The sequence below is a fragment of the Centruroides vittatus genome, unplaced genomic scaffold (assembly GCF_030686945.1).
Source record: "Centruroides vittatus isolate TY-2023 unplaced genomic scaffold, ASM3068694v2 scaffold_944, whole genome shotgun sequence".
Classification (NCBI taxonomy): Eukaryota; Metazoa; Arthropoda; class Arachnida; order Scorpiones; family Buthidae; genus Centruroides; species Centruroides vittatus.
The window spans coordinates 2808225-2880313 of NW_027122722.1; the positions used below are offsets into that span (position 1 = coordinate 2808225).

A 72089-nucleotide genomic window follows, 5' to 3' on the forward strand; every position below is an offset into this window, starting at 1 on the left:
AAGCCAAAATTTGATTCTTTTTATAACTGCATCAAAAGAACAGACACTGCTGACTCTTGAAATAAACACCTCAAACATTGTGCTCGAATATCTTGAATTTCTTATCTACGATAACTTTTTTCCCTTGCGAACTGCCATAATGAATGTGTGTGTATTTGTTTGTGTAATATTTTTATTGAAATTTTTGCATTCAATGAACCTTTATATACACACAATTTGGAATACATACATATAACCTAAGTTAACGACTTAATTTTCAGTGAATTTTCTTCTTTTCGTTATAATAACGTTCTGTTTGGTAGTGTAAGGCATTTCTAGTTGTTGCAACATTGCTAAACTTTTCACTCTATTTCTCTTATTTTCATTTGGTCACCTGGTATAATAAAGCAAGAAAAAGTTTTGGAACAAACATCTCTTATGCACCTGTGAATATCTTTGGAGATTAATTTAATATAGTAAATATACTAGATTTATGATATATCAAAACTTGAAGACAGAATTTGGCACTTAACATGTTTGAAGCTTCATTTCAATTATCAGATTCTCAGACTAGTCAAACTGATAAATCAAAGGTTCAATCAAAAAGATCAATGCATCATTATAAATATAATCACTAATTTGATATAAATAGTTTTATTTCTGATGTTTGGAGAAAATAAACTCATTCAGATACTCCATGTAAGAAATGCTTATTATATTTTTATAATTCCAAATTAATGCTGTATTATTAATGACTGGATTTAGTTAAAATCATATATTTTTCCAAATTTTGAATGGCAACAAAACGATTAATATCTTATGAAATTTAGCCAATGTTCAGAATAGAAATTGCAATATACAAATTTTTTGGTTAATGTTACCTATGGTTCCAAAATGGTGGCTCGTTGCTGGAATCGGAGTTCTAACCTAACCTAATCTATTCTAATAAATTACCGTAATTATTACCAACAAAATTATTAGAATAGGTTAGGTTAGGTTAGAATGTGCATCCCCACTGTTTCCTTTCTTCTATTTGCTGGACTCGGAGATGAGCCGCCATTTTGGAACCATAGGTAATATAAACTTTAAATTAAATATAAAAAATTTGGTTAAAGATTTTAATTGTTGCAGGTTGAAAAGAAGAACAAGAAATTTTTCTCGAGTTCTTTAATCTTAGAAGTATTTCCCTACAACAGACAACAAAAACAAGTTCACTTTTTATAACTTTACATAAATGGATTTAAAATTAGGTCGATCAACAACACAAAAGATGGGAGAACAATGCCTTAATCGTAATTATTTGTGAAAAAAATCATGAATATTCAAATTGGAGTTAATGTAGATCACTTGTAAAATTTATAAGAAACCACTTTCACTTCTGCATTTTGCTGAAATTATTTGAGTATTTTTTAAAGTTTACTTAAGAAAGTAAAAATTCTATTATTTACAAAATATACAGATCCCAATAAAGTCAGGAGTATCCCAATAAGTTTTTAAAATGAGTAATACTACATGCATTCATAAAATAACACTGATTTTTCTTATTAATCAACTAAAAGTACCAATTTCTAATCAAAATATCAACTGACTCTCACAAGAGAAATGCATTTGATTCTAAATTTAATTCTCACCTGAGATTAAATCATATGCTTTTTTTTTATAAGTCTCTTTTTTAACTGGCGATATTTTTATGCTTAAATATATACTTTGAATGTTATTTATTGAAAACAATAAAAGTCTCTAGCCACTAAAATTTTAAATTCTCATCTTCAAAATTGAATAATTTATCATTATTAAATATATTGAAATTATTACCATAAAAAATTACTTTGGAAAATTTTTTTTATAATTTTCATTTCATCATATTAAAAAAGTATGATGATTCTATTTCTAATTTTACATGGAAAGTGCAAACTGTATTAATACAAACTGTACAGTACTTGAGCATACTTCAGATATAATGAAAATCACATATGGCATAAATTACATCAAGATGGACACTATAACAAAGATATGAAGAATGAGATTTTTTTTACATGTAAAACTTCTGTACATACCCTTCATAGAGTAATGATGATATGATAAAGTATTTTTTAAATATTAAATAAATTTTGAAGAACACCATTAATGTCTCATGTTTAACCTATTAATTATGGATTAATAGAAAATAATTTGAATTTCCATTGGAAAAAATATATATATATATGTATATATTAATGTAATATCCAGGCATTTTAGAATAGAAAAATTTATAAAAAGTGCAAGACTAAAATTCACTAAAATGATATTTGTTTTAAGTCCCTGATATTAAAAATCTTCATGTAAAGTTATATATTTATAGCTTCTTTTATGATAGAAATAAACTGTAGACTTTATAATTTTAGTAACAGATTTAAATATCTGTTCTATATTTTTTCAAATAATATTAAATATTTATTAAAAACAATTATGACTAGGAGTTTTTATCAACGCCTTGATATGTAGGAAATTCAACAACATCGACTTTTTCTACCACTTTATACGACGGATAAAGTCCCATTTTTTGAGTTCTTCGATTGACACCTTTAGAATATCCATCCCAATGGTTTCCAGCAATTCCTACAATATCACCTTTATGTAAATCTATTTCAGAAGGTTCTCTTGCATGATGATCATAAAGTGCAATTTGACTATGATCATTCTGTCCTCCAAAATAAAAAATATCATCCAAGGAATGAAAATATGAAGAAGCATCGGGATGAATTGTTTGCATGATTTCATATGCGAGACGACAAACCTAAAATCAGTTATGTTATTATTTTTTAAAAATATATGAAATTCATTATTCATAAAATGTTAAAACTTCAAGTATAAAAACAAAGTAAAAAAGATATTAACTTTTGATTAATCCATTATTATGTATTGGCTAATCTAAATATTGATCATCATCATATTATTCTAATAGAATATATATAACTCAAACACGTTCAAAATAAAAACATCCAAGTTTAATTTCTTGAAATTAATTATAGGAGTGTAAACTAAAAATCTGGAAAAACTCCATATTTTTCTGTGCACGTTCATAAGAAAAACTAAATGTGCAGATTTTCCATTACACTTCAGTTGCTTATTCAATTCCAGATGAAAGGCCTAAAGATGACAAGAACAGAAAAATATTAGAAATTTTTAAAATAGAAAATTGATGAAGGATAAACATTTTAAACATTTGACTGTTTCAAAAAGCATGATATATGATATAATTTAGTGGTTTTTCCTCCTATTCCACACACTATCTAGAGCCAAAAAAGTAAAAGAAAAAAGTTTAAAATGACTGAAGTGAAGCATAAAATGTTAGTAAATTGAGCCAATCTCTTCATTAATATCCCATACACAATGAAATATTTGAATATTTATGAAAAGGAATATTGCTATTAGATGCAATGTACTTGGGTTCAGAAATATTTTGATTCAGTTAGAAAAGCAAATAAGGATGCTCAAATGACTAAACAAAGATTTGCAGCCCAAAACAACCTCGATGTTGTCATGGAGTATGAAATTTTATTTTACATGGGATGGCTTTGAATGTATGGAAAATAAAAATTTTTATTTTAAAATAAGACATTATGCCACAAGTTCAATCGTAAGTTTCCAACAAAGATTTGGTATGGATAGCCAGTATAGCTCTTGTGGACAGTATCAGGCCTTCACTGCACAGTCTAAACTTGCACTCTATATTAACACAAAAATAGATCGTATAATCAAAGAGAGATTAGTCCAATTATTGAAGAAGGTTTATTTGAATGGAGATTATATATTTTGACCAGATATGGCAAGGCCCTCCTACACTCACACACGATGCCTTTAACCAACTTGGGATACAGTACATTCCTAGTAAAAACAATGTGCTTAATGTATCCCAATCAATCGAGACCATTTGAATAGTTTTGGTACCAATTAAAGCCAGTGTATGACAGAGGGTGAAAAATTATTTTCACTGCAGAGCTTCACAGTGTTTCATCAATTTATGACAGAACTTCCAGAACTTTTTTGAAACAAGCAAAAACAGAAGTTTGAAAACATGGAATAAATTTGGTTTTGTTACTGACAGACTGCTCAAATGTTTTCTTTTAATTTCTTTTACATGCATTGTTCATTTTGTATCCCCAAAATTTTCATAATAAATTCATTTTCATATACTCCACATACCCAATTACTTAAATAATTATTGAACTATAATTAAGACTGATCATCTGGCCTTATTCATTTTCATATTCCAGGTTTTTAGTTTACACACACTTATAATTACAATTTAATGTATTAAAATAAACTTGCATTCTGTTTCATCAAAATATGTTTAAATTATATTCAAAAATATAAATTTTCTCTACTTTGAAGAATAAACAACAACAGTTTGTTTCACTCATTCAGATTTATATCCAATACGACTTTACTGATTTCGGCATAAAAAATAATACTAAAAAGTAATACAATACTTATTTCAGAATATTTTATTTTGATTTATTCTTTTATTATTTATTATTGCTGAAGTTTTATTCTTATTTTATCAATCAGTTTAATATTCTTATGATGGTTATGTTGGTTGGTTGGTTTGTTGGTGTTTTTTGGCACAAGGGCCAAGCTGCGCCACAATATTCTTATGAAGAGTAATAACCAAAACTGTTATTGCCTATCCATTTTACATGTATGGTATTATCAACTCACAGCCTTGAGCATATAAAAATATTTTTACTCTTGATATAATGTTAAATCAAAATTTATAGATTTTAATTATAAATTATTCATTGTTATATCTTTTGAAATCTTATATATTTTGTGCATATGTATAACATATGCACAAAATATAAAAATACATTCTCCCATATGTGATATAAAACTTTAAAATGATTCAGAAGTGATTTAAATTTAAAAAATACAATAATTTTTTCATATTAATTACACATTTATAATTCTAATTTCCTTCTTAGGTATTTTGTCTTCAAAAATAAATAGTGTTATAAAAGAAATTCCTTTTTCTTAGACATACTTTAAAGTATATAGTGTTGGGAAAATGCAATTATTGAAAAATATTAAAATCTGAAATTGTTGGTGCAAATTTCAATCTATAATAAATATTTTTTTTAAATATCAACTAATGTTATTAAATAACAAAAATCACTTACTTGTGATGAAAATGTGCATACTAAATAATTACATCTAGAAAGCATATGTATATCCAAAATGACTCCTTTCAAAGATTCAGATGAGTAACGATTACCTAAAGAGGCACTCTTGGCAATGTTAGCATCTCCCAGGAAGACATAATTTGGGTATCTAAAATTAATAATTGTATTTAATTACAAAAATTAACTCCTTTCAGAGGAAAGTTTTGAATTGAAATAACATGATTTCCAATGCAAACCAAAATTTCACACACAGTTAATAAGAGCCTCCAGCCCCTAAGCCCCTAAGGTTTCCATATCTAGTCTCATCTTTCATCTATCTAACTCAGTTCTTGAGATTAAGGGAAGATAGACAGACAGATGACAGTAGGAATTTATAGGTCTACAATTTTTTCAAACTGCAGCCCAATTATCATTCAAATATACACCCAAAAATTTCAAAGCAGATTATACTAATACTTCATAAGTAACACTAAAGTTCCTAATAAGTTTCACAGAACATCTACAATTTTTTTAGACTAATCATAAATCAAGATAATAACGACTTAAGAAATCTCTTAAGATATTCTACAAATCTATTTAACAGTAATATAAAATAAAATTACTATTTAGATAAAGTTTTGTTTTTATTTAAAGATGTTTAAATCATTAAATTCAAACAAAGCCATCAATTATTTTTGCAAAACGAATTGACATAACATTCAGAGTTAATAATTTAGTACAGATTAATTCTATATTGACAATGCATATGTACAGTATAGTAGACCTCCCTATAACACGGTAGATAAGTTCCGTGTTATATGAATCCATGTTGTACGAGTCATTTAAATACATGAGCCAATCACAGCCCGTGTGCCGGGCTGTGACTGGCTCATGTATTTAAGTGGGTATTTAATGGGTTTTCATGTATTTAAGTGAGTTCATGGGTGTATTTAAGTGACTCGTACAACACGGATTCATATAACATGGAACGTATCTACTGTGTTATAGGAGGGGTCTACTGTACTTAAATGTATGGCTACTTCTTATGATAGATTTTTATCCTTGTGAATAAGAAAAAATGCTATTTTCAGTTGTTACAAATTATCTTCATTACTACTAAAAATAAATTACAATATTTTTTAAATTTCCCATGCTATGTATTTTCATTCCATTAATGGGAAGGATTTGCTAAGAAAATAATGAATGAATCATCATCATACTGACCATATTAGAAAATTGATACATTTTTATGTATTGTAGAATAGTCTAATAAGATATTAATAAGTAGCAATAATAATTTCAACTTTATCTTAGAGGAAATAACTCCAAAATACTATATAAATGGAAAATGTTTGTAATATCTATACTATTAAAATATAAGAGTACTTCAAGAATTAAAATGTCATTGTAAAAAAGCAATGTTTATATTAAATTTATAGTTGTGATAACTCACAGACACCTTCCATACTTATTCCAGCAAGTATGTTTATTGGAAAAAAATGCATTTTCGATCACTTTATCAAGTAATTATTCTTATGTATTTGTTATTGATACAAGTACTTCCATACAAGGGAGAAAAATAAAGCAAAATTAATAAATAAGCAGCCACACAATGATCTTTTAATTGTGCTTAAACAATACAATTAACATAAATAGTGCACAATTTTTTTATTAAATCTTTGTAATTTATACAACATTATCTTTGACATATTTTTCTCATACAAATAATTCTTTACAAAATCGTCAGTGAGAATCTCTCTCTAACAAATGTAAAACTGAACACGATGCGAAAATATGCATTAATATACAATCACGATTGGTAATACAATATGGGAAAGAATGCTCCTTGGAAATATCTACATACTGACCACTCAACATAATCCAGTATTTATGTAAGACGTAATTGCATTAACAGACTTTTCATGGGAAATCCAATGTTATAATTAATTGGCAGTCTGCCAACCTGTACTACTTTCATAAATATTATGTCGCTGAAGTGAAACGTAAGTAATATCTTGATTCCATAATTGATCACATCTAGTTTGTATTATTGGAATAATTGGTATTATATCACATATATGAGTTCTCAACTGTAGCTGTGAATGATTCAGAAATACAAAAGAATAGCTTAAATTATCAAAAATGTTTTTAATTGATAACACCCCATTTCCGTTGCTTTCTTAAAGAATCAAACACGATGAGGAAGATCAATTATCTTAGACCGAAACAATAAAATACTTTTTAAAATACTAATTTCAAGTGGTGGTCTCCCTGATTCCAATCTTACAACAGAACCAGGCACTGAACATTCGAGCTTAAATAATCTTTTGAAATATCTTATTGAAAAAATTGAGAAGGTTCAATTAAGATTTAAACCCCAAACTGGGATCAAATATGTCGAAACAACATAGTGTCGAAAGTTCGAGCATTGCTTTAATAGAGTTCATCCTCATTTTTGACTGTAGTGCCAAAAGACAACCTGTCTTCTGTAATGTAGGTTTATTATATCCAAATGATGACTGAAAACACCAGAGGAGGAAAAATTCAATGCTAAATATTTAAAATGAGAAACAAAATCAATTTCCACATTGTTAATAAAATTTTATCAGTTTTATGAAGTCTTCCTCCATTTTGAAATACCAATCCCTTTGTTTTCTGAAAATTATATGTGGGAAAATGATCTTTCTATTAATCAGATAATAAAATCAGTTTCTTTTGTAAAGATGACTTCAAGTCTGCTAGTAATAATATATCATCTGCATATAGAAGATAGTGCAGTTCATCCATGACATTTAGGTAAAAGCCCAAAAGATCTGAATGATGAAATATCCCTGGAAGATCATTTATAAACAAACATCAAAAGGCCTAGTGGTTCACCCTGGGGTAAACCTCTAGTGGAATTGAGCATATCTCCCTTTATTTGATAAAGGGTAGTAGAAAACAAATTCCTAAGCAAAATAATGAAGGATTTGGAGAGTCCCAAATTATAAAGTTTGCTCCACAATAAATGAATGTTAACATTATCAAATGCCTTTTTTAAGTCAATAAAAAGTGAATAACTTTTCCTCCTTTTCCTCAATAACACACATTGAATGAAACCATTAAGAACCTTCATTCTTAATGGTTTCATTCAAAATTCATATAAATTGTCCTTCTGCCCTGAACAAAGGCACCTTGAAATATTGAGATAGCATTATGCTCATTTAACCATTTTATTAATCGATTTGATAATAAACTAGTAAACAATTTTCTAAACATGTTCAACAATGCTATTGGATGGTAATTATGTGGATTAGATCTTTCACCTTTCTTGTAAATCATTTTTAATAAAACTTTCTTCCATATCTCTGGAAAAGCCAGTCTCTCTAATTTTATTGAACAAACTAAGAAAATTTCTAAACAGATTGTCCTCGGCAAATGTTTAAATAAATTTGTTTTTCACCCCGTCCATACCAGGAGATGAACTCTTTTTTTAATCTTTGGATTGCCATTTTTAATTCATCAAATGAGAAAAGATCATCCAAAAGAGGAGAATTCATAGTCAGCAAGACAATGAGACAGCTACTATTAAAATCCAATTTCAAAAGACTTATCCATCCATCAGTAGAAATCCGACTCTCTGCAATTCACTTAACATACACTTGGTTTATGATTTTCCAAGTCTCTTGACAACCTTGTAGTTTGCAACCATTTACTTATGTTAGTCCAATAGTTTTTCTTCTTGACTCAACTATAAAATTAGTTTTTGTTCATTATGTAAATATATTTAACCAAATTCTCATTCAAGCAAGATCCGCAAAACTCTCGCAGCACCCTATTTTTCTCTTTTTTCACAGTTATACAGTCTTTATCAAACCATCCAAAACCAACTCTGCCTCTTATCCCAAATTCTGTTACTAATCCACATTATTTTGGAAATCTGCTAGGCAATGATTAATGAATAAGTTAGTTCTATATTGTCAATAGGCTCTCCAATTTTATACAAATCATCAACAGCATGAATAAACATGCTTACTTTTTCTTTTTCCATATCAACCTTTCCTGTTCTCTTTGTATAGCATAAGTTGTGTTATCAAACAATAATTCTAGTACTACCAAAAGACAGTCCCAGACACGTAGACCTCAGAAATGTAAAAATCTTCAAGATGCTTGATCAGTCCCTCACTTAATACTAATAAGTTATCACTGATGCTCCCAATTTGGATATGTGTGTAAAATTAGCTGGGGAATCATGAGGATGACGACCATTTATTATATATAAATTATAGTCTTTAACCAATTCAATAAACTGGTCACCCTGCTTATTGTTAACCAAATCTTTTGATAATGATGAATTCAAAATAACATTTCCATGAAAAATATTGTCCATCTTCGTACCAATCCTGGCGTTTGAATCATCTAATAATAGATCATCATGATCGACAGAATAACTAGAAATCAAATCTTCCAGATAAACCAATATGTAATTAAAAACAGATATATGCAGATAATATAAAATAATAATTAAATTTTGAGAATTGCTGAATTTCTTTTGATCAAAAATTAGTCTTGTAACAATTAAATATTGCATTGTCTTAAGCAGAACTGCATCTCCTAAATTCTCGTTGATACAAAGACGACCTCCTGATGGCCTTAGTTGCCAGCGTTTCAAATACCCGCATTGTTGGGTAAATCTTATTTTTGATTTAACTGGGAAAGTAAGCCAAGTCTCTGTCAGGCCCAAAATTGAAAACTGCAGAAAATAATCTACAAATTCTCTGTCATTTAAATTAAACAAAAAGGTTCTTTGGCAATTCCATGCCATAATTTTTACCTTCAGCTTGTGTAAATTTCAATTAAGTGGGACTTTGAGGTCCCGAGTTCAGAGTTTAAACAAAAAAGTAAGATTCACAAACTCGCCTCCTAGATCTATAGTAAACTTTTCAGAATCAACTGTCAAAATGTCTGCAATTAATCAAACTTTCCTCTTTTCAGATTTATATTGGTGATAGAAAGGTAATAGTTTTGTGTGTCTTAACCTAGATCTACCAACACAAGTCGTCAAAGAGCTTAATTTTTGTAAATTTTGCATGGTTTTTAAGATTATTTATTCTTTTAAAAATTAACTTTTTATCTGATAACGATGATAACTAAACCAAAATAGTATTTAATTTATGAAGCTTTGTTATCCTTGCCATTAGAATAGTCCTATGCTCTTCTACTATTACCATAAACAGCTCATGTACAGTACTTTATTACTCAGATCATCACTGGTCTCCATCAGATCCTGGATTACTATATTTTTCCTTCGCAGCTCATTTGCCAATGAGTCAACACTATGCAAAAGCAAACTATCTTTGCTTTGAGATTCCTGCTTAAACTTAAAAAAGACTTACTTGAATCAGATTTAGTAGAAAAAAAATCGTCCAATTTCACAATTTTCAACATAAGTTCACTAGGAGAATAATGTCTCTTGCTCTTAACATTAGGAAACTGAATTGGTGAATTGAGAGGAGTACAAGACAAAGAGAAGGTATTTTCTTCGATTCCACTAAGAGTCAACAGAAATACTGATACAACTATATAAAAAGCAATATTTTCCATAATTTTTAACTTTACAAAAAGTCACTAACAAACATCAACACAGTTGGCTGACTACAACACCCCCTTTATCAAGTTATTATATGAAGGGCTCTGAAAGAATTAAATGAAATGTGTGTGTGATTTATTATATTATTTTCCAGCTTTTATTGGTGTTTTAACTTTATGGCTGATTCAAATTCAGTAAAGTTTTATAAAGGAATTATTTGTGAAATTTAAACAAATAATTGTTTTAAATAATTGTTTAAAAATCAAATAAAAAATTTAAACAAATAATCAATGATCTGTAAGGTTTTTTAGCAAGTGTAATAGTAATTACTACACTAAAACTATAAATACAAAGAACAAACCAATGTTTAAAAAAAAAAAAATACTACTGAAAACAAAAAATAATCACAATATAGAAAAATTCAAAAGAATAAAAAGTATAAAATTAAAAAACTCTTCGGAAAAAAAAAACATAACAGATCAAAAAACCAGCAGTGATTTCACTTCAGAAAAAAATTATGATTAATTTGAACAACAGGATCAATCCAACGATAATGATAAATCAATTCCAGACTTAAATATAAAAGAGGAAATTAAGAAATATTACAACTAAAGTATTAAAAAAGATAATTTGTATCAACTAGAGCAAAAGAAGAGATGCTACAGAAATTTCTGTATATGGGTCACCTGCATGGCTAGCCTTAGTAGATAAGTAGGCTACTATAAAAATGCAATAGTCCACAATCACTAGCAACACATTATTGAGCAATAAACTGCCATACTAATGTGAGAATTGAGAAAAAGAAAAAAAAAACCTTAACAAATTTTTTTCAAGTCTAAGGTTGCAACTTTCAATGGGAAAATGATACATTTCATCTGAAGAAATCATGCCAACTTCCTTGTCCAACACATTAGTTACCATTTTCCTCATGAATAACTCCAAGGAAGTATCATAAAAAATTTTCTGATTGGACAGTCCTATCCAAGAATATGACAGTTTTTTGACCAATTTTAATGAATTATTAAATGTTCACCAAGTTTCCAAGATGGTTATTCCACAAGGAGAGAGAGAACTATTTTTTGGATTGCTTGAATTTACAGAGTCAGTTCCTTCGCCCACCTCTTAACCTTCTCTCATATATGAAACTGCTTGCCCACAAGTTGAATACTTAGTGTCAGAAATATTCCAATGTACATTCAGGACAAATGAAACGCCACAACTGGTGTCAGAATAGGGTCCCAGAAATTCATACAAGCATTTGGTTTGCATATGACAAGCAAGGAGTTGTCATATGCAAACAAAATGCTTGGTAAAAACAGTAAAGGCTAAACAATAAGAGTTAAATTTCATTCCTCTTTACCTCATGGCTATTCACATTGGCTAGTATGAGTCTAATACACCTGTTTTTCTATTTCACCAAGTAGCCAATTGCTTGTAACATTTTTTTTTTTACACTATTTAATTTTAAACTCAAATGGTGTGGCATTGGGGGCTAGTAGAAAGAAAGGGGCAGAAGAGTATTAGTGTAAGAAAATGCTGCCCTTTATGGCTACATCTCTGAACATAATGAACATTATACAAGAGGCAGTCAAAAAATTCCCAGAATTTACCTACAGTTAGAAAATGTGATATAAGATAAGGTTATGCATTGCTGTGGTTGGAAGCTCAGTATGTCTATTCGCAGTGTGATAATGCTCATGCAAGTTTAAACTTGCATGGTCATTATTGTAGCATCTTTGTTGGGCATGACTGCTTATCATTCAGTGCGAAAAAACACCAAGTTCATGCGCAAATTGGGGAAGTTATTTCACAGTTTTGCAGGATTGCCTGTGCAGCAGTTTTCCCCAATTTGCGGAAAACTGCTGCACAGGCACTGATGGCCCTGCAGCAAGTTTACGGTAATAAGGCATAAAGAAATCCACAGTTTACAACCAGACAGGAGATGTTGGAAGATGACGAACACAGTGGGAGACCTTCAACATCCAGAAGTGAAGAAAAATATTGAAAAACTTTTGAGAACTGATTAAAAATGATCAAAGAATAACCATCATTGAGTAGGAGCAAGTAGTTGGTATCTCTCACGAACCCATTCATGTAATTCTTTCTGAGAATCTAAAGATGAGAATGTCAGTGCAAAATTTGTTCTGAGGCTGCTGAACCCTGATCAGATGGAATGTCGCATGCTGGTCTGTGCAGAGATGTTTGACAAAATGGACCTCAAAGGGACACATTTTGCAAGCAGGGAGGACATCATATTGAATACGACTGCCTAACTGTGGAAGATTCCAAAGGAAGCATTCCATGCCTGCTTTCAACAGTGGCAGGATCTATGGAACAAGTCTGTCTGTGCAGGAGGGTCCCACTTTGATGATGATTAGGTCTGCGTTGCCATATCTCATGCCACTACAGTGCACGATCACAATTCCGGGAACTTTTTGACTGCCCCTTGTATATATATATTAGTAATATTTATTACATTGGAAATGTGTATATATACACACTGCCAATGTATTAAATATTACAGAATAAATTGTTAATATAGAAGAAACTAATTTGTGTTGTCTACAGAATTGAAATCATTTGTTTCATTTATTCTAAATTCTAAAAAAATTATTTGAATTGCAATCAGATATTTAATAACTATAATTAAAAAAAATAAAAGGATTAAAAATTACTTTTTTTGACTTTCTTGTAAAAGATTAGGTTCATCTGTTGCTAGATATATTCGTCTTTTCTCAACCTTTTCAACTAATTCCAATTGTTGATAATATTCATCAACAAACTCCATATATTCCTCTATCCCATGAAATGCAGCTTCTGTTCCAACTTTGTCAGTTCTTCTAACATGTATTCTTAAAAAAAATAACATTTTATTGATCACATCATTGTAATAGAAATAATGTTTTTAACTATGTATCAATGTATTACATTGACATGAAAAATGTTAATCAAATTATCTTTATAATTACTTATTACCTTATGCAATTATTTATACTATAAATACACAATAATTAATTTATTCTTACAACCCATATTAAAAGTATATGAAAACATATTTTTATTATTTTACATAAAAAATCTGTTACTACCATTAATGTATTAAAGTATAGACATCTCCCATATAACATGATAGTTAGGTTCAAAGCAAGTGCCATGTTATGTGAATCCATGCTGTACAAAACAAAGGACTAGATGGTTAGGTTCCAAAGGTTAACTAAAGTGTAGTATTCTTTTATGTAATTAAGAGAAATGTGTTTATTAAAGCAATCAATAATTAACTAACTGAGACATTGAACTTTACTTATTGGTTACTGGTTCAGCTAATGTGCATTCTTATTCAATGAGAAATGTAGCATCAATGCTTCTTACACACATTCTGCCTTTAATCGTATATTGAAGTTTCTATTCAGCATTATGACGCTTAATGCATAATGTATATTATAGTATTGTTATTCATTAGCATTATAACTTCTATTGTAAATAATTATCATTGTCGCAGTTCTTTTGGCTTGTTATCTATTTTCAACCATTTGTAATTTGTTAACTTTGTTACTTATATTGTAGAATATTTAATTTACATTAATTATACTGTGTGTTAAGCTCAGCGGTGCTGGCATTGTACATTGTACAGACTGAATAAAAGTACAGTAAAGCGTCGTTTATCCGAATCAATTGGGGACTGGGGTTGTTCGGATAACCGATTATGTACAAAAAAATATATTAACCTATCCGATGTTGAAATTTTTCTCTGTTGCATGTCACTTTGTGTTGAATTTTTCTCCATTGCATGTCGCTTCTTGTTGAATTTTCGTCGATTTTATGCCTAACGAAAATTTTTATAATAATAATTGAGGCTATTGTATCGTTAAAAATTATTTCTTTATTTTGTACAAACAAAATAAATATATTGAAAAATATAAAAACAAAAAAATTATACTTTAGAAGTTAATCTAGTATCAAAAACGTTCGATTCAGCACGACACAGTCTGACTGGAAAGCTTTCTGATAACCGGCTTTTGGGTAAACGACGCTCTACTGTATTGTATTGTCTAGGGGCAGCAAGAAACTGTCCTAACAGCTCTGTTACATTGCTGTACCTGTTCCTTCTTGCCAATAAGAATCAAGTAGTGGTCATCTCTTGCTGTTGTGGCAGATGGGTGACCCTGCCCTTGTCTTCTTCATACTGTGCCAGTCCTTAAAAGCAATTCCACAGTCTGCTAATCACACTTTGGATGTTCCAAGTGCTGTTGCCACTATCGTCTGTGTTTGACTAGCTTCAAGATGTCATATGGCTACGCATTCAGGCAAATCATGTTGCAGGGACATTGCAGGATGTGCACTTTCAAGATCAGGGAACTTGCAGGTATGCCAGTACTTTCAGCCTTTTGTATAGTGCATTTTCATTAGTGAAATAAAAATTGATTTTGCATCTCATTTGCATAATTAAACAACTTTCTCACTTTCTTTCACTTGTCATTTGCTTTTCTGATGCTCTTGTTTAATAAAAAAGAAATCAAATGCTTCTTTTTATTGCTTCATATTCATTTTGAAATATCCCCTAATTTTTGTGAGCAGTGTATTTATGTTCAGGATTAAAAATTTCAAATATACACCTACATATGACAATGTACAACTCACATAATATATTATTGAATTTATTTGGAAATCCAATTTGGAGACTTAACTACTTATTTGATCTGAAATATTTCCATATTTATTTTTTCAAAGATTATATCAACTAAAAATCCATACCAGTACATGGACATTTTATCTGCCAGGAAACAAATCAAATCTGGTTCTTCCCATTCTTTTTAAAACACACAATAAAATTTTATCAACTAAAATTTAACAATGATGAAAACATAACTTTGTTTTAACATTTCTTGAAGAAGAAAAGTAGAAGACAGGAAATCAATCAACTATGGAAAACAAAATTAAACAAAATACTACAAACATTTGGTGTAACTGTTCTTTTGTTTGAGAATGACATTCATGAGTGGATATACACTACCACCAGATTCTGCAATATGACAGTGTATAAACAAAGATCAATACAATTTACATAGATTGATTTATCATTCATGGTATCCAAAAATATTAAAAATATCTTCACTACAACCATACATAAACTATTGAAAATATATGTAAAAAGATTAACAATTCAAATATGACTAAATAAAAGTTCACTAATCACTGGAATATATAAATTTGTTAAATAAACATTATTGATGTGACTCCAGCAATTTTTCAATATTAAATATACTGAAAGACTGAGAAATTTACACAAATATGAGAATCATTTGGAATACCTCATATAATCCAGCAAAACTTAACTCAAGACTTTAGAATAAACTTTAAACTCTCATAGAAAAAATTGTACAATTTGTATAATTTTCTAATTAAAACTGTGAAGGAAGATGTAACTATTAAATAATCAATTAAATATAAGAATTTAGAAGGAAATAACTAAAGATTTAAAAACTTTTGGTATGTTTACAAGATGTATATCTTAATATTTGTAATTGCTTAGATCCTGAGTAACAGGGTGCCCATCCTTTATGCTAATAACGATTAATAATAATAATAATAATAATATTTATTATATAATGTAATAATTATGCACAACTAGAAAAAAAATAAAGTTACATGTTATATTAATACATAATTTTTTTTAATTTTGAAAGAATTTAGCATAAAATTTATTTAAATTCAATTGAATCATGATATATCATTATTAAAACTAATAATTAACAACAGTAAATTTTACTCATTGCTTTTAATGTTTTAACCAGAATTCTAAGCATAAAAAATAACCTTATTTTTACACCAGCAAATAATTTTAATAAGTATCCAATCATTTAATTTTAAAATGATTAGAGAATTTTAATAAAAATAAATAAATAATATTTCCTTGTTAAAACTATATTTAATTTTTAATATTTTTTTACAGCATAATTAACAATATATTTGTATAGATTAAAGAAATAAAAGATTAAATAATATATAATATGCATAAGTACTAAACAGAATTTTAATCAAAAACTAAACTAATCATAGCAAAAATTTCTTTTGAATAATAAACAATGATACAGATCATATTTTTCATATGATATGCAAAATTAGAGTCAGCTCAACATGTATCAACCAACCAACTTTTGCAAATTACATAGATAACTTACCCAACAATAGGTGTACTAAAATCAATTTTATTTTCTGCAATAGCTAAAAACTTAGCCAAGTTTTCCTGTGGACGCAATAAATATTTCAGAAACTGTCCAATCCACCAAACTGCAGGATTACCGTGAAGACGTATTAACCTCTCTGATAAATCTTTTGGAATAGATAATGGTAAAGCAGCAGGCCTTGGTCTAACATTATCAATTATTGGTAAATCAATAACTTGTGTATCATCAGTACCTAAAAAAGTAAATAATTTATTGCTATCAATAATTTTTAAGTTTTTAAAAGTTCAATCTATACACACACACATTCACTAACACTATATATATACTGTAGTTTCGTGGATAGACTGGCATGCCAATCTATTCAGGGGAGACCATGAAATCAGAAATTTCCATATAGTAAAAGCCAGAATTCCAGTTTAAATGAGGTTATACGTCCCTCTCTAAGAGGTTGCATTAAGAAAAAACTGAACGAGTTATGTCACATAAAAACATACCAGTTTTTTATTCTAAAACTGTGAAACTGTCAGCATTACATCAAAAAATTACGATTATATGTTTAATTTCTTCATTTTGTCTTCTTTCTAACATAAAATACTCTTGGAATTCTGAAAGTGCTTTTTTTTGTATGTACAGTAGAGAGTCGTTTATCCGAATCAATTGGGGACTGGGACTGTTCAGATAACTGATTTTTCGGATAACCGATTATGTACGAAAAAATATATTAACCTATCTGACGTTGAAATTTTTCTCTGTTGCATGTCGCTTCGTGTTGAATTTTCGTCGATTTTAAGCCTAACGAAAATTTTTATAATAATAATCGAGGCTATTGTATCGTTAAAAATTATTTCTTTATTTTGTACAAACAAAATAAATATATTGAAAAATATAAAAACATAAAAATTATACTTTAGAAGTAAATGTAGTATCAAAAAGTTTGATTCAGCACGACACAGTCTGACTGGAAAGCGTTTGGATAACCGACGTTTCAGATAACCTGTGTTCGGATAAATGACACTCTACTGTATTTTATTGTTATTTGATTCAAAATGCAAAAATAAACATATTAAATTTAAGAAACTCTCTATAAATTATATCAACTTACAACCATTTAACATCTGCTTTGTGTAAAATTTGAGAGGAAGGTATTATTTTTAAGGTCAGGATAGATGGTCAGTGTAGCCCACACTGAGCTACTACTACTGTCAATAAGTCGTTAATTGTTTTGTTGTCTAGTAAATGAAAATTATCTTTCTGATTTTAAGTCAATTACAATGTTGTTATTTTAAAGACAACATTCTTCTGAGTAATTCATTAAAGTTTAATTAACAAAGTTAATTAAACTTTAAAGACAACATTTCCACTGTTTTGTTAATCTGATTAACTTTATATTTTAATTTTAGTTGCAGTTTAACTGGCATGCCGGTAACCCCAGGGTTTCCGACTTGCTGGTCTCCCCCACTTTTATGAGGCATACTGGTCATTCCGCAAACATATGATATATATATATATCAATATGATATATATATATATAATAATGACATTATAATAAAAAGTTAAAAAGTTTTATAAACTTATATATATATATATCTTCAATCTTCAAAGTTTATAAAACTTTTTAACTTTTTATTTTATCATTATTATTTTTGATATCATTATCTAAGAATTGATTTACAGTAGAGAGTCGTTAATCCAAACCCCGGTAATCTGAATCGCCGGTTATCCGAATGATTTTCAGTCGGACTGTGTCGTGCTGAATCGAACGTTTTTGATACTAGATTTACTTCTAAAGTATAATTTTCGTGTTTTTATATTCTTCAATATATTTATTTTGTTTGTACAAAATAAAGAAATAGTTTTTCACAATACAATAGCTTCGATTATTATTATAAAAATTTTCGTTAGGCTTAAAATCAACAAAAATTCAACACGAAGCGACACGCAACGGAGAAAAATTTGAACATCGGACAGGTTAATATATTTTTTCGTACATAATCGGTTATCCGAACAAATCACTAATCTGAACCACCCCAGTCCCCAATTGATTCAGATTAACGACTCTCTACTGTATATAAAAAACACAAACCTCTGAATCTTATAAATGAAATTCCAGCACAGTTTAATGCAGATAAAATACAAATGCTTTCAATTTACAGAGGAGATAATCTTCAAGAACATTTACCTGCATTAAACTATGCTGGAATTTCATTTATAAGGTTCAGAGGTTTGAGTTTTTTATGACATACTTTATTCCAGCCTACAGTGTTTAAACTAAAAACTGATTTATCTAATTTTAAATAACAATTTAACTTTTAATTAATAACAAAGTTTTAGTAATAATGGAATATGATCAAAATAATCTTTTTCAAATTTTATCAAAAACACACACAGTATGTTATATAAAACACTCATATAATACTTTTATTTGTTGTATGTCTAGCATAAAACTTTATATTTAATAAAAACTCAAGCTAAATAAAAATGCTTTTTTAATATTGGAAAAGTAGAAAATGAGGAATAGAAACAACAACGTACATTATAACTTACTGAAAGTCATATTAATGCTTTTTCAATACATAATGATCCTGTATGCCTGTAACAAAAAAACTCCAAAATATCTTAATGTATCACAGAAATTATGCAGAAAACATAGGATATGATAGAATTCTATAGGACATTTTGAATTAGACAGAATTTGAAAAAATTGCTTCATACACAATGTAACAATATCTTGGATGTTGTATAACCAATATTGTGTATTGCTGTAACAACCTGACTCAATTCTTTGTGTATAAGTGAAGGTGACAAAGGGTACAAATATGCCCTGCATTATGAATTTAGATGTTATACAACATCCAAGTTCAAGTACATCGATAACCTTGTTCGCAGCTCTCTTTCCCACCAGTAGCAATATCTTTATTAGTATATTTTTTTATTATATTTTTTGCAATTATTTTATTCCACATGGCTAGATAATATAAATATAAAAACTTTCCTTGATATTCCAGTATTTCCTAAAGTTTTAAGATGCACTGTAGATTTGAATTGAATTTTAAGTCCTTTTATGTATGAAAAAACTAAATAATTTTATTATGTTAAGTAACAAGTAAAAAGCTAGAAAAACAATACAAATGCCATAAAAGAATATTTCACAATGCATCTCTATGCTCTTCTGCATATACCACTGTATTTGTTTTAATTTCTGCATCGCAATGTAATCTCAAAACACAAGTTAAGCAAGACAATTTAAAAAGGAGTTTAAACTAAACAAATAATACCAAATTACAGTATTGAGGAAACCAACCACTTATTACTGTAACATTTTTGACTTACAACAAATCATCAGCATTTCAAATGTTGGAAATGCTGCTTTAGAGGTCATTTCATATTATTCATTCAATTATGGTGCCAAGTTTAAAGTTGGCTGTTAATAAGTTTAAGTTAAATACTCATTACCAGCGAAGCTGATTTGAACTGATATAACCATTGAGCAGTAAAGCCAAAAATGTCTATTATTAATGCATAACACACACTGTAATCTGCATGTGAGAATTTGTGATTATCGTTTTAGACTGCAAATGTAAGATTCATCTCTATTCTGAACAAGCAAAACAAGTAAAAATGTACATTTTAAAATCAGGGAAATATGGCATTTTCACCTTTTGTATCTTTGAGATCCCTTGATGTAGTTGTTTAAATCTCTCTTTGAAAGAATGAATTATCTCATTTCCTGATTGTAAAAGTGCTTGTGCTGTAAACACTTATTTTATTTTTAGTTAAGCATCTTATCTGTTTTTCACAATTTTAAACTAGCTGGATATTTATTGATCAAGCATATGTGAACTTTCATTCAATATTGCACTAGAAACTAAAATATTTATATATTTTAAAACTATTACCAGGCCAAGCTGATCTAGTTTTTCCAGTATCCTCCAAACATGTTTCACTAAGAGGAAGGAAAACAGTTTCCCATCCTTTTTGAGCATATCTCCAATTATGCGAGCGTAAAATCAATGTACGTTCAGTTGAATATGCAACAATAAAGCAATAAACTGCATGATGCACTTGACAACCATATCCACAGCCTTTTAAAAAAAGAATACTTTAAAAAAAATTTGTTTAATAATCAAAAATCAAAGTAATCAATTTTGTCCTAAATTAGAGAACAGAAATTTTATTTTAATACCTTTATTCAAGTTGCACACTAATTTTCTTGCTGAACTGCAATCCTTTGGATTCTGAAAGCAAATTTTAATTAACAGTACTCCATATTAAAATTTTCGTTTTATTAAAACAGATTTTAAATGTTTCTTACTTGTAAATAACGAAGACGAAGTTGAACAATATTGCTCAGTTCCTCTGCTTCTTTAATCCTCCATTCATTTAATCCATCCAATCCAGCTAATATTTCTGAATCAATAAGTATTGTTCTGGAAAACAATTTTTTTTCCAGATATCAAAAAGCAAAGATTGTACTAAAAATAAGATCTTTCTCAAATACATTAATCATATTAATAATATGCAATTTTTGTGTTACTAATTGAAAGAAATTAGCAACTAAAAGCTAATGAACACATTGTTCTAAATAGTTAACTTCAACTATTCAACTATATTAGTCTAATGTAGCTTGTTTAGAATAATAATAGAAATGATATGATAGGTATTCATTTAACGATATAATTATGAGATTCCTAATTTAAATTATGTTATAAATTTTAATTTTTTAAAAATCTTATTATGTTATGAGGACATTAATTCATTAGCAAAAGCATATATTGTGTTATTTGATTATTCTCATATAAACACAATGAAACTGAACAAGTAAGATTATACTGAAGCTCTTTTCATATAAATAATTAAGAAAATGGAATTGCTTATATCCTGGTTAACTATTAAGTATTGTAAACTTATGTTTTTTTTTATTATTTCAATTTAGAAAAGCAAAATATAATTCAGCTACATTTTTAATGGAGTTTTGTAATTATTAATATTGCATTTGATACATCAACAATGGAAAATTTTTGATTAAACTCAAACTATTCAAAAATAAATTAAATAATAAATATCTAGGCATGTGCTGTTTTTTTATACATTAATAACTTTACAGTCCTTTTTCATTGAAAAATATTGCTTCTGTGATTAGAACTATAGTTTATATTGAGCTAAACAAACTCAAACAGCAGAGTTAATCTGAAATATTCTTATTTATTCTGTTAAGTTTGGGAAAAAAAAAAATTTAACATTCAATAATTACTTTCCCAGCTATTATATGTAACAGAGGGAAAGTATGGTAATTGGTAAAATTGACCCCCCAAGATTTTTTTCATTTTTGGACTCAGGACACCTTGAAACATTGAAATGCAAAATATTTGGGGGTTTATCTGTATGTATGAATGTTAGAGTGTGTGTGGGGGGCACAGTTTTGTTCACTCTGTTTGATGCTTAATAACGCTTGTGCTTTTTATTAAAAATTTCTGAAATTTTGCAGGTAGGTTTGTTTATGAGGGAGATCAATGCTATTAAATTTTGGTGGTTAAACATCGAGGGGGTGGGGAGATAATAGGAGTCGTGTTTATCTCCAGGGTCGGACTTAATGACAATTTTACTCGTTATTAGCATTTACACTTTTTTATAAAACTCATCCCTACCCTCAAAATTAAGCTTTTTACCATTTTATAATAGTTAAAAATATAAAAGGTTTTTAAATAAAATATGACAACAGATGGCACCACCAAAATTTTAAATGTTGCCAGGAAAGTTGAGCAACTCATTGCTCAACTTTCACTCAAATATTAGTATATATTTATTTTTTCCCAGTTTAAAAGGAATAAAAAAATAGTTCTTGATATATATTTGAGTCTCAACTTACATTCAAGTCCAATTAAAATTCTATTTAATTTCAATAACCATTCACGGTGCATATTTAGAGTTAAAGTGATGCTAAAATTTGATATGTCAATTGTTTAGTGATGCTCAAATGCCAGCCAAGTTGTAACCTGTCATGCTGCAGTCCACAAACTGTGCATGAGAATTAAGAGTTTGGCACAATTGTAAACAATTGACTAATGGATTATATATCAATTGTTTTTATCATATTCAATAAAATGTTTTGGTTAATCAGTTTTGGTAACTTCTACAGACATTTTACTTTGATAACATTTTTATTTTACTTTGAGGAGTCCACTGATCAACTGATTGCCAAAAATTGGGAAAAGGTTGCTGAAAATTTATTGTAAAGTTTATTCTGTTGTAAGGTAAAAATTTCTATTGTAATTATATATGTATATAATCAATAAAACATTTAGTTTTCAAATACAATCAACAATAGAATTATCATATACTAGCCTATGTTTATTCAACAATTAAACTTAGGCAAGTGCACTTTTTTTTTATTTTTTCAATTCAACTTACACATGGTTGGTAAGCTGAAATGAAAAAAATAAAAAAAGGAGGGAAAAGAAATAACAGAATGTAAGTATTGAATAAGTTTAATAAAAACAGATGTGAAAGCCCGGACCTAACAAAATTTTTGCATAAAACTTCATCGATTATGTTAAAAATTTGAAAAAAAAATTTTTTCCTACAATTGTTAAATGTTAGGGGATATGATCGTATGTTTCACTGGAGTCATTTCCTTTTACCAGTGACACATTGAATGTGTCACCAGGAACCTAACAAATAAATCACTATTGGACGTGGAGATTTATTTTACCAAAAAAGGGCAATAGAAGAAAGAGGAGAGGACAAAAAAGGAGGGGGCAATGTCAAATGACTACACAAGAGTTTGCTGATCCATCTCCTTGTACAAATGTAAACAACTGCCGATCCCTCCTGCCGCCACCATTCGCCAAACAATAACTGCCTATACCAGACATTTGAACTGTACCCTTCAGGAGCCGTACCTTTCTCGACCCAGCAGAAACCTCTCCACACATTCGTCAAGACAAGCTACAACTTCCCAACATCAATCAAGATTCAACCGATCAAGGTATTTAGTTAGCATCACACGCAATATTGTAAACTCTCTCTCTTGATTAGGGACCCATTACGATAGTACCTTTTATGCCATATAAAGCCTTATCAATTATGTTATGCTATATAGAAGCTATAATGGAAATACTATTAGTTATTCTATGTATATTTGTAAAAAGCTTATGGTAAATAAATGGGTATTTGTTATCGTTAATCCTGTGTTTGGTGAACTTCCTTGAAATGCACCATCTCTCGTATCACCTCCATCCCAGATCCTAAATATGCAACTGCTTATGAGCAAAAGTGAATTTATTAACCATCCAGGTTTCTGTCTGTTCTTAAAAACACAGTGGTGTCAGACCTGACATGGCATCAACAAAGTGATGCAGACCCTTTGGTCCCATGGTGCAGAAGCATAGGGGTGCTTTGCACATTGTCACAGAATGTAAGTATTGAACAAGTTTAATAAAAACAGTATTAATTATAGAAGATGGTTGAATGTTTTACAAAAATTACAGGAATAGTGATATTGGATAGTTGCATGACATGTGGTTGCAATGCATATGATTACTGGATTGTAGAAAAGGATATTCTGACAGAATTTATTTTTCAAAAAAGGAATGTATTTTGTTGAAAACTGTATATAAGATATAATTTTATATATGCCAATCTTATGGTTTTTAACTATGTGTTTTATTGTAACATTGTTAAAAATAAGGGAGTGTGTAAGAGTAAAATTTTTTATGGCGTTATATGTCAGTTGAAAGAGTTGTAGAACTAAAAAATCTAGCAATGAGTTACATAACTGTTGAGTTTTTATTTTTTTAAAAAAACTTACATTATTAAGCAAAATACATAAAATTGTGTGTGGTGCAATCTGTTAAAAATATAAAAGGTTTTTTATAATAAATTTCATAATTACTATAAAATAGCAAAAAGCTTTGAGGGTAGGAATGAGTTTTATAAAAAAGTGCAAAAGTTAATAGTGAATAAAATCGTCACTAAGTCCTATCCCTATCAAGATATGACAACCCTTTATTTCCCCACCCTCTCGACCTTTATCCACAGAAATTTAATAGCATCAATGCTCCTCATATACAAGCCACCATGCAATATTTTGTTTCTTAATCTTTACCCCATCCCAAGATATTAAGTGCAATAGATGCCAACACATACACACTTTTTTTTCTTTTTTGGGTTCAGGGGCTCTCAAAACATGGAGATTTGCAAAAAGTTGAGAGGGTCAAATCTGACATAATTCCAATACCTTTCCTTGTTATGTATACATAACAACTGGGAAAGTAAAACTGTCTGGGGAGGACAACATTTTTTTTTCTTTTTTTTTTGTTATAAATGTAAACAACTTTACTAAACCTGATACATTGCAATAACCCACCAACTGCTGTAAATCATCGGGTTGTAATTTGGCAAAAACAACAATTTCTTCCAGTTTAGTCTAAAATTATTTATAATTAAATAATTTATAATTGTTGACATAGTCAACAAGAATCAAGCGCAACACGGTTTCAAGTCATTAATAAATTATAATTATTAAATTTAATATGAGATGGTGCCTAACACCTCCCCCTCTAGTCCAAATTTATTTGTAATTTATTATTATTATTGCCAAATTATATATAGCCCAATGATTTATGGCAGTTGATGGTGGGTTATCTTTTTTTGTTGTTGAAATGCATAATGGTCTTTTGCATGTTGTTAGGTATAATAGTTGAATAAACAAACTAGTATATGATAAGTCTGTTGTTGGTTGTGTTTAAACCAAATGTTTAATAGATTATCTAAAACAAAGACAAAATGCATTTGATATATGAATCTACATCATACTATATGAATATATATAAATATATAAATTTACGTATTTGATATGACTGTGTTTTAGACTTTATAAAAAATGTTTTAGACAGTTATAAAAGAAAAAAAAAAAAAAAAAAGAGTTATGATAGTCATAAAACTGCAAGTGTATTTTTCAGAATATACATGAAATATGCAAGGAAGGATACTTCCACTAGTACAGTGCATATGCTAGGCAACCTACCATCCAGCGCATAGAACATTGTCTCAGTTTCACTCTCGTTTTTATTAATTTCATTTTTTATTGATATTAACAGAAAAGAAGCTAACTTACAATTCATTTCTTATAATATAGCTGTCCATTAGATATACTTCTTTTATAAAATGTAAACCTTTTACATACAATTTTCTGATTTAAATGCAATTTATAGAGATCACTAAGAAAACAATCAAAAATTTATTTGTAGTTGATTACCAGATATTTGTAAATACTAATAAAAAAGAATTTTATTTTTAACTAAGCTTATTTTGAAAAGAAAGAAATGTAATTGAACACGACTAATTTTCATAAGATAAAAAGTACACACATAGATAAAAAGTGATGATAATTCCAGATATTCTTGTAAAAGTTAGAATAATAGAATTATGAAAGATTATTGGTGACAACACAGTTGTTGTAAAGGACTTCAAGAAATAGTGTGTTACTAAAACCTTGGATGAAGCAGTAAATGAGGTACTGTTCAAGAGGCTAAAGAACATGAGGGCAATTAAATAGGAAACAAGAATGATGCAATGAAAGTTCTGTCAAAGATGAAAGTGATAGAGTATTGTTTTAATGTTTGAAAACTTTTTTTAAATGTAAATTGCTACTTTTTGTATGCAGATGAAATTAATAATAAAAAGTTTATTTATATTCAGGTCCCAATCTTTTTTCAGAAACTAAAGATTCCAAAATTGGGAGTTAACTCATATTCAGGCCAATATAATATCTACAAAAATTAATACATTTCACTTTTTTGCATAAAAATGACAATTAAAACTAAATATTAATTATTATACAGGGTGATTCAAAAGGTCTTAGACAAATTTTAAAGATAGAACAGGAATACAAAACAAACTGTTTTTACCTAGGAACATATAGCCACAAAAGCACCCGGAGTTGCTAGAAGTACAAGTATTGTGCAGAAAGAAATAGAACACCCAAGCAGTGTTTGTGGCTGTAAGTTCCTAGGGAAAAATGGTTTGTTTTTGTATTCCTGGCCTACTTTTAAAGTTTATCTAAAATCTTTTGAATCATCCTCTATGTAAAATGTTTCAATTAAATTGACCAACTTTTACATTATGCTTTAAGTCAATTTATTAATATTCTATTTGGATGACCATTAAATATTTAATTTGATATTCTGAATGGCTTAAAATTTGCAAAAAACATGCATGAACTTTGGACAAGAGTCAATTCTGTCATTTTCTCACACACACATTCAAACATTCAATATGTAAATTATTAATTGTTAAAATTATTATTTCAAAATATATCAATACTAGGAAATGAGCCCAGCATTGCTCTGGCAAACAATTTGGATAATTTGGTACATATTGTACGTTTGAAATTAAGTTATTACTATAAAAAACAAAAAATTGCATCTAAAAAGTACAGTAGAAGCTGTTCTTCAGGTTAAGCCTTAATCTTCTCCCTTTCATCCCCACAGGGGAATTTCCAAAAATCCCTTCTTAGTTTGCATTCTCATGACGTATCCTAACTGTGTACCAAATTTCACCTCTTTAGGTTCAATGATTTGCTCTGGGTGATGATGAATCAGTCAGGACAGGTAATTTTATATATATCAATACAACATCAGAAGTCAGTTTTTCTTTCAGCTAGCCTGTTTAATATGAAGTGCTATTAGTTTTTCAACTCTAAATGGTAATTACAGCTTTAGAAAAATTTTCTTATAACTTTGAATTATTACTCACTTTTACTTTAATGAGGAAGCAATTCATTGTTTTCAGTTTAATTTAAATGAAGTTTTAAAAAGATAAATCAATAAAACTATCTTCAAATATTTTATTACTGTTTTCAGATTAAACAGATAATTGCCTCATAAGAAAATAGTTAAGTTGATAATTTTGAAATTTTGAAGAAATCAATACATAAATGCAGTTAAAAATTAGTTTTATATCTGAAAATTCATTCAAATAAAATATTTAAAGTTTTAATTCAAAAAGTGTAGCACTAATATAATTGAAATTAAAATGATTTAGTCAAAACACCCTGTATATAATTATTGCTTTGAATAATAAAGTTTTGTATATAAAATATATGTGGTATTATGTTGGTTACTCATCATATATACAAAAATATTTTGAATAATTTCAAGAGTATAAAAATATAAAAACAACTTCTCCCCACTGTACTAAATTACATTAATTAACTTAAGAAAATAAACTACAGTAAGACCCCCCCTCTTAACACGAGGGATGCATTCCTAGACAACAAAGCGCTAAACAAAACAGCGTTAAATGAGGTCATTTTAACAAAGTAAATAGGGATAGGAGAACACACGATCAAAAATAAACAAATTTTACTTTAATTTTAAGTTATATTATCAAATTAATATAAAAATATGTTAAATAACACAAATATATGCACACAGAAATGTAAAGTCCATTTTTTGTGATGAAGGTACTGGCTTTTCTGAAATTCTTGTTTTTTTGCAATAAAGTCATATAGTTTCATCTGTCACTTTTTCTTTCCTTAAGCAAATGTCGGTAGCAGGAGATCGCATCCAAAATGCCTCATTTTGCTTTGGCATCCTATCAAAATCTGGATCATTCGGTACAATTTGATCAACAATTTCGGTTATCGTTACCAAACTTTTACTAAGGAAATCTGTAGAGAAATTTTTTGGGTTCTTCATCTTCAGAATCTCTATTTTCCAGTTTTAAAGGAAATCCTTGTTCTGCCAATTCTTGAAGGTCATCATTGATAAGGCTCTTACCAGAAACCTGCAGTAACTCCCCAATATCCTGCTCGTCCACATCTCCTTCATCGATTAAGTTGACAATTTTGTCAGACTAATGATGTAGCGATAGACTTTTCTCAATGAGAATTCTTGGATACCTTCAGCCATAACTTCTTCCACACTCTGTTCATGCATTTATCAGTTAATTCTTGCCAACAAAGCCAATATTGCCTATGGTATCCATAATGTTATATTTTTTCCAAAATTGCACCAAACATAGATTTAAAGAAAGTGCACCTTTTTCTGATTGGTTTGTGTTCATAAATAATTGTATTATATACAAATCAATGAAATGTCACGATAATTTAAATCAGTGTGAATTTTGAGCTTTTTTTAGGCTTTGAGCAGACTGTGTTATGTCGAATCAGCATTAAGTGGGGTCTTACTGTACTAAATTACATAAACCTGTGATATGTGGTACCAATATACTATACATTATATCAACTAACTACAAATTTTGCAATTACAGACGGATTTGAGACATTTTGTATATGTAATTATTCAAACTATTTCTCCTGATAAAATAACAAGCTGTTATTCTATTATGGTGATTCCCATTCAAGAGTATATGCTTGGTGGTTTAGGGGTATACAAAAAAATTAATAATGGTGGATGTGGGCATACAGTAAGAATATTCAGATTGTGTTGAGGTCTTTGGCAACAACATGGCACTCGATGCTTAGTTTTAAATAATAAAAATATAATTATATTTTTATTATATTTATCTATGTCCTCCCTCCAACGCTTTTCAATTTAAAAAAGTTTTTCTTACATGTAATTGTACAGTGTCATATAACCTGACTAGGTGGCACTGTTTGATAAACACACAAAATAAAACTTAGTGAAAATAAGAAATGAGAAATAAAACTTAGGAAAGTGGGCTGCCAAGGGATATGAAAGTTAAAAACAATTGGGAACAGCTGTTCTATTAGATAAAACTCTATCAAGAGTTTGTAATAAAAAATTATTAAATTACTATTTTAAAAGTGTAGTTATAAAAACTTCAAGTTTTTGTCCTTCTAATATGTATTTTGATTCCATTTTCATACATTAAGCACCTAAAAACAATTTTATTTCAATTTTTTTTTAATCAATGGACTAAAAAAATGTATCAATATATTCAAGTTTTGAAAAATTATATATTAATATAATTAATCAAAAAAGTTAGAAGTAAGACTGAATAATAAATGAGATACATAATAAAAGTTAGAATTTATATTAGAAATTGCTATAAAAATATAATTAATGAATGTACTAAATCTTGTCAGTTAAATTTTGAAATTATGTATTTCGGCATTAAACGCACCATTTGCTTATATGCATTTAATATTGAATATTGAAATGTTATTAAAAGACTGTTTTATCAATTGCAATATTGAATTATAACTCCCTTTTAAGAATTATTAATTAAAATTGAATTGCAACTTTTTTAGATGTGCCTATACTTGCTTCAGAAAAGGTTCAAAATTTTTAACCTTTTAATACAAATAATGTTTTATCACTAACAAATAAATGACTTAAAAATTGAGTAAAACAAATAGATTTGCAAGATTATGTTTTACTTACTAGTTATTATTTCAAATATAATTTGAAATAATAGCTTAGTAAATAAATTCATGGCAAAGGTCATATTTAAATATATATTCAATATAGTGAAGTAACTGTGAAGAACTTCATTATATTAACTAAATATATTATATACATGTATATTTATTGTAAACTATTAAAATCAGCAGCTGTCTTCAGGATATCTCAGAGAACATTTAATCTAATAAATGCTTTTCATCCTTTTTTTAGATACAATATACATAAATTATATCAAGACAAATATTTCTTTATATTTTCCAATATTAAGTATTTTACAGACTTAAAATTTTAATAATTTGAAATGTAATATATTTAAAAGCATGTAATACCTTTTATGATCAGTTACATCCTCATAAATATTTTTTAGAGTTTTCATAGCTTCTCCGTTATTTGCAAGTGTTTTATTTAATAATTTTAATTGTGATCTTAAATAATACCACATTTCTGTAACTCCATTTTCTATTTTTCTTCTAATTACTTCAAATTCTTTACTGGGTTCAACATAATCTAAAATAAAATTGTAGGCAAGATAAGAATCTCTTGAATATCTCTCTACATATTAAATTCAAATTAAGAAAAACATATTAAAATTTGTGTGTAAAAATGAAATAATCATAATTTATACTAATTAACAAGGCACAGGACTGTGTCACTGTTTTTTAAATATATGGTCTTATTTTGTGCTTTTATTAGATATTTTATCAGTTTCATTGCTTTTTGTGCTACATAATGTATTAATGATTACAGGGCAATGATTATACATGTTCTTGTTTAAGTAAAATTTTCTGTTTTATCTATTTCTTTTCAAGCATAGGTTTGTTGTTATTTATACATTATGTTTTATTCATTTATACAGAAACTTTATATGATATGATGATTTGAAAGTATTTAAACTTTAAATAATTATCAAATAATTGTAATTAATACTGTATATTATATATTTTTTAAATTGTAGAATTAATAATTGATTTATCACAATCAATACAAACAAAGATAACTGACAAGATGTGAAATGTTTACTTCTGAATTTTTCAATTAAATAAGGATTAATCTTTTATATGCCATGGCCAACAGTTCTTTACAGCTTCCATTAAACCTGCTGAGGTCAAAATATTGTCACATTTTCCTTTTTATGAGATGCTCCTATACCTTTACTTTGTGTTCAACCACTTTCTTTTAGTCCTTCCTGCAATGTTCCACCTGTTTACTATCGTTATCCATGATTTCACCTATCAGATCGATGACTTGTGCCAAATTATGATTAAGATATGTCATCTTAGCACTGGTATGTGCTTTATTTTAGACAATATTCGTCATTTTAAAATAATTATTTTTGAAAGAATCTTTCTTATTAGTAATATTAGTTTATGGAAGGTTCAGGTAATGTAAAATTCCCTACAAACTAATTAAGTTCACTGATACTAGATGTCGTTACTGAAGGCGAAAGTATATCTATATTAGTTTTCTGATTTTTTTTATATTTATTATATTGAAAATGATTATTTTATTTGTCAGATGAGATATCTTGTAAATTTATGTATTCTAATGTAAAACATTAGCAGTTTTCTCAAATACTATAATTTAATTTAGAGAGCTGACTCATGGTAATTAGCAACTTGAATTTAATGCTACCATCTCATTCACTGGTAAAAATAAATTTATTATTTACAACACTTTTAAAAATGGAAAGAAATGAAATATATTACCACTATAGTACACAAAAATTTAATAATCAGTTGAAACTGAAATATATAAGTTAAGGTTAGACACTATTCTCAGAAGGTGGCTTTACTGCAAACCCTCTACAAACTACTAGTGTGGGGAAACTGATTTCTGTCCCTGGTGTAGTGTTAAATAATGTGGTATTCGTAGAACAAGAAAATGTGTGTGTTAACAATAGGAAAAAATACAGTTTTTAAATTGGTATTTGTTTGAATTCTTGTTTGAAGTGATATATGTAAATACAAAGGATAAATAAGGTACATAGTAAGGTCAAAAGTTTCTGGCCTGACCCTAATTTAGTGGAAAAAAATAAATTTTTAAAATTACTTTTCAATATTGTCTCCTTATATGTAAACACACTTCTTGCAGTGCTTTATTAACATTTCAATACCTTATAATTTTTGTAAGGGTATAGAATAATTCCATAGTCCAAATCCTTTTGTTCAAAATACACCATTACTAAAGAATTACTGAAGTTTTTCATCAGTCTTGAATTTTTTCTCTCGAAAACCTAATTTTACTTTTGAGAACTAATAATAATTGCTTGGAGCCAGATCAGGGCTGTAAGTAAACTGGGTGATTTATTTCCTTTAAGCCACATTTTTGAATAGTAGTCTTTGGAAGAATTGACATATGCATCAATTTGTTGTTGTGCAACAGCAACACACAGCAAGACAGCTTGCCACATTTTTATTTAATAGCATCCCTCAAATGATGCATTAAAAAAAGTATAATATTCTCTGGTGATAGTGATATTGTGTTCTTTGAAATCAGTCAGAAAGATTCCCTCAAAATCCCAAAAAATTATAGCCTTTTGAGATTGCATCTTTACTCTTTTGGACCTTGGAAGACCGTGATGACATTCCATCAATTTTCTTTTTGTCAGATCATAATAAAGAACTATAGTTTCATCCTCAGTAACAAATGATTCAATAACTTCTTTCTCTTGGCCTTCACAAAGAGAAAAAAAATTCTCTGCATCATCTCACTTACTGTTCCTTTTGAAACAAAGAAGTTTCAGCACCCATTTTGCACTGACCTTTATTCATATCAAGATGTTCATAAAAGATCTGCAGCACAATGGTTTTGATACAGTATGTCTTGTTGCTAATTCCTTGGTCTTTAACTACCTATTTTCAAAAACTCTTTCTCCATGTAATAGATGTTTTCTTCAGTAACTGCTTCTGCAGATCTTCCTTGGCATGACTTATGTTCAATGGACTCTTCCCACTTATAATTGTTTATCCATTCTTTTACACTGGAATATGAAAGACAAAAAGTCTTCACAAACAGCAACTAAGAGCTCTAATCTCAGATTGATTTATCCCTCTTTTGTTAAAAATTTTATCACAGCTTGATACCCAATTTTAAACGTTTTCAAAATCCACTTCAATTATGCATGTTAAATTGACAATATCTCACTAACAAATTAACAATTTTAATTTGAATTTGTTAACAGATCAATTAATCATCCAATGACAAAATAATACACAATCTACTGCTTAAAAGGAGTCAGGCTGAAAATTTTTAGACCTTACTAAATATATTTTTTAAGAATTCATTATTATTTTAAAAAATTGCATAAATATTCAAATAAAATTATGCTATTGTTAAAAAATTAAGCATTTTTTAGTAGGAGGGCAAGTCTGATTTGATAGCCTCAACTTACAGATAAAAGTGCTAAAAAAGATTAAAAACTTCACAAAAATTCACTTATTGTATTATTTAAATATTTTAAACATTTATAATAATAAAAAAATAATAAAATTACCTGAATTAACAGTTTCTGCTATCTTTTTATTTTGGAATAAATGGTCCGCTTTTGATAATTTTGCTCGAAGAGAATTCATGCTATCACTATAATCACTGTTTAAAGCTGAAGATCTGAAGAAGAAAGAACAAAATTCTTAAAATCTTAATAATAATAATAGTAACTCTCTAAGAAGGTACCACCTTGCTGTGATGAAAAGCTCAGTAATTCTGATGAACTACAGAGCTATGCCGACAACCCATATCTGTGGAGATCTAACAATGGTAATAACATGTTCCAAATATAATACCAACTCAGACATTGCCCAGGTTAACAAGGTTTGCATTCGTGAGTTAGGGACAGGCTCACCTTCGAAAAATCTGTCACAGTATCCCTTGGCCAACAGTGGTGAAAGCAGCACTGGTCCAAGTATGGCTACTACAATGCCCACACCAGTTGTGAAAAACAACCAAACCTTTATGTCTCTGAGGCAATCCAGCCACAGACCACTAATGCAGGTAAACCACACCAACGAATGAAATCAATATCAGAAATGAATGAGTTTATCGTCCATACTCACTATGCCACCACAAAACAAGCATGACAGCATACAGACAACAAATACACCATAGATTCACACAAAATCCTCATCTCATTGTCACCAAACAAAGGGTTGTTGATCAAAAAAGAACAATTATACACAACAACCTTATCCCACAAACAACACTTGAACTTATTAACAACAGGTTGCTAAACAAATACATCAACAGACACAAACATTTAACATTAATGAAGATCACATAACCTGTCAGGATAATCCAGCGACGTGCACTGATAATAGTGTTCACACAACAACCACCAGTATTGATACTACAGACACATCCTCATCCATCACTGATAACAGACATAGATTTAGTTAATACACACTCACTTTTATTTCAGGAAACACTCACTAAATATACAGGTACAGATCCCACACAGAGACCAAAAATCAAAATGTCAAAGGTCGTAGGAAAAACACTAAATTATGTAAACGCTCACTGACTACAACACTACATTCATTTAATTTCTACACTCTCAGACATTCATACATTAGTGTATGCTGGGGCAGTCACAGTAGTGACACTCCATGGACTGAAAGTACAATCGCAGACACAAAACAATTCTATCACAACCATTCCTGGCAAAGAAGAATAGAAACACAAATGACATTAGACAGCAATTAGGCAGGCTGACACAATACACTAAACATAACACCAAAATTAAAGAAACAAATCAAACATTTTCAAGAAAATCAAAACACACACATTACAAATACATTGATATGCTAAAACAAAATCTTGAAGCCAAACCACGTAGACTCAAATGATACAAAACAGGTTCACGACAAAAACAAAAATAAATTATTTACAATGAAAAACTCTTACAGACAAATTAGTACCAAAACAAACACTGATACACAGTACAGTGGCACACCAACAGAACAACAACTCAAAAATTATTGGTCTTCTCTTTGGTCTACTGCTGTCAAGAACAATGCTGAGCAGACTGGATCAAAGAGGAGAGCAAAGACATACAGGACACACCTAGTAGGCATTGTTTGAAATAAATACACAAGACATCTGTTGTACAATGCAGAAAGCACACAACTGGACAACACCTGGTATAGACAACATTCACAATTTCTGGTACAAAAAGTTTACATCACTGCACCAGGAACTAGCTAAACACTAACACCCATCATCATCAATCCACAAGACATGCCAAAATTTCTTACTCGGGGCATCACCTACATGAAACCTAAAAACAACTATCCCACAGACCACAAACCTCACACAATACAGACCAATTACATGTCTTCGAAAACTACAAATTATTGACATCCTGCATTGCAAACAAAATATACAAACACATTGAAGAACACAACATAGGATTGAACAGAACAAAAAAAAGGTTGCTGTAGAATCACAGTGGATGCAAAGAACAGTTACTCATAGATTCAATCATTCTACGGCAAGCACACAAACAACACAAATATACACATGGCATATATAGACTACAGAAAAGCATTCGACAGTGTTCCACACAGTTGGGTGCTACATATTCTACACATGTACAGAATTACAGTACAAAATACATCCATCCATCACTCACTGCATTCTTCCAAAACACTATGCAACACTGAAGAATATTTTAATTTATTATAATATTTCACATTATAATAGATTATTAAAATTTTATAATGTTTAAAAACTCAACAGATGAAAATACCAAATTGATTCTAGTACAAATGTATACAATGAGTAACAATCAAATCAAATGTAAAAGCTTGGTTGTTCAAATTTACTCACACGACAAATAGCTTTTGGATATCCTGGGCATTGATGGATATGAGCAGGTTTAGGCTTACTTTTGGTCATACACTATTATTAACCAATGTGTTTGCTTATTTTATTAATAGAGACCAGATTCATTATATAATATGAATTTTCATCCTTGATTAGCAAACCTTAAGTATTCCATCAGTGATACCTATATAAAAATAAATGTTAGTATTCCAATTAAACAATTAATAATGCAGATTAGACAGTTCTCAATATATATAAACAGTACATATATTAATTATTGTAAATTAAAATCATGCCATTAGTGTGAATATTCTCTAAGTCTGTCATTTTTTAAATGAATGCAAAGTATTATTGTTGGAATTATTTTTGACTAAATGAAGTTTTTTGTAATAAAACTAACAATTATTATAGAAATTATATAACTAACTTGACAAGAACAAGCATACAGTATTCAAACTGTAATAATTACTGTATTACAACTTATTTGTCCTGTAAGAGGGTTATTACCCTTTGTACCCAATAATGATTTTGCAATAAATATAAATGAATAATTAAATTCAAACAAAATTTTTATGTTTAATCAATGTCATGCACAAGTGTTACGGTAGTACCTCGGTACTCTGCCAAACAATCACCACCTGCTAAAACAAATTTTCAGTTAATAAATATTTTTATTTTTATTTTGTCATCCATAAAAAAAAGCAAATGCAAACAAAATGTTAAATTAAATTTTAAAATAAGCACTCCTAAACAAAGAATACAATATCACATTAGAAGTAATGTGTTAAATTTCACAACTATCATAATTAAACTACACATCTATACAGAAAATCACCCTTAGCATCAAATCCACCAACACCTTATTTGCCAAGAAAAACATATCTATGTTAAGTAAAGATGGCTGTTAAAGTCGTATTAATTAAAACTTCTATAAAGGGATTGTTGCAATTAATTTTGCACATTAATCAAAACTGTTAAGCAAGGGATACCTGTATGTATATCAAGTTAAAAAAAAAAAACAGAAGAGAAATTTGGTTATAATGTAAAGAAAAAATTATTGCTTTTAGTGGAGTAATAAATACAAAAATAAAATTCGTATTTATTTAAATTTGCCTAAATCAAATGAATTTGAATAAATTCAATTCCTGCCTTAAACCTATTTGTATAAATTCTCTTTTCACTTTGTCTATTCTGTTTTTAATTCCTCTATTATTAAATTATCCTATACTATACATTCTTAAGTTCTTTTAATTTATCTTAAATTTCCACAATTTCTACCCTTAGTGTGTGTTAAATTTGAGTTAAAATAATGGAATTAGTTACCTGAATCAATTATCTAATTTATTCTTGTAACTCCTGTTTTGAGACAATATCCTTTATTTTTTTCATTATAATTTATTTCTTCTATTTTGTCTAATTCCACATTGATTTCTGATTCATTTGTATACTGTTGTATTTCTTCTATAGAAAAATTTTTTGACTATTCCAATTGTTCTATCTAATCTTGTATGAATCAATGATTCACTTCCAACATTTTCCTGACATTCTGTTGATTCTTTATCTTTAGTCTTCCTAAAAGAGGAAGACCAAAGATGCAAGCAAATGTGACAATGGACCAGAATTTTGTTCTACTCCCACTAACGAAAGTAACAAAAATATTACTACTTTGTTATCAAAATAGTGAAAGTATTGTTATTGTATTAATTCAAACTTTTTTCAAGCCAATACCTTCCTGCATAAAGAGCACCCCTAAAAAAGAACCCTAAAGTAAATGTACAATTAAAAACATATAATACTTTCATACAATATGTTGTTATCAGATGAAACTTTTTAAATATCCCAAAGCTAGCCCCAAAACGCCTATAAAATCTTGAAATTTTGAACATACAAAATCAGCTAAATGTATTTATATTTTATTGAAACTTTATGAAAGCAATAATATTAATTCTGGCAGATAAGTAAGAGGGATGTTGTTGGTAACTAATATATTTTTTATTATATAGTTCAGACTAGAAAAAACATAGTAGCTGTTAACTGTGTTTTCTTTAAGCAGCATTCATTCTACATAAAATGACAGGACTTCTGCTGATTAAAAGTTATGATATTAACCAATAGTTAAGTTAAACTATTGAGAGACCCTGTAATTATATTGCTATCTTACACCATTCAAGAAATGTTCTTATCTCGAAATGAACCAATAAAAAACTTAAAAAACTAATTTTTTAAAAAATGTATTAAGTTAGATATACATAACTATTTCTTAAATAAACAAAGGATATAATTAATGTATATTCTCCAAAAAAGGACAGAAGACATATGCCCCAATGTCCCTGCCTGGAATCTTACCCAACAAAACTGCACGATGTGGAGAATAGCGAGGTTGAGGCCAAAGTTTTAAACATGAAAACGTGTACGTCGGACTTTCAAGAGCTTCTTTTCTGTAAGCCTAGAAGTTTGACAATGGTGTTTGGAAAGTCAGTGGAATCATGCTTGACATTCAAAACACCACTGTCAAACTTATAGGCTTACAGCGCTGAACATCCGACGTACATGTTTTCGCATTTAAAACTTTGGCCTCAACCTTGCTAATAACTGTGCAAGTAAACAACTGGAAGAGGCAAGTATAATAAATATATCTATTACTTGTGGCTGTTTTGTTGCATTTGGTTAATAATCATATCAATCATATAAAATTTTAATCATCATCTAAAATATAGTTTACATTTTATGCTTATGTTTCAGACTTGTATATTTAATTTTACAAAAATCTAGTCCTGAGCAGCTTTCCAAGACTCAAAACAAGAAAAATTTGAAATTCCTAAAATTTTATCTTGGAAATTCTTTTATCAGAGACCTTTACTACAATTGAAATAATACTTACCAAGCAAAAGCAACAAAGTTTATTGAAATAAATGACTGATGCTAATTTGCATAATAAAATTGTAAGCGAAGAATACAAAAAAATGTCTTTACAATCTGCTGTTTCATAGTCACAATGACACCAAAATAGCCTCTTTATGTGAAGATTTGTGTTATCTTTTATTTGAGGCTAATATCTCTCTAAAAAAAAAATGTAAATTTTTGCATTTTTTGTGAAGACTTTTTTTTTATTCTTTGCTTACAATTTTATTGCAAATATACCTACAACTGCCATAAATAATTGGGCTAAATTTTGGATATATCATTATAGATTAGAAATGAATCTGGTTCTAGAATTACACGTTAGGCACCATCTCTTATTAAAATTAATAATTACAGTCAAACCTGTTTTTATGCGGGGGATAGGAACCGCATAAAAAAAGTCTCACGTAGAAAATAACTCAAAACCATACGAAATAACTAGGAATTGCTTTTTTTAACTCCTTGGGCCTTTTTCTGCTACACCTAATGGGGAAAAAAATCCTCTAAGAATTTTAATTTTTATATTAATTAATTATTTCCACTTAAATAAGAATCTAACATTAAAAAGTTAAAAATAATCCTTAAATAATGATTTTATTTGATAAATATAGCTGCAGGAAGTGTTATTTCATTTAACAAGGCGTGAAATTTCACACCTTCAGTCTAAAGCTGGAGGGAAGCTAACTTACCTCATCTGTTCAAATATAACATAATATTTATGGTTTTTATGCTATTAAAATAAGAGGGGACCGAAATAATCACATGAGAAAAAAATTTTACTGAATAAAAAATGAAAAAACCTGCTGATGTCATAGAAAACAACTAATAGAGTTTTTAAAAATTTTACAGGAGTCAATTATGTTCCAATTTGATTGAAATTTTCATATACCGCACAAATAAAAATCGCACAGAAAAAGACCGCACAAAAACAGGTTTGACTGTATAATATTTAATTAATTAATTTAGATTGAACTGGAAGAAAAGAATCGGCCCAAAGCGAGACTCAAACCCGCAACTCCCGCTTACCGTGCAGATGCATTGCCAGTTTATGGTACCTGGACCTTCGGTCTGATCTCCTCTTCTAGTATATATACAACCATCGACAGTTATATCTTAGACTTATCTATGTTATGACTCATTTGATGTATATTTGTTTATCTTTGCCATTTAATTTCTCAATATAAAGATATTTACTGTTTAGAAACGAAAGGAACAGGATACATAAAGTAAATTTACCAGGTTTAGTTAAATTAATTATTCGGAACAATTATGAAATTAGATTGATTTTAATTTTAAAATTATTATATATTAAAATAATAGTTTAATTTTACTACATTAAATAAAAATTGTTTAAACTCCACATACTTTAAAGATGTCAATAAAGTACGAAGCTCTTCATTTTGTTGTTTCAAAGCTTCTAATTCACCAACAGCTCGAGTAAGTCTAGCAAGAACTTGCTCATCAGGTTCATTTCCATGAAAGAGTGGTCCACTAAGCATTATTATTATTACTAGCCATATTACAAGCAATCCAATAACAATCTTTCCAATGCTAATTCCCATTTTCTTTACTATTAAAAATTAAAAATGATTATTAAAAATATTATTTTCAATCACATAAAACACTAAAAATAGATTTCTTATCTTTACCTAACTTAATGAAAAATAAAATATTTATCTGCTATAATTTAGAATAAATATAAAATCACACAATAATGAATTTTTTAAATGTTTTGCATTAATAGTAACTTTTCACTTAAAGTACATTCAGAAACTGTAGAGATATATATCTTTCAAATAATTATTTTCTTCTAGTAGAAACTAGTGTATAAACTACAAAATTTGCATGTATATATATAATACTATGCAACCATAACTTATTAAGGACATACACAGGTACTTTTTTGTTTTTAAAGAAAGCTCTGCATTGTTGAAATTTAACAAATCACAGTTAACATACATATAAGATGGAGATGTGTCAAAAAATCAAATTATAATGGTCAAATAGCAAACTTTGTCAATCCATGTTTACAGTAAAATCATAAAATAAACTCTATTCGCAATATTAGGAAGCCTAGAATAAAGAAATTCTCATACTTATATCATTAAATAAAACTATAAGACCATCTTTTGATTCAAATATTAGGTGTGTGAAATAATTTCAAGTGTTTTTGGTTAAAAAACATTCATTACAAAAAATGAAACAAATTATACTAATGAAAACATTTTCCTTTGGTTTCTACAGTTTTTTTTTCAATTCTACTGGCAAGAAATAAATAGAAGAGTTCATCTTTTGAAACAATCCATTCATCAAAGAATTTTTGCACTTCAAAATTTGTAATTTGTGCATCTCTTAACTTTAAGCATGTGTTACATCGATTGGAAAAGATAATAGTCTGATGGAGCCAGATCTAGAGAATACACAGGCTATGGAAGGACTTCCCATTTCAGCTCCAATAATGTTTGCTTCACAGAATGCTCAACTACACCTTGCTTCAGCAGAAGCAATGTGTGATTCAGCATCATCATACAAAAGGACCACTGTGTCAATTATTTGCAAGTGATGGGCATTTTTGGTCCGATGCACACTTTAAACTGTACAGTTGTTATTGATAGCATTCCATTGTAACATTTTGTTTGATTTCAACAGCCTGTAGTACTGTACACTTTCTTGATCCCACCATAACCTTGCAACTTGAATATTCTGCTTTGGTATTGATGTTGACTGTTGGTCAAGTAAACACCAATTGAAAATATGATATCTTACATTTTTTAAGATATATTTTCAATTGGCTCCTAATGTTAATTGTAAGAAATTGTACCATTCATAGCTGAAGATCAAATGGTGATCTGCCGACAAATCAAATTTCACAAAAAAATAAACCAAACATTTAAGCTCTGCACCCTCGAAAACACTTAAAACATATTTTATGCAGACTGGTAACCTTGTATTATGTAATTTTCCTATTCAAATGCAACCATACTGCTGGTCTAATAGAAAGAAGGGACTGTTGCAAAAGGGGATTGAAGTAATTTGACCAAAAGTAGTCATTTACCTCCTCCTGAAAGAGAGGATGATCGACGACTACTAATTAATACTAGTCTACTATTAATATTTGGAAAGTGATCAGTGTTGGATAGATTGTGATGGCCCCCACATGTGATTGAAGTTGCTAACTTGAACATCCAAAAGACTTCACATAAAACTTGTTTAAATAAAAAAAATCTTGTAAAAATGTGAGAATAATTGATTTTATCTGACGATAGAGTATTTTTATTTTTGCAACAGATTGTATAAACTACATGAAAGTATGTTCTCATAAATACTGTGTTTATAAAAAATTTATTGGGCTGCAATTTGAAAAACTGTAGACCTATAAATTCCAACTGTCATTTACTTGTTGTCTGTCCTTCCTTAATCTTGAGAAAGAAGTTAGTTAGATGAAAGTCAAAATGAGGTATGGAAAGCTTAGGAGCAGCAGGCACAAATTAACTATATAAGAACTTCTGGAAGTCACATTACTTCAATTCAAAACTTTCTCCTGAACAGAGTTTGAAAGATAACTAGCACAACTCTATTGCTAATGGAAAAGTATGACATGGAGCTAGACACCATGAAAATAATTGAGAATACTGTGATGAAAAATTGCTGCCTGACACTATCATCATCACAATAAATAATCATTTGTTAGAATTAATTTGGTTTATTTGGTTACAACAACACGACAAGTGAGCAATCTGCCAATGGGGATTCATCCAAGAAAACTTTTATGGGAAGTTGGACCTTATTTAGATATTACCAACATGAAGAAAACCCAGGAAACTGCATGTGCTCAACCCACTGGCAATGCCTCATGACTAACTAAATACTAGTGTTCAGTGGTTTTATCCAATTGACTACTGGAAGGCATTTATTAGAATTAAAAAAGTACCATTCAGAAATAAAAAACCCAAGTTGTCAGATGCACAAAATTAAATACTTATAGACTTTTGATTCCATGCAGGCAAGTGCTATATGCTACCTGTTGCAGTAATGATATAGCACATCTATTTCACACTGTATCATTGTTGCATTAATTAAATTAGTATTATATATATGTATATACAGTTGACTCCGCATTAGTCAACACCTGGATAACTTGTCACCGTAGGTTAATTAGTCAATTTTCTGCGGTCTCGGCCAACTTACATAGGCAATAATGTTAAAAAACTTGGTTTATTCGACATTGTTTAATTCGTCACCACTGGATAAATCAACATACTTTTTCTGTTTCACACTTTTTTGGCGTCTGATAAGTCAACTCCCCTCCTGAAAAAATGAGTTCACACCGTACAATAAGCTGTGTGGTGTGAACTCATTTTTCAGGGGGAGTCGACTTATCAGAATTCTAAAAAGTGTGAAACAGAAAAAGTATGTTGATTTATCCAGTGGTGACGAATTAAACAATGTCGAGTAAACCGAGTTTTTTAAGGTTAATAACATTAATGCCTATGTAAGTTGGCCGGGACCACAAAAAATTTACTATGTAACTGACGAGTGACGAGTTATCTGGGTGTCGACTTATGTGGAGTTGACTGTATATATTACCGTATATTTCCGGGATAAGACGATAGTTGAATCAAACAAAAGGTCCCCAAAATCCGGGGTCATCTTATAAAACATATACAAAAAAATTAGATTGAAATTTATTTAAAAAACAGACAAACCGTAATTATTTACTAGTAGAGAGTAGGGCGTGTCCACAAAATAGAATAGCCCATATGACATTTTTGTGAATAGTCAAGGTCATTACCCGAATGCCCAAATCAGTGCAAACGTTTGCAACAATAGCAAGGCAGAAAATAAAATTTGTTCATTTGAAAAATTACAAATAGAACATAATTCCGTATATGCTATACAGTATTATTTATCCAGATAATGATCACTGATCTAAAATAAATTCATAGGCCATTGATAGTTTGGGGGTCATCTTATAGGACAGATATATGCTAAAACTATACAACTTTGCCAAAAGTTTATACCTTGTCTTAACTGAAGGTCATCTTATCTGTGGAAATATATGGTATATTTTAAATATATATACAGGTACACCTCGAGTTACATCGTTCTCGATTATATGTTGTTTGTCAAAAAAGTATGTGGAAAAATAAAAATCAAGTTTAAGTCATTTTATTCGACTTTACATCCGTCCGCCACAAATATTGAAGTTGTAATATCACTAGAAAGTGTTAAAAGCACATAAAATCATATTAAAATATGTACTTTCACAGTAAATCTTAATATAATCGTCATAAATCCTAGAGAATGAAACATGAAAACATCTGTGTTTCTGTGTTAAAGTCTTATTTAGCGGTCTTTAAGTGCTCATTATTGGCGTTTTCCATCGTAGTTTTGACTTACATCGTAACTACACAAGTAAATTCGACTTATGTTCCCTCTCCTGGAACCAATTACCAACGTAAGGCAAGGTATACCTGCATATATTTTAAAATTATATCCCTTTTTTGTAAAAATTATATTTAGTTTATTATTTTCTTAAATTTTTTGCCAATAGTCTTCCTTAGATGCATCTCCATGGCATTACATGTAAAGCCAGCAAATTGAATGTAGATCAGGGGTTAATTCTCTGAGCTTGCTTAGCATGCTCAAGAAAAAATTTTGACTGTCAATATACAGTAGAGAGTCGTTTATCCGAACGCTTTCCAGTCAGACTGTGTCGTGCTGAATTGAACTTTTTTGATACTAGATTTACTTCTAAAGTATAATTTTTTATGTTTTTATATTTTTCAATATATTTATTTTGTTTGTACAAAATAAAAAAATAATTTTTAGCGATACAATAGCCTTGATTATTATTATAAAAATTTTCATTGGGCTTAAAATCGACGAAAATTCAATACAAAGCAACATGCAACGGACAAAAATTCAACACGAAGCGACACACAACGGAGAAAAATTTCAACATCGGACAGGTTAATATATTTTTTCGTACATAATCAGTTATCTGAAAAATCAGTTATCCGAACAACCCCAGTCCCCAATTGATTTGGATAAACAACTCTCTACTGTACTTTATATGAGAACAAATATGCCAATAATAATTTATTCTAACATGTAAACTCATCATTTGTGTTTGCTTTTACATTGACAGCTAGCAGCTAGCCGTTTTAAGTCAGTGCCATGCTTGCAAGAACTATCGCTTGCTTGTGTGGAGGTTTGCCGCAGCAAACAAGCGCACACGCATGACACCATTTGAAGCATTTAATACAGCCAGATTGTATTGAAAGCTTGTGGTACCCAGTCAGCATACATGTATTGTGTAGAGGAGCAGATCTACATAGAGATTAATAGGGCTTAAGCCCTGGGCCTCCAGTGTCAAGGGCCCACAAAATTTGAATTATTATCATAAATTTTTAATACTTTTTCGTTATAATATATTTCATATATTTTGTGTGTAGACATAATGGGCTTTTATAATAGTCTATACTTTTTTATTCACACCAAATAACATTTCTGTCTATTGTTTAGTGCTAGAGATAGGCCTATTATTTGTATTATAACTTTAAGCAAAAATTTTGATGAGGATTCACCCGATGTAGATAGAAATTAATTGACTTATAGAAATCCAATTGATGTTTAGGGGTGGAATGTACGACATTATCCAAGTTAGACGTATGTGAAACATAACCACCAAGTTTTGCAGCAATTGATTGAATGGCCTAAGAGTGTATAGCAAACAAACAAAAATCCTCTTTTACATATATAGTCGACTCCGCATAAGTCGACACCTAGATAACTCATCACTCATCAGTTGCGTAGTAAATTTTTTGTGGTCCTGGCCGACTTACATAGGCATTAATGTTATTAACCTTAAAAAAACTGTTTAGTCCACATCGTTTAACTCGTTACCACTAGATAAATCAACATACTTTTTCTGTTTCACACTTTTTAGAATTCTGATAAGGCGACTCTCCCTGAAAAATGAGTTCACACCATACAGCTTATTGTACGGTATGAACTTGTTTTTTCAGGAGGGGAGTTGACTTATCAGACGTCAAAAAAGTGTGAAACAGAAAAAGTATGTTGATTTATCCAGTGGTGACAAATTAAACAATGTCAAGTAAACCAAGTTTTTTAACATTAATAACATTATTGCCTATGTAAGTTGGCAGAGACTGCAGAAAATTGACTAATTAACCTACGGTGACAAGTTATCCAGGTGTCAACTTATGTGGAGTTGACTGTATATATATATATAGACAATTAAGAACAGCACTCTCACACTTCATGTATTAAAAATTTCAATTATAATAGCAAAGTTTCTAATTATTTACTGCTAGCAAATAACTAATATTTTTATAAAAATTGACACTTACCACACATTTTAACAATCCTTATAATAAAAATGCTAAAATGTAATTGAAATACTGACACCAAACAATGTAGTGTAACTTCATATAATGTATAAAAAGGAGAGAACAAAGTTACAAAACCAAGATATAATTTCTTATAACAAGTAAGAAGTGAAGTGTTATCAAAATTAAAGTACTGCAATTTTTAATCTTTTTTTATATCAACTTGTAAATGCTATGATGATAAACAGAAAAATAAAAACTAACCAAAGAACTTTTAATTATATAAATATAAATTTTGCATATTAATTTTATTGTTTGAAAGCTTAAGATATAAATTCTTGTATCAGATAATTCCATTTTATTTCCATTTTAACTGGGTACAAAGTATAGATTATCAAAACAATGAGATTTGATGTTTTTGAAGTTTTATATAATTAACTGTTTACCATAGAAACTAAATCTGAAATTATCTACAAGTATATCTTTTCTTAATCTTAAAATAATATTTTATCATCATATGAGCCTAAAACTACAATATAATGCAGTAAACTCCTGTATAATGTGCTCCCCTATAACATGAATTTATATAACACAACAAGTTTAAACTTGCATAAAATCATCTGATAATACATGTTTTGTAATACGAAATGTATCCCCTACATTGTACAGGAGTTTGCTATACAGTAGGGTTCCACCATACATGACCAATATGTTCCAAGACTCCGTGCATAAGCAGAATTTCATGTAAATAGAGAACCCAATTATTAATTGTTAAGTATTTTCTATACCAATATATTTTTTAAAACATAAATAAGGCAAATGAACATTACATCTGTATATATATATTACAAGCAAACTGTTCCATTCCCACCAAAACTGAAACCAACACTATTTGCATTTTTCACTGGATGCTTGCCCTCTCGTGTTTAAAAACAAAACTATTCTATCTGGGTCATTTGATTCATTCTTGCGTATTATCAGCAGTAAAGATGAATAGCAATAGAAAAAGCAAAGCTTTCTGTTACGTTCCAAATTGCAATTTCAAAGCCTTACCAATGGAGCCCAATATAAGTTTTCATCTATTCCCACATGAAAAACAGATGATTATTTGGAAACCAATTAGTTATATTTTTGAGCTTTTCTGAATTCTGAAAGAGTGGATTAGACTGTTAAGAATTGGCAGTTTCCCAATTGTCCAGCTTTACATGAACAAGTTATGCTGTCAATTTCAAAAGATATTTTCTTAAAGTTTAAAATGCCAGTAATTTTGTGTGGGACACAGAGTCAGATTTAAGCATTCCGAAGCCCTAAGCTGAACTCTAAGTACCCTTACCAACAATTCACAATTTTGGAAGTCAATCATAAAAAGAAAAGAATTAAATCAGACTATCTCTCTGATTCAATATTATTGGAAGAAAAAGATGTGAGGTTTCACTAGTTTTCTGTTTTATAACTGAATTTAATTAAATTTTTATACCCATTCCATTAAAAATCTTTTTTAAAATTGATTTTATCAATTTTTTTTTTTTAAATCCTTATGTTAATTCTTAGAAAAAAAATTAATGAAATACTACACAAAACAAAAAGTAAAGTGTATTTTTCTGGTTTGTAAAAAAATGTTTATTACAAAATTCGACTTCAATTTTTTTTTTTTTTGTAGAAATGTTTGAGGGCCCTTGAAAGTCGAAGCCCTAAGCAACAACTTACATAGCTTTTTACTTGTAAATCCAACCCTGATAGGACAATGTCAAAGCTGATGTTTTTTTAACACAAAGAGCACAAATATGTATAGAATGATCTCACTCACTTGTTTCGATACCACATAATGACGTGTCCCGCTAGCAATAATGGTTCTCCTTCTATAAAATTTCTCGATAAACAGCTACAAGCAGCATATATCATTATATCAGACATATATGATTAATTTTACATTACTAGTTACAAGCAACCCAGATAAAGAAGCCATTTTGTAAAAATGCAGCACCCTCTATAGTTCATGGAAAAGCAGCATGTAAGTAGGTCCTATCAAGCTGCAGGTGGGGCCTAAAATCCTTCACCCAGACAACCCATTAACTTCCTCTGTGGACTCAGCATGAATTCATGGAAAGAGTTAAGATGGGAAAGAAGGTATTTGTATAGGAATAGAAGACAAAAAGACTTCACTTTTGATTCAGACTTGGAATTAAAGAGATGGCTATTTGTTTGCTTCCATAACAACTATTCTTTAAGTTTGATTTTTGAATAATAACCTTTGATTATGTACAGAATAGAGATTTAGTTTTAATTTTTGATATTTTTAGGAATTTTTATCTGTATATAGAATATATTAAAAGCAAAATGTTCTGTCACCACCACCACACAAATAATGTAAATTTAAAAATTAACTTGATTTACATTTTGAAATCTTCAAAACAACTTTTAAACTGTTTTTAAAAACGTTTTAATTTTCAACTGATTTTATTTTTAATTTGGTTTTGGTGTAAAGGCCAGAGTTTTAATTATGTCATTATTTTTAAATTTAATTATTATTTTTAGTTTTAATTAATTTTTAGGTTTAATTTATTTAGTTTTATAATTATTTTTAATAGTTATAAATTTATTATTATTTATTTAATTTTGCCATTTTTGAACCCTTAATTAGGATTTTTTTAATTAATTGCAACTCTTTTTTCTTTTGTTACATACTATTGAAATTGTTTCAGTGTTGTTTTGCAGAAAACATAATCAAATTTGAGTTTATTTTAATCTTTTAGTAATTTCATTAAGTTTTGTTTCATAAATTTGTCTGCTTTTAAAAAATTTTAATTATAAACGAATTGATATTGATCGAACTATCGAGATACCTAGTTATTAATAGCAGCATGATACCATAAATCAAACTATAGAATTTTTGGAAGAAATTGTTTTCTTTTGTAACTAAATAAAAATTTTAATTTTCTCCTCTAAAGTATGCACTTTATGGCATTTCTTTGGTTTATCAGAGATACCAGCATCAATATCCTTACATTTTGGAGCCATGTTTGTAAAGTAATTAGCATAGAAAAAAAAAACACAGGTACAACATCAGCAAAAGATCTAACGCCACAGTTCTATCTCAGATGGCGCAGGTTGAAGGCTCGATAGTCAAATGGGGCGAAGCAGGCATTATTAAACCTGTACATTCCCCGACTTTAGCGTTTAGCGCCGAGAAAATTGAAATATTTAAGAGCAGATTGCATAATACCTGCATTAATGCCCGGGATGCTGAAGGGTTGCCCTCAGCCTGGAAGTATTTAATTAAAAGATTTGAGAGCTCTTAATTTAATGCCTTGATTTTGTTATCATTGCATATCTTGCATTCATTAGAATTTCATATAATTTATTATTATGTAATGGCTTAATATTTATTTAACCTATACATATTTTTATATTTCTTTGTTATTTATTATTATTTTCATCCGTTATTTTATCTGTATTTATATTTTTATATTTCTTTGTTATTTATTATTATTATTATTTTTTTTTTATTATATGTATATTTTATCCGTTACTTTATTTGTATTTAAATTTTTTGTTCCATTTTGTTTGCATTCGAATATGTTTAGCCTGATGATGGCCAACAGGTTTGACTGAAAACGTTTGCAACATTATTTATTAAATTTTTTCTCAGCAACATAAGGTGTTTTGTTTTTTTTTTCTAATTTACATTTTGCTGAGTGTGTTCATTGTAATAGTAATTAGCATAAATGAAAACAAAGAGAAGCATTGATAATATATACAGACAATGCATTACAAGTAAAAATTTTATATATTTTCTGTTACTTTTTAGATTTTTAATAACCTTTTTTTTAGCCTGATACCACATATGTTAAGTCTGCACATGTTCAGGTCTTACAGTATTTACAAACAGCAGTAGAATAGTATGACAATCAATTTGAAACATCTTCCTGTCAACCAGCTGGATGATAAATAGGCATTAAAGCAAATGAATACCAGAATTTATATTATTTTCTCTAAAGAGAACCTAATAAATTTAAAATTTCAATAGAGTATTATTCTACCTGATACATAGTAGATATTTCCATCTAAAAATGTTAAAATTTGCAAAAATGGAAATGCAGTTTAATAATACAATAAGATGCAAAAGACTAAACATAAAACTTTTGATAATTTTAATTCTCACCTTTTAGGTTGAAGAATGCTTTTAATTCTTGAAATAAAATGAAGAATTTTTTAAATATAACATAAGAATAATTAAAATATAAATCTAAATATGTTAATGTTTATTAGTTCTAATTGGAACACTTGGCTTGTTTAAACTAAATTCACAAGTGTAATATTTAAAAATTTCATTATATATATTTCAAAATAATAAAGCAAGCTTAGATTTTGTAAAAAAATAGAAGAAAACATTCAAATGTATTTTCTTCCAATAGTATCGTATTTAAACCTCTTTACCTAAATTTATCAAAGAATAAATTATAATATTTTTGCAAAAACTTCACTACATCTGTAACAAAAAAACAAATTTAGCAAGTTAAATATGCTTTTATATTTGAATTTTCAGGATATTCTACTACAGTTGTTTTTATTTTATTCAATTTAAAAACTCTCTGATATGATTTAAAATAAAAAATTCTAAACCAAAGTAATCTTTTGATGTAACTATATTAATGGACTGTGATAAATCATTTCAACATTAATTTTAATCTTCTGTTGTAATTGTAATAAGATTATAAAACACTAACATTAATGCAATTATTGAGTTTTTGACACGTATTATGTCTATAACGATAACACAGAGGTATAATTATAAAATATGCAATATGTTAGAGAACAGATGTTTCTAGATAATAAATGCGTTTGCATAATTTATTCGGCACTGATTATAAACGAAAATACGTTTATTAAAATTTAATAAAAAAAACTTTAAATTAAATTACAACTAATTAATTACGGTGTAATGAATGAATATCATAGAGTTGACGACATGTTCCATGTCAACACATCATTAACTTTCCACGTTTAAATTATTACTATTAATGTAATGTACAATGATTGCAATCTGACATTATCTCACTACTCGTACTTACTCATTGATGTGATATTGGCATTATTTTTATGTATTGAATTTTTTTCATTTGAATGTTTTCACATTTACATTGCAGTACCGCTTACTCCTATTTCACCTAGCGGCTATCGTATAAAACATCACCGCCCTCTATTTGTAACAATATATATATATATATAAAATTAAAATTATAACAAGAAATTATTTTAAATTTTTAGAAATATTATAATGATAAGTACTTAAATTTTCGACAAATTATTAAGCTACTTTTTATTACGAAGTAAAACAGAGATTCAGCCGAGCCACGTGACTGGAGTCTGCTACGTACAGCACGAAGGTTGTTTTACGCGTTATTGGCAGTGTTGCCAAACTAGATATTTTTTCATCTAAATCTAGATTATTTTTGCTTGATCTAGATGTTTAAAATATGCATTTAGATGATGGATATTAATCTAGATTATTTTTATTTCAGTCTAGATAATTATAGATATTTTTCGAAGTTTATATATTAAATTTGACAACTTCAATGTACTGTACAAAAAAACAAATTGAACTTTTAACCACGTGCTTATTAGAACTCATTAGCAGTGCTGCCGTTTCTTCTAGAGTAATTTCAACCTCTAAAAGTAATGTTTAGGATAGTCTTACATTTAGGGTAAATCTAGGGTAAAACCGAAGTCCTAGATTATAAGGTTACCTCATACAGGCCGGATGGCCGAGCGGTCAAGGTGGCAGCCTACCGCTCTGGGGGACCCGGGCTCGAATCCGAACGGGTCGAGAAATCCCCAGGAATTTTTCGGGGGATGATCCGTTTGGATATGTCGGGCCCCGTCCCTCACCACCCGGTCGCTCCATTGTGGGCCTGGCCGAACCCATAATAGGCCTACTAAAAGAGGCCCTCTTAGTGCCCACAGGGCGGAAAGAGTTAAAAAAAAAAAAAAAGGTTACCTCATACAGCCGGTTTAGCCACTTCCTGCCAGCTTCCGGATATATGTCATCTGGATGTCAAGCAACTGCTTTACAACAGTTAGCGAGGAAAGAAAATTTTGGAACTACACTATTTTTGTTACTTTGTTGAGAGTTTTTAGACTCTTAATCTTCGAAGGTAAATATATCTATCGTTATTACTATTAATAAACATATTTGTGATGATAATTATATCGATAAAATTTGTACCTGAGTAACAAAACTGTTCCTACAGCCGTTTGATATTCTGTTGTAGTCTACATTTCGTTCTGTATGAATTACAGAATATGATTACAGACGAAATATATTTATTACTAAAATACTTTAAAATACTAAGAACAGTTTTTTACGTGTATAAAAATAGTATCTGCACGACGAAATGACGACTTCAAATAATAAGCTGGCCGATAACACTTTTAAAATAACTTGAGATGTAAAAAAGAAATATTGTTTATTATTAATTAATGTTAAAAGTATTTACTATCGGCCTTTAGAACATGTATAAGTTTTAAAGAAGTCGGAAGATATAAATTGTTAATAAATAAAGTGAAAAAATTATAATATTCAATAATTTTTGTATCAAAAACTTTTAAGATTTAAATTAATATTTTTGACGTCTAATGAATGACTTCATTTTTTAATCCGTAATGGTTACTATAGGGTGATTCATGAAACATGAATCGCTCTTGTAATACGCATTAAAATCGATGTAAAGACGTATCATATACGATTGAAGCACCGCCGGATTAAGCCTCTAGCGGGCCCTATACAAAATTTAAATTGAGGCCCCATTTAAATAAGTTGCTTCTAAACAAATATTATATAATGTGACATTAGCGTAGCTAGCATGGGTGACACGCGGTGCGGATATCGTGGTGTCACCCTTTTGAACTCTTTTATAAAACACTATTGAATTGTAATATCTTCGCACTCGAGCAACTTGAACGCTATATCGAATATGCGATGTCGCGACGTATAAGTTTAGATTTAGAAAGTAAATCATAACCATACATCAGTACTACCACGAGAGGCGGCCCTAGCAAGATTTCTAGATGGTGCGAGATCTCGTGGCGTACAGTACATTACTTCTGACGCACGGGTAGCTGTTGACCTTTATTTTTTTTTTAGGTAATGGCTGGTCGAGCGAGCTTAGTAAGCATTGTTAAATACAGCCTTTTCTGTCCTATCGAATTTCTTAAATAATTTTTAACTCGTTTTAAAACAGAGAAAACTTCTGCACTGAAGCCGGGCCCCTCCGAATTACGGGCCCTAGACATTTGTCTAATTTGTCTATTCGATAATCCGGCCCTGGATTGAAGATATTATATTTTAATCTGCGTTGACAAGACAGTGGCTACAAGTGACTACAATCCCCTCCTACTCGCCATGATGAGGAAAATTTCAAACTAAATAGTGTGGTATTACTACAGATTATAGGATTACCAACTGACAAAATATATAAAATACTCTAAAGACCATATCATATTAAAGACAGAATTCCAAAAAACTTTAATGTAAAACAATTTATGTGAGAACAACAAAAAAGGCAAATACTTCAATGAAACAAATATGTTACTTTATTTTTATTAAATCAGAATACATTTGTATTAAATAACGCGCAATTAGTTATTGTGACATCGTCAAAATGCCGGGCTGCAATTTTAATCATATTTTTAATTAATCTAATTTAAAATATGTGCTCTCCTATACATCACACTTTTCCTTTAACAATAGAGTCGTGCCGGTCATTAACTGCTTTCAGGAAAAAATTTTTTGAATTGAAATAACGTGACTTCCGGTTTATATCGGACGTTATTATATAGTTAGTAGGGACCTACTGTCACTAAGCTTTCTATATCTGGTCTCGACTTTCATGTAGCTTACTCCTTTCTCGAGATTGAGGAAGGACAGACAGACAGACAGCAGACAACAGTCGAAATTTAAGGTCTACAAGTTTTTCAAATTGAGGTCCAATAATTTTTTTATAAACGTGATATTTATGAGAACATACTTTCCACATACAATTCGTCGCAGAAACATAAACACTTTATTATAACATAAAATAATTAATAGAGTACTTCAGCTAGATGCTTCTTAACCTACGCAAAAACGCCTTATCTCATTGAGAATTATTTATTAACCGTAACAAACGTTTTCAACCTGTTCTACAAGCCATCTTCAGCTTTTTAAAAATCGTGGAATATTGATAACTGTTCTTTTTGCATAGAACAGTTAAGAACACATTTAAAATACAAAATTCTTTGGAATATTGAGCTATTTGAATCCAAAGAATAAATTGTAGTAAATATATATAGAATTTAAAATAACAAGATAATAAAATAAATAACGAAACGTTGGTTAAAGGTTGAAAATGTTCGTTTCGGTTAATAAATAATTTTCAGTGAGATAAGGTGTTTTTGCTTAGGTATAACATAAAAGCAATTATTCTCACAGTTTTACAAGAGTTTTACAAGTCATACGAAGTCTTTCGGACGTTAAGGTTAGCAACTTCGATCACATGTGGAGCCATCACCTGTCTAACATAGATCACTTTTCAAATATTAATAGTAGACCAGTATTAATTAGTAGTGGTTGGTCATCCTCTCTTCCGGGAGGAAGTCAACGACTACTTTTACTTGAATTACTGGTCTCGAATTTCTATCGGACCAGCGGTATGGTGGCATTGGAATTGAAAAATCCAAAAATACAAGGTTAAATATGATCCAAAATATGAATTTTTTAAAGTGATTTTCGAGGGTGCTGAGTTTAAATATTTTGTCAGTTTTTCGCGAAATTTGATTCATTGTCAGATGATCATTTGATATTCGGCTGTGAATGGCACAATTTCTTAGAGTTAACATTAGGAAAAAATATGATAAGTTAAAAAATTTAAGATATCGTATTTTCAATTGGTGTCTACTTGACCAATGAAATTATGCCATTTCGTACCGTTCACGTATAGTGATAAACGTGACAATGGTACGCCAAAAAACCAAACTCTTTATATGATTTTCGTTTTAATATTTATTATAGTATAGTATTTGATTTATATAACTACGAAGGTTATCTTACGTAAGGGTTTATCACTCTGAGTGACCAATCTAATACATTTTAAAAATTATTTATTCCTCTACTGCCTACACAATTTAAAGAATTTTTTAAATGCGTGACATGGTGTTTTAAACCCTTACGTAAAATAACATTCGTAGTTATATAAATCAAATACTATAATATAATATAATAGAAGGGTTAGAAGTACGAAAGAATCTAATAATCTTAATCATTGCTGATTTTATTTTTTTCCCGAGCAACGCCGCTCTGCTAGTACCTGTATATCTAAAATTAGCCCCTATACACTTCTTAAATGAACTTTTACAATTCTTTATATCAAAGTTTACTCTCTCTTTTTTCGTACAGAAAAATAATTTATTTTTCTTGAATATATAAACCATGCTAAAGAAAACGATCCTTTAAAATTTCTTTCTATGTGACTTTTATAAATATTTTAGATTAAAAAATAACAATATGTTTTGGAGAACATTTACATTATATATGGACTATACTTAAATTAAAATCTGGATAATTGATTCCAACTAATTTTAACTGAAGGATTAATTACTTCCAAATTATTTAATAATCTTTTAAACTATAACGATGATATTTTTATCCTTGATAAAAAATGTCTCATCAAAAACTTTTACATAAGTACAGTAGTGCCTCGTACTTCTAATTTAATTCATTCCAGGAGGCCGTTTAAATCCAAAGCGTTCGATGTCTCAAGCAATTTTTCCCACTAGAAGTAATGAAAAGTGACTTAATCCATTCCCAGACCCTAAACAAAACTCATTTCGATAAGCTTAAAACAGTAAACACACGTAATTAAAAATAAAAATAACACAATTAACCACTTAATGGTGGCCAAACCCAGAAACTAGTTTAAAACAACGCGACACATGGGCGATCTGCAGAGGAGTAAAATGTCTCCTGGGAGGTCTTTTATGGGAAAATCGCCGCTATTTATGCGTTAATGACGTGAAGAAAACCCAGAAAACTCCACGCGGCCAACTCTTTGGCGAGGCGCGAATCCACGACCCTAACAGTGTTCAGTAGTTTTATCCCTCAGCCACTAGTGAGCGCGTGTTATTTGGTAACAAAAGTAAATTTAATATATTTGGCTCTGACGGAAGAGAACATGTGTGGTGAAAGCTCAATACAGAATTTAAAGCAAAGAATACAAATACCACTATTAAATGTGAGGATGGTAATGTGATGGTGTGGGTGTCTGGCAGTTGGTAGAATTGGAACATTAAAATTCATTGATAGCACAATGAGCAAATATGATTATTTAAATATTTTAAAGAAAATTTAAAAAGAAGCGAACAGGAAAGGGATTAGAGAATAACTTCATATTTCAAGAAGACAATTATTCCAAGCCTTCTTCACATATTGTGCGAGAATGGCTATTGTATAATGCTCAAAGACAATTGCGTACACCTTCATAATCATCCAACCTCAACTTCAGATCATTTTCGGATTTATTAGGACGACTAATACGCAACCATAATAATACATCTATAAATACACTAAAGGCTGCTTTACAAGAAGAATGGTATAAAATAGAAGAAAACACTTCAAAACTAGTTTAATCAGTGAGAAGCTATTAGATAAAAGGATTTGCTACAAAATACAGGCATGAATAAGAAGACTATTTTTGTTTTAAATTTCTGTATCTTGTTAAATTGTTTTTCATTATCTTACATATATAACTGTTCTGGATCAAGGTCTTGGAATATTTTCTAGGACCTTGGTTCCGGATGACGCATATTAATTAAAATCGTATTAATAATATAAATAAGAAAAATCTACGTGTTGCATTACGTAGTAATATTTTTCTTTTGAATTGAATTCGCTGAATACAGATGTGGAGAATAAAATTATGCATCGGAGTTTAATCATCCGCTGTACTCCATTAAATGCGTCAGAAGATGAGCTACGGTTTTCCCAATTGTATTGTCGTAGATATGCTATGAAATACAATATAGTAAAATGCAAATGCACCTATTTATTAAACAGATACACTGTATACAGTAAAAGGAAAATATGTACAAAACATGCATACACAAAACGTTAGTTGCCATTTTCCACGGGGAATATAAGTGCTTGAAAACGATAAAATTGCCTACTAAAACAGTATCCTGTATGGAGGCAATTAGCTGGTGCAAACCATGCCAATCGCTCTTATCCGAGAAGAGATATTGCATCTAGTTGCGCCACAACGAAGCCAGATTCGAAAATAAAATTTATCCAACACAGGATAAAAATACTTATATTTACACTTAAAATATTTATTCACTATTAAATGAATAAATTCGAATTTTTGTACATTTATAAATATTGATAACATACAAATGAATACGATATTGTTTAAAAAAATAACAATAAACGTATTATTTGATAAACCATTTTTTCGACTACATTATTAAAAATACAACCATCTTTGTTGGATCGTCTTTCCAGGAAATAGCCAAACCGAGAAACAGAAACAAGAAGACCAGAAAAAATGGGTACCCGGTGGCCATCAGAAACACCAAAAAAAGAAAGACGTTCCTCGGATGTCCGTTGGGTCCCAATCGCGCTAACAGGTTGCCCGGCATCGGACCCGTGTACGGAGGACGGTTCAGAGACGGAGGCTATCAATTCGTCTATAGCATCGTCAAGAGATTTCTGAAAATGAAGGGCAACGAAAAAAAGTTTGTGACTTGGCTTCGTTGCAAGACCGGAGCAACACGATACCACGCCTACCAGTGCTACGACAGTATTATGAGGTGGTGTCGAGACAATAGCTTCTTGTAACCGAAATGCCATCAAAGAAAGAAGAACGGGCATCCATTTAACACAAAATTCTTCACAAAAATTCAACATTGACTCTATAATGAATAAATCGGCGAATGGATCTGATTGATTAAATTCTATTGCTAAAATCTCCCGAAAAGAAATTTATTAAATAATTATATTTTGGATTAATCATTCTAAAATTAATAAACTTTTAATTTTTACTTTTCAATGTTTTAATTTTTTAAAATATTTTGGTGTTGTGTTAATTTATTTTTGTATTATCATTGGCTGTTCGTCGTTGATGAATGGAATAAGGCATTGCAATACGAAGGCGGTTTAGCAAAGGAATACTTCCTGGGATGATTTTTTATAGGAAACTTAGTGGCGCGTTATCCTATGGAAAAAATGGGAAATTGTCTGGGATTCCCACCAACAGGGGCCTTAAACCGATTATATATAAAAGAAAACTCCCTCGAAAAAAAAAGTGTCTGAAGTGAACACTGTACATCGGGTAATTTAAAATAGCTTGGGCTTCGTGAAGCTATGACGCGTCACAGATGAAATTCATCCCTGGGTTTTAGACACGCTAAAAAAACTTGAAAAACTTTAACTAGTCAGCCTGTCGATCGAGCTGAAACCAAAGACTAAGTGTTGCTTACTTTTTAATTTTTTATTACATACGTAGTGCATATATAGACAATTAAATATATACAGTGTTTTGAAACATGTTGTTTTTACATATTACAGGACTTTAATAACTGCTGTTCGTAGCCTTTTTTGAGTCACTGAATAAAAGAAACTGTTACATCAAATTTGTACTTTGCACATGACAAAATTTTGAAAAAACATTAAAAAATATTTATTTTAAAATTTTCCTCCAGTTTCGCTTGAAAAAACATCCGTTTTATCCATCGCTAAAGAATCGTCCGCCTTTTACCCAAGGTCCTAGAATATTCTAGAACCTTGCCTTTTACCTCCTAAAGAAAAAAAGATATCCGAAAAAACGGAGTAAGTTGGAAACGTATATGTAGCCGAGTTAAAAAAAGCAAAACTAATGACAAATTGTAGTAAAATTATTTTATTCTTATAATCGAATACATAAATGTTATTTTTATATTTTAATAAAAATACACGCAAATATTATATGCCGTGTTTATATTTTATGAATACAGTCAAACCTGTTTTTATGCGCTCTTTTTATGTGCGATTTTTATTTGTGCGATTTTTTTAATGCGAATTTTTAATTTGTGCGGTATAGTTGGCGACTAGTCTCGCGCGATTCGTCATGTCTTACGTTGACTTATTATAGCTAAATAAACTTATTATAGCATAAATGCACTTATTATAGTAATATTATTGCATGAATATGCGAAAAATGAAATAATTTACTTTTTAAGTCAACAAAACACCACCTGGACAAAAATATGTAAAACAGACGATAGATCAGACGATGCAGTCAAGTGCTGACATCTGTTGTCAATAAATTCTATTTCGTACGGTTTTGAGTTATTTTCTATGTGAGACTTTTTTTATGCGGTCCCTGTTGATCGCATAAAAAAATATTTTTAAATTGTGTTGCGAAAACTATTATTTACAGCCATTCGTAAAGTTTCGTGAGATTTTTTTAATGCGGTCCCTATCCCCCGCATAAAAACAGGTTTGACTGTAATTGGTAACAAATCAAAATTTGAAGCCGTCAGAAAGAGCAGTATATTGTGAACCGGCAATAGATGATATTTCTTGGTAGAGTGTCGTAATATATATATTGTAGTGTTAATTTGTAATATTGTGCTGTGTTAATATAAATTAGAAATAACAATAATGATATTTGATGAAGCGGATGGCATATTTGAATTTTTGCGCGGGACATTGCCGTATTATACAATAGCAGTTGTCCCAATTATAATTATGGTGTCAGTAACTCCGGTATTAGGAGCACATGAATTCACAGTGTATCGAATGCAGCAGTTTGATTTTCAAGGAGCTCCTCATGGTGAGAATATTTGTTTATTAAATAAACTTAAAGATTTGTTGATAAAATTGAAATTATAAACTGAGCTGTGATATTTGTTTAAAAATGCTTTAAATTAATCTGATTCATTTTAGTAAATACATTGCCATTTTTTAGATACATTTTTAGTCAGAGTACGGCTGTACTATAGATTACCACCTATGGAATTTCTGGACTTTGAGTATATATTTGAACTTGGGACCAAGAAGAGTTCAATGATACCCTACTTTTGGATCGGAGACGAAAAATAAGAAAGTTATCATATTTACGATTTCTTGCTTTTACAATGCATTCTACGCCGTTTTAGTTTTCCACTAGGCGGCGCTTTGTAGTTCAATATACGTTTTCTTTTTTTTTTCTTTTGTTCAAGAACTACCGTGAATCAATGTCTAGCGACGTTAAACACTCGGCGGCTTCCCTCCGGAAGGAGTCCGTCGGGAACACGAACAGTCGAACGCCACCTACTGGAAAACTCTAAAATGGCGTAGAATGCGTTGTGAAAGGCAAGAAATCGTAAATGTAAAGGAGGATGCACACATGCGGCGCGGCAAGGAAAAGCGGAAGAATGGCGTCACTTTTTCTCGCCGCAGAGGTGAGAAAAAGTGTTTCGTGCCGCGAAAGTTGGTCGAATTCTATCCTTCGCGGCGGCCGTTGTCAAGACGCGTTTCTATCAGCCAATAACAATTCGTCTGGCAGTCACGTGAGAAAATACAATTACGTGGTGTTTTAATGGCGGAAAGTTCGACGTGGTTAACCAAGATAACAAACATCAGAATAAAGAGGAAAGAATAATAAATTTAACACAAATTCTACACAGATACAGTAATCATATATTATTTAATTCAAAGAACAAAGCAACCGAATCTTACTCGAAATAGTATTCTTTATCGAGAGATCTTAATCGAAGAGTAAGCCTATTTTGTACTGTACATCAGTTCTTTATCGATCCAACAAAATATCTCGGCAAGATTCTTGCTAATATGATATCTCTAATCCAAAATCCTCATTCAAATCTTCGACGAAATCTTCTAGCTAAATAAAACAAGCCGTACAAAACAAAATTTGTAAACACGTGGGTAGCGGCAGTGTCGGTATCGTTCGCCATCTTGAATACTGAACGCATGCGCCGAAATGGAAAATGATTGCCGCTTGTGTGGTTGTGCTGCCCAAGCGGCGAAGACGCGTTTGCGACACGGCTTTTCCTTGCCGCGCCGCATGTGTGCATCCTCCTTAACTTTCTTATTTTTCGTCTTCGATCCAAAAATAGGGTACCGTTGAACTCGTCTCGGTCCCCTGAGTTCAGATATATACTCAAAATCCCGAAATTCCATAGGGTTCCCGAAATTCCATAATCTATACAACAACCTTTACTTCAGAATATTATATCTTGATTAGATTTACTGTTTGGGAAAATAAAAAAATAGCTAAAGTTTATTATTATTATGTTGGGTTAAGTGAGATATACTCGGTTAACACCGGTGGCTGTGTACTATGCCGGACCAAAGTCAAGGCATAGTAACCAAAACAGAAATTAAAGAAGTGTATCAGTGTGTGTGTCTGTATTCAGGAATTTTCTCACAATATGACATGTATTCAATATAGTGGCCTTCTGCAGTGTGATGTATGTGTTTCTATTCAATTCTAATGTGCCCAGGCTTTTGTGTAGTGTGTGTGGTATGACACCTGTAGAGGAGAGAACAACAGGTACAATAAGCACCCTATCCATCCTCCACAGATGCCTTATTTCCTGGGCGAGTTCTGTGTACTTGCTAATTTTTTCAGTGCATGCGTTTTGTATATTGTGAGTGTTTGGAATGGATATGTCTATAATGTATGTGATTTTATTGTGTTTGTCAATGAGTGTGATGTCTGGTCTGTTGTGGTAAATTGTTTTATCTGTGATTATGGCTCTGTCGTAGTACATTTTGTGCGTGTTGTTTTCCAATACTGTCTGTGGAATGTATTTGTAGTATGGTTCGTGGATGTCTACTAATTTGTGTTTCTTTGCAAGCTCTTGGTGTATTATATTTGCTACTTGATTATGTCTGTGTAAATAATCTGTCTGTGCCAAGAGCTTGCAACCAGAGGTGATGTGTTGTATAGTTTCTGGCATGATGTGACATTTTCTGCATGTGTCATTTGTGAGTGTTGCATCTTTGAGTATGTGTTTTCTGTAGTTTTTAGTATTTATGACCTGATCCTGTATGGCAATCATGAATCCTTCCGTCTCCCAAAGAGGCATCCCCGAGCTAACCAGCTGTTTGACGCAGTTTTGTCAACAAAATCCTGGGCCAGATCGTAAGGATGCCTGCCATGGAGTGCCTTTCGAGCCCACGATTGCTTAATGGTGTCTATGCTTTTTATATGTTGTGTTGTGTCCATATTATGAGAGTGTAAGTTTAATGGTGTGTTATTCGAGTCTGCTAGAGTTACTGCTTTATGTAATTGTGATGTTTCTTGTTTTTTGTAGAAAAACTCTCGCAGTGACTGTATTTGTTTGTAGTGAAGGTTAACTATGTCAATCAGGCCACGTCCGCCATCTTTACGTGGAAGGGTTAATCTTTCTGTGGCGGATTTAGGATGATGTTGTTTATGCTTAGTAAGTGTTGTTCTTGTTTTCCTTTGGAGTTGCTCAAGATCAGTGTGAGTCCAATGTATAACTCCAAAAGAATATGTGAGTACTGGGATGACATATGTGTTTATTGCTTTAACTGTGTGTTTTGCATTTAATTGTGTTCTGAGAATAGCATTTAACCTACTTTGGTATTCTTTAATTAATCTTTGCTTTATTTGTGTATGTTCTGTTAGTTTGGCCTGTTGGAATCCTAAATACTTGTAGAACTCGCCCTCTTCCATGGATTCAATTATGTCTCCATTTCCAAGCGCAAAATCTTCTTTCTTCAGGATTCCTTTTTCTATGTGAACTGTTTTGCATTTATCTAGGCCAAATTCCATTTGTATGTCCTTGGTGTATGAATGTGTGATTTGTAGGAGTTGATGAAGTTGTTTTTGTGTGGATGCATAAAGTTTTATGTCATCCATGTACATGAGATGTGACAGTGTATACTGTGTTGTTTTTTCATGCCTGATATTGTAGCCATATTGTGTGTTGTTTAACATGTTGGATAATGGATTCAAGGCTAGGCAGAACCAGAGAGGACTCAAGGAATCTCCTTGAAAAATTCCTCGCCTAATAAAGATTTGGTTTGTTTGTATGGAAGTGTTATGAACCCTGAGATGTAGTGTTGTTCTCCAGTGCTGCATAGTGTTTTGGAAGAATGTAATGAGTGATGGATGTATTTTGTACATGTGTAGAATATGTAGCAGCCAACTGTGTGGAACACTGTCGAATGCTTTTCTGTAGTCTATATATGCCATGTGTATGTTTCTGTGTTGTTTGTGTGCTTGCCGTAGAATGACTGAATCTATGAGTAACTGTTCTTTGCATCCCTTGTGATTTCTACGGCAACCTTTTTGTTGTTCTGTTAGAATGTCGTGTTCTTCAACATGTTTGTATATTTTGTTTGCGATACAGGATGTCAATAATTTGTAGAGTGTTGGGAGACATGTAATTGGTCTGTATTGTGTGGGGTCTGTGGTATTGTTGTTTTTAGGTTTCATGTAGGTGATGCCCTGAGTAAGAAAATTTGGCATGTCTTGTGGATTGATGATGATGTGTGTTAGGTGTTTAGCTAGCTCCTGGTGCAGTGATGTAAACTTTTTGTACCAGAAATTGTGAATGTTGTCTACACCAGGTGTCTTCCAGTTGTGTGTTCTGTTAACAGTGTATTGGAAATCATGTATGCTTATTTCAACACAGGGCATAGTTGGTATGTTGTGTAAGTTTTTGTTCTCCTCCTCAATCCAGCCTGCTTCAGCATTGTGCGTGACAGCACTGGACCAAAGAGAAGACCAATATGTTGTGAGTTCTTCTTCTGTTGGTGTGCCACTGTGCTGTGTATCAGTGTTTGCTTTGTTATTAATTTGTCTGTAAAAGAGTTTTTCATTGTTTGTAAATAATTTATTTTGTTGTTTTCGTAGTGTACATGTTTTGTATCGTTTGAGTCTACGTGCTTTGGCAGCAAGTTTTTGTTTTAGTGTATCAATGTATTCTGTAATGTGTGTGTTGTGATGTTCATGTTTTGTATGCGTTTTTATTTTCTTAAAAATGTTTTTGAGCTGTTTCCTTAATTTGGGTGTTATGTTGTTTTTAGTGTATTGTGTCAGCCTGCCTAATTGCTGTCTAATGTCATTTATTTGTGTTTCTATTCTTCTCTGCCAGGCAGGCTTGTGATAGAATTGTGTTTTCTGTGTATTTGTCTGTGATTGTATTTTCAGTCCATGGTGTGTCACTACTGTGACTGCCCCAGCATAAACTAATGTATGAATGTCTGCGAGTGTAGAAATTGAATGAATGTAGTGTGGTAGTAAGTGAGTGTTTACATAATTTAGTGTTTTTCCTACTTCCTTCGACGTGTTGATTTTTGGTATTCGTGGTCTTTGTGTGGGATCTGTGCCTGTATATTTAGTGAGTGTTTCCTGAAATATAAGTGAGAGCGTATTAACTAAATCCATGTCTATGTTATCAGTGATGGATGAGGAAGTGTCTGTAGTATCATTAGTGGTAATTGTTGTATGTGTGTTATTATCAATGCTTGTTGCTGGATTATCCTGACAGGTTACATGATCTTCATTAATGTTAGATGTTTCTGTCTGTTGATGTATTTGATCAGCAACCTGTTGTTTGATAAGTTCAAGTGTTGTTTGTGGAATAAGGTTGTTGTGTATAATTGTTCTTTTTTGATCAACAACCCTTTGTTCGGTGACAGTGAGATGAGGATACTGTTGTGTGAATCTATGGTGTAGTTGTTGTCTGTATGCTGTCATGTTTGTTTCGAGTTTTGTGATGGTGTAATAAGTACGGATGATAAACTCGTTCATTTCTACTGTCCATTTCATCCGTTGGCGTGGTTTTCCAGCCTTTGTGGTCTGTGGATGCATTACCACAGAAACACCAAGGCTGGGTTGGTTCCTCACATCTGTTGAGGGCATTGCAGTAGCCATGCTTGGGCCGGTGCTGCTTTCGCCACCGGTAACCAAGGGAGACTGTGGCCTATTTTTCGAACGTGAGCCTCTGCCTAACCCACGAACGCGGACCTTGTTAACCCGGGCGACGTCCGAGCCGGTATCACACTTTGATCTAGTTATTACCATGATGAATATCTCCACAGAATGTGGATGTGGTCACTCTTAGCTTCATTTCTCCCCATAGACCTTACTGGCATGGGTGTCCCTACCAGGAGCTTATGCTCCAGCCTGCATTGCCCTATGGATCAGTAAAATTACTGGGCTCTCCCACCACGACCAGGTGGTGACCACGGGAGAGTTTATTATTATTATTATTATTATTATTATTATTAGATGCCAGGAGCATCATTTGCTATTGCAAGTTGTAATAACAGCTACCATAACAAAGTTATTAAACGGGAAAGTTGGTTATTTTAGATTTCCTATAAAGATCCAATAATAAGAAGAAAATGGATTCATAATTGTAAAAAGAAAAGACAAATTCAATTCTGATTCTTGTCATGTTCGCTCTGATCATTCCACAGAAAATGATTTTGAGAGAAATTTAAAAGCTGAATTATTAGGTTTATTGGCAAGACCTAAACTAAAGAAAACTGCACTACCGACAATAAATTTAGGAAATATAGAAAATGAAAATATTAATCAGTCAAATCAAAGAAAGAATCGTTTATTAAAAAGAAATAGAAAACAAAACTGACAGGAAAACTTTTAGATGTAAATAAACGGGATAAATCAGAAGAATCTCTTAAATGTAATGATTGTAAAACTTTAGATCTTAATTTTAAATTAAGACATGAAAATTCTACTTTAAAAACTGTAATAAGAATAGAAAATTTTAAAAAGTTTGTACCTAATTTCTTTTAATTCTGTTTATATGTAACACTTAATTTGTATATATTGATATCAAACATATGCTTATAATATAAAAATTGTTCTTTTGACAAAGTTATTTTTGTATATGTATGTGTAAATAATATCGTATTCGTTACACGAGTATTAAAAATTAAAAAAAGAGACCAACATTATCTTTGGTTTTAAAAAAGAATCGTTTGAAGATATAAATTAAATTAATTTACTTATGTATAAATCACATACTTAGAATTTACCAAAATTAATCTTTTAACAAACTATTGTTGTTATAATATCATTTACAAAATAGATAAACGAATTTTAATTTCAACTTTACACGTAGAAATTACGAAGATTTGCTCAATGTTCCGGATTTTTCTTATTTATAATCCATTTTTATTTACATTTGATTAAGTATAAATCGTAATTAATGAAATATTAGCGTGTAATTAAGGCAACAAGCCTCTGATCGGTAATGTTTTTACCATAAGTACGTAGTAAAATGTTTTGTTTTTGAATACGAGTGACGTTAAAATTTTTATTTGTTAAGAAACAAATTGACATTACAATCTGTAAAAACGTTATAAAACAAAAAACAAATCTTCGTCCAAATTACGTGCTTTCCTTGCTACGTGATCTATAATTACGTACTCTGCATTTTCGAAAATTTTACAATTTTATTGGTTAAAATTCTATACCGTGTTGCGCGCGAAGATAACCTGAACATGTATAATCTACCTAATAGAATCGTGACGTCAACAACGAAGACGAGATCGTTAAAAGTGACCAGAATCGCCACAGCCTCTGAGAGATCAATTTCGTCTCTCGTTTTAATAGTCATTTTTTTCGTTATTTTCATATTTCTTTGTAAAAATTTAATTAGCGAAACATTGCGTAACGTTACAAACGGAACATTTTTAATCGTAACGTCCGACAGATTACAATTTGTTATATTTTTAATGGCCACCGCCATCTTGAAATAGGAAGTTCTCTAGAAATTAAAAGTCATATTTTATTTCATATAGATATTTTTGTAAAACTTTAATTAGCAAAACATTGCGTAACGTAAGAAAGGAAATATTTTTAATCGTAACGTTCGACCGATTGGAATTTGTGCTATTTCCACTGGCCGCCGCCATCTTGAAAATAAAAGTTTGCTAGCAATTAAAAGTTATTTTTTACCTATTTACATACTTTTTTGTATAAATTTAACAGCATAACATAAAGAAAGGAATAATTTTAATCGTAACGTTCGACATATTAGTATTTGTTATATATTTAATGGCCGCCGCCATCTTGAAATAGAAAATTCGCTAGAAATTAAGGTTAATGTTACCTATGATAGCGAACATTGCGTAACGTAAGAAATGAAATATTTTTAAACGTAACGTTCGATAGATTAGAATTTGTTATATTTGCAATGGCCGCAGTTATCTTGAAATAGAAAGTTCGCTAGAAATTAAAAATTATTTTTAATTCAACAAATATCGAAATACCGGAAAAAATAATCAGGTATTTTTACTAAATCAACTTGATCGTCAAGCGAACCGCAACAATATCGGCAACAATACATTTTTCCATTGTTTCACTTTCTTTGTTGAAGTGGACGATTTTCGAATGAGAAAAAAACTTTTGCGATTTTTTGCTTTATTTCTTGAGAATAATTGCTTCGGATATAAATGTGAGTAATATTTTGGCAGATTTCACAATATACTGTACAAATATTTTAATAAAAATAGAACTACCGGTTTAGAAATTTATCATTGAGTAATCATAAGGTTCTTCAAGTTGCGTAAGAGCACAGAACTAGAATAAAACTATCCATTTAAAGATAAATTTCAATATTTTAAACTGGTTTGGATTATTCCAAAACCGTTTAAATTATGTGTAACGTAAGAAAGGAAATATTTTTAATCGTAACGTTCGACAGATTGGAATTTGTTTTATTTTCACTGGCCGCCGCCAACTTGCAAATTAAAAGTTCGCTAGGAATTAAAAGTTATTTTTTTGCAATTTTCATAATTTTTGTAGAAATTTAATAGCGTAACGTAAGGAAAGAAATAATTTTAATCGTAACGTTCGACATATTAGAATTTATATTTCTAATGGCCAATGCCATCTTGAAATAGAAGGTTCGCTAGACATTAATAGTCATGTTTTTCTTTATTTTAGTATTTCTTGTAGAAATTTCTTTGACTTAACATTGCGTAACGTAAGAAACGAAACATTTTTTATCGTAACGTTAGACATTCCAAAATTTGTTATATTTTCAATGGGCGCCGCCATCTTGCAATAAAAAGATCGATAGAAATTAAAAGTTATTTTGTCTTCATTTTGATATTTTTTTGTAAAAATTTTTCAAGCGAAATATTGCATAACGTAAGAAAGGAAATATTTTTAATCATAACGTTTGACAGATTAGAATTTGTTATATTTCCAATGGGCGCCGCCATCTTAAAATAGAAAGTTCGCTAGAAATTAAAAGTTATATTTTATTATATCGATATTTCTTGTAGAAATTTAATTAGCATAACATTGCGTAACGTAAAAAACGAAATATTTTTCATCGACACGTTCGACAGACTAGAATTTATTATATTTCTACTGTCCGCCGCCATTTTGAAATTACAAGTTCGCTAGCAAATAAAAGTCATTGTTTACGCTATTTTCATATTTCTTGTAGAAATTTTGTATCGTAACGTAAAAAACGAAATATTTTTTATCGTAACGTTCGACAGATCAGAATATGTTATATTTTTTTGAATGGCCGCCGCCATCTTGAAATAGAAAGTTCGCTTGAAATTAAATAACGACACAACGCTTCGTTTATTGTTTGTACTCGTTTTGTTGCAAGGTCTATAAACACAAAGTGAAGACACGATACGATGATTCATTGCGGCAGTCGCCATTTTGGATCGCGGCAGTCGGCATTTTTTAAAGTAACAGTTTTAGTGAAATTGGAAAATAGTGTGTCAGGTTACTAACAGATATTTATTTTAAATATTTTATGTTAGATGAAAAGAAGAATCCAGTGTACAGACTGGTTTAATATTTAACACTTATTACAAAATGTTTGAAATATGCATCATTAAGTGGCTTTAATTAACCCTGTTCAAATTACATTAAAACACGGTTCTCAGAAGTAGTAGTGGTTTGGGCCATACTGATCACAAAATTAATTTTCTAATTACAAATTTAAATTAAATTAATTTTATTTTAACTTTAAAACAAAGTTTCTGTATTAATTATTAAATGTTTTTATAAATTTGAATAAAATTAATTTTTTAATTATAAATATGACACATACTGATCACAAATTTGAATTAAATTAATTTTATTTTGACAATAAGGTAAAGTTTCTGTATTAATTATTAAATGAATAAAAATTTATTGAGTAAGTTAAAATGATTCAATTTTTGCAGGCTGGTAACTAAATTTCTTTTTAAAATATATCAACTAGATATATACTTTCAATTCATCGTGTTGAAACTTCTAATGAAAAATTACTTTTTATTTTTACTTAAATTTAAAAATATCGCGGTTGAGAATATTTCAGTAAATTTAAAACATGACAATTTGAAATAATATTTTATTATTAGAAAATAAGTTGCACTGGTAATTTTTAAAATAAAAATTTGTCGAGTAAATTAAAACACAACAATTTGAAATAATGTTATAACAAAAAGACAAAGTTTAATATATTTTTTCTAATTATTAATTTGCAATAATAAATTTTACAATTTGTTCTAATATAGAAAGTAAATTAAAACAGGACAACTTGAAATAATAATATAACAGTAAGGCGAAGTTTAATATATTTTTTCTAATTTGTACAATTTGTTCTAATACAGAAATAGTTCAATATAATAATTATTTAAATTATATTTCTTACTTATTTATTAAATACCTATACAATGTATTCATTTTGAAAATAGCTATTTTTCGTTTAAGAATTGTTCGTAAGATAGAATATTGCAAAAAGAACATTTCTTTTTAAAATATTTGTGGTAATAACAATTTTTTAAAATATTATCCAATCTTAGACATCCAAAGAAGTTCGATGTCTAAATAATTGTATTTGCATTAAGAGAATAAAAATTTCTATCTGCCCATTTTTTGCCAATATTTGAGGATTTAGGTACTCCCAACTTTTCAATGTCAAATGATGGAACTTTTTATGTTATATATTGTTTCGGTTAAGTTTAAAAAATTAAATTTGCCCTCTCTTGTATTATATTGTACTTTTTATATAAATTAAATAAAATTTCATATACCTTACTATGAAAATTCCCAACATCAAAAATTATATTTTTTGTATGATAAATACAGCTCATGAAATTCACAAAATTAATTTTTCGAGTAAATTAAGATCACAAATAATTTTTCAGAATATAAATAATTTGTCGTGTAATAGTTTTATTATCAATACTGAAATTAATTTTCATGATTGATATTCGGGTACACAAAATAATATATCATTGAAATTACTTTGAAAAGGTTTTTAGGTTACAGTTTATTTAAGTGTTTCCACTGTTTTCTTCAGTTTATCTAAAGTAAGACATATTTCTGCATGTAAGTGCAGGAATAAATTTTCACGATGGCTGATGATAATTCTCGATTTAATTTTTGATATTTTGGAACTCGTCAATAAATTGTTGGTCAGGTTTTTGGTAACCAGAAACAAAATTCCAGTTTAAGTAATCTTGTAATTTGCTTAAAGTTGTGGTTTTTAATTTTTGGTATTTTAAAACCTAACTTGGTATTTTATATCTAACTTATGTATGAAGAGGATAATAAAATTATCTGAAAGAGGTTGGAATTTGTCAACTTTATTCCAATTAAATTTTAAGTAAATTAATTTTTAAAAAGAAATCTTGATCACAAAATTAACTTTAGATGTCCATTAAATTAAGATTACAAATAATTTGTGGTGTTTAATTTTTTTTTTCAAGTTATAAATTATTTTCAGTTCAGAAATTTCTCGGGTAAATTACAATTATAAATAATTCCATTCTCAAAAAAACTACTCAACCTGTTTTTTTAGTTTTCATATTTAGAAAACTTTTCACTTCATTTCTTTAGTTTTCATGTAAAATCTTGTACCAGTGTAACAGTTAGGCAAAGTTTAATATATTCTTTCTAATTATTAAATTTATTATTATAAAATGAATTTGCATTAATAATTTTTACAATTTGTTCTAATATAAAGAATAAATTAAAACGCGACAACTTAAAATAACATTTAGCAATAAGACAAAGTAAAATACAGAAATAGTTCAATATAATAATTATCTAAATTATATTTCTTACTTGTATAATTAAGAATTGTCCGTAAAATAGAATATCGCACAAAGAACATTTCTTTTTAAAATATTTGTGGTAATAACAATTTTTTTTAATATTGTCCAATCTTAGACACCAAAGAAGTTCGATGTTCAATTTTTGAGGATTTAGGTACTCCCAACTTTAATGTCAAATGATGGAATTTTTTTATGTTATATATTGCTTCGGTTAAGTTTAAACAATTAAATTCAATTTGTTTTCCCTTGTAATAAATTATATCGTACTTTTTATATAAATTAAATAAAGTTCTATATGACATTCCCAACTTCCAAAATTATGTTTTTTATATGATAAATGCAGTTCATGTAAAAAATTTTCCAAATTTAACAAATTTTTTTATCTCGTGGTGATAAATTATCAAAAGTGATGAATTGATTAGCAGTAGGAAAATTCCCTGTTCCTGAGAGGAAACTATCGGCATATCATTCTGTAATTTTATATAAATTAAAAATAGGATTAATATTATTTTATATTTAATAAGAAAATAACGAAAAGATTTCATACATAAACATTTCTTACCGACCATATAGAATGTTCATTGAAGTACAGTACCAAATGTTGTCTCGTCTTCCTATTTTTGATATTATATCACTATTATATTCAATT

At 29.8% G+C, this 72089-nt stretch overlaps 1 protein-coding gene across 1 annotated transcript; it reads right to left on the minus strand.

Moving 5' to 3' along the window:
- Positions 1-2350: 2350 nt before the first annotated feature.
- FucT6 (alpha-(1,6)-fucosyltransferase) lies at positions 2351-51549 on the minus strand. Its single transcript, XM_067288882.1, has 11 exons — positions 51414-51549; positions 40352-40556; positions 33759-33871; positions 30595-30772; positions 21187-21301; positions 21058-21109; positions 20771-20956; positions 16869-17106; positions 13365-13541; positions 5139-5289; positions 2351-2755 (listed from the first exon to the last, which is right to left on the minus strand). The coding sequence occupies exons 1-11, from the start codon at positions 51415-51417 to the stop codon at positions 2432-2434; spliced, it is 1743 nt and encodes a 580-aa protein (XP_067144983.1). The 5' UTR covers positions 51418-51549; the 3' UTR covers positions 2351-2431.
- Positions 51550-72089: the final 20540 nt, after the last annotated feature.

What these genes read in the sequence shown, in the direction of transcription:
- FucT6 (XM_067288882.1), bottom strand. An exon ending in AGTGTGCAACTTGAATAAAG is followed by an intron (nt 20,957 to 21,057) that starts GTATTAAAATAA and finishes TTTTTTTAAAAG; the next exon opens with GCTGTGGATATGGTTGTCAA. An exon ending in TATGCACATTTTCATCACAA is followed by an intron (nt 2,756 to 5,138) that starts GTAAGTGATTTT and finishes AACTGATTTTAG; the next exon opens with GTTTGTCGTCTCGCATATGA.